We start from the raw sequence: 61295 nt of genomic DNA on the forward strand, positions 1-61295 counted from the left end.
ACGATGCCTCTGACAGCACCCACCGTCATTTGATGTATTGTGATTCTCTCAGCATCATCTTTGTTTTCAGATCTCTACCTCTGCCTCTTTGTTGCTGTGTATTTTTGTCTGTGCTTTGTCTTAACCACAAAAGAAGTGTCCAACATGCTGCTGGTCTTTTAGACAGCATTTATCTACATGCTGTCTCATTGCTCTTTGGATTTGGTTCACTTTTTCATGGCTAAATTAGCAGCGAGGAGCCCTCACATGTGAAATGTTGGTCAGAGTGAAGGTTAAAGAGCACTGGTCTCAAGAGCAATTTCCTTGTTTGAGCTTTGAATCAGTGAGGTCAAATAAAGGACATTAATCACCAGAGATAAAAAAAACCCACGTCACTGTACAAAATGAAGTGACTCCCCTCAACCTCTGAGTGTAAACCCAGATTCCTGTTCTTCAGCTCATTAAATCTGAATTGAATTTCTTTTCAAGTGCTCGTGTTGTGGATCTGTATTCACCTTGGGTGATAAACCTCTTCTGGCTGCCAATTAAGGGAAAACATTTACATGCACAACCCAATTGAAGTGCACCGCCATCAGAGCAGGCATGCTCAATCACTTCAGAGGCTGTCTCATTCATCATTCTCCAACTTAAAACTGCAATCTCCTCGTATATTGATTTGAAAGCGCGTGCGTGTGCCTGTTTACGCGCTACCATCTGAGAGAGCATTGTGGCTCTGCTGGGAATAAACCTCAGGTTGCTGTCAGGCTTTTACGGTGTGCAACTGTCAGACAAAGAAGACATACTGACAACACCTGTAACACATCAGGGCTGAATGATTTAACCCTCCAGCATATAGACAAACATATAGTAATAATGTTTGCATTCATTCTGTAACGTCTTTAAATGTTAGTTGACTGCAGGAATTTTGAGCTGTACTCCAGCATGAATATGAGCATAAACTCCGTCTATGGTGGCTCTAAATTACAGCTTTTCCTGCTCCCAACAGGCTATATGGTGCAAAGTCAAAAGTCCAGTGAGCTATAAATTAATCAGAAAAAGGCATATGGGTATTAATCCATATTCCCTTATAGGTGCAACATTTAGCGTTTTCATTTACTGTAGGCTGAGCAGTTTAGTTGACATGATTTCATAGGTTATTTGGGATATTTCTCCATGTTTAGTGTATGAAAACTGGAAATCACCATTTTGAAGGAAAATCTGGTTATAATATTTATAGGAAGAGTGACTTTTTATGATCCCCACCTGCTTTTATCCCCGTGGGGACCAACCTTCTGTACAAGTGTGATTATTCAAATAAGCATATCATATCCCCTCTGCTGAGAATCTTAATTTTATAGGTAATATTCTCAGGAAAGGAGGGCGACACTTAAAACATCCTTGTGCAACTGGATTCTGACCATTCCACGTTTGAATTCCCTGCTCTCTATTTTGCTGTCATTTAGAGGACATCTGATATTTGACTGGACACACCCTGGTTAGTTTTCACATAGTGTGTGTTCTCCTTTCTATTGTTTAAGAAGCTCAGCTACCTGCCTGTAGATTAGGTAAATCAGGGTTTGTTCTTTCATTCTTTGGATTTTAAATTTAAACACCATTAAAGAGTCCAGAGGCAAGAAAATTGTTTTATTTCTTAGTTTTTGAAGAAAGCCTCAGATTGTCTCCACTGATCGCAGTTTTACTGTGACCTACTATCCAGACAATCTTTAAATCAGGTAATATGTCAGCCCTGTGAAAGGTTCGCTGCACCTGGCTTTATTGTAAAGAAGGCAATGAAGCTGTAAAAGGCCAAGTGATGAACTGGATGCTCCTGTGCACAGCCGAGTTGCAGACCAAGGATAAAGCCCGCATTTACCTCTCCCTCCCTCCCTCCCTCCCTCCACCGTGGACGATGTGGGGCTGCAGCTAGGTCTTAGCGACGTGTCAGAACCGTTCAGTCCAGGAAGAAGCCAGTGCATTAACGGAGCTGATGAAACTCGGCTTCATTTGAATCGCAATGCAATGAATAATACATGAGGTATTACCCTCAGATCTATGTGCTATTAAGGTCTATCTATCTAGAGATGGATAGATCTATCTATCCATCCATCCATCCATGTATCTGTGTACGTCCGGCCGTCCGTCTCTCTCTGCCCATCTATCTAAAGATACATGCAGGCTTCTGAACTGAGGTGACTGCTTTCTCACTTAACCTCGGAGTCTGCTTATCTGTTATTCTGCCCACTTAAAATCCTTGGATTTAGAAATCTGCCCTTTCATAAACCCACACATAATGTGTCCAAAGAAAATTGAATTGCTGCCTTTCCTTTCATCCCAAGCACACGGCTTCAGCCTAATTCCCTTATCAGTATCAGTATATATGCCTTTTTCTTATTAAGGGTAAATGTTTTTGAAAAAGAGGACGCACTATGAGTTTGGAGTTGTTCCCCGTCTGTGCCGGGACTCCTTTGTCAACATATTGACCAGTTTTGGAGCTGTTATCTTTAAATATGTATTTAAAGCATCATTCTAAGCAGAGACTTTTCAGTTTTCAGTTGCAACACTGTCAGAAAAAATAAATCAGATAAAAATGAAAATGCTTATTTAGATAAACTGATCAGTCTTTCTTCTTGATCAAACCTGAGATCTCTCAGAGTAGAGCTTTATGATGGAGAACACAGTTGTTCTACTTACCTGGGGCATCTTTGAAAGAGTACGTGTCACCACGGCAGGAGAGAAACATAAATAAAAACGTAATCGATGTTTAATATTATGCAGAATGTCTTTGAGATTCCAGCCTTTGGAAAACATTACTCATCTCAGTGCAAATTAAAGGATGCCGCTTGTTAAAATGCACTGTATTTAAAAAGCAAGGAAAGGTAATGATGAAGACAATCAATGATTCAATTGTATGTTTTGCTCAGTGAATTGAGCTGGAGAAAAGCTAGTGGGTCATTACATCCCTAAGAGTTGATGCCTGTGGCAGTCCGAATGTTGCCAACAGATACCACAAATTTGTAGGCTACACAGCATCATATCTTCTGTGTGAAGTGAAGAGCCTGAGGAAAAATAAAAACAGAACAAGTTCACCTTCAATTTGTTTCTCTATTCGATATGTGGAACCTTATTTGTTCTTTGTTGGGAAGCTACACAAATAGTTTAAATGAAATACAAGGCTGTATTGTATCGTCAAGGGAGGTAAAGTCCTGACAAAGTATTTGTAATAATGCAATGTAATAATGCAAACTGTCAACAAACTGCAATGCTTATCACTACAGAAGCAGAAAACAGGAATAATAATATGTACTGATGTACTGTAAAGGTAGTTTCTGGGTTGATTTAAGTGGAACTATCTTATCTGTGCAGCAAGTTGTAGAGGTCAAGACATCTTCAATTATAGCTTCAATATTTGCTGGACTTATTTACTGGTCCAGCACAATCCAACGTTGGATGTTGACTCTCTGCAAAGCCGCTGCTTTAATCCCTCTGTTCACAGTCTCCAGCAGACCAAGGCGCACTTTCCTGCTTATCATGCTCTGCCATCTTTTTCATCACTGAAGGAATCAACGTGCCAAAAAGGCAAAAAAGGGGAAAAAAAAAATCAACACATCCTATAAAAGCGCCAAAATCATCACATAACTGCATAATATTAACTAATTAGTCAATCAACAGATACCATCTAATCAAATTTAATGGAGAAAGGCAAAATGACATTTAAAAAAAAAATCAGAATGACGTTTTTTTATGTGAAATGACCAACACCACGAGACTCCATTCTCCAAAATGTCTTTAGTCTCAGCACATCTGGTAACAGGTTTTTCTAGTAAAGGAAGCTCAGCTCTTGTCCAAAGAGAGGCTATACCTTGAACACCCCTTTAGCTGTGGGGCCTTCTCATGTAACAGCAGTGTTTCCTGGGTGCAGTCATGTAAACAAACCGGTTTAATGTACAGTTTAACCAGGACCAACTATGCACATCAGTTATCCTTTAAATGCAACTAGAAACAAAATTAAAACACACGAACGCATGAATTTGTAAATGAACATTGCAATCACGATACTCTAGTCTGCAAACCTGGCTCTCAGGTGGTCTGAAATTTAACAAAACATTCCAAAAAGGACAACACACACACTCACACACACTGGCATTAACCTTAAGGGAGTTCATATTTAATTGCTGACACTATAGCTTTTGGCTCTCTGAACCAAATGGGTCTCCTTGCAGGATACATAATCCATTATCGTAAATCAGATTCGCCAACACAGACAGGTGCTGCATGAATAATTAAAGGTCAATACATTAACACTTGTGTGGTGGTGTGTTTGAGCAGACGTCATTGAACAGGCTAAAAGCACTGCAAAACCCTCTCCATCCACGTTCTATAGCCTAATGCTTTGCACTCCCGTTTTTAACGAGTGCTGCAGCATCGCCATCCTCCCCCTCTGTAACCAAAAACAGAGAGGTCTGATGGAAGAGGTGTATCTACGCTGCTTGGAGCGGCCTCTGTCCCCTGTTTTTCCCGGGCGTTCTTATCTTCTTCTGGTTGAGCTGCTACACATGTCTGAACCTGAACGGAGAGCCTGGTTACATTAATTTTATAATAGAGAGTCCTGGAAGCTGCAGGCAGGTCTGCAAAAGGTCTGCTCAAGCAAGCAGGCTTTAGGACTGTAGATCATCTGTTGAACATTAATTACATCTGAAGCCGAGTCTTAGATTTTGGCCCAGATAGAGATAAGTGTTGCTGCAAACAAGGCACGAGACGAACCCAAAATGTGGGGGAGAGACACTTATCATGCTGCCCTATATGCACGGCAAAAGGTTCTTTTATCACAGGATGTTTTGTAGGTATGAAATTAATCTTGAATATTTATCACAAAGAACAGAGTCTAGCAGGCCAGCTGGATTTTAGCTGCCAGTAGCAATTTTAAATGAATATGTCATGGTGGATTAGTGTTGTAGCAATTTACACTAATTAGCCACATTAAAAATTAAACAAGTCAAGTGAATCATAGGGATCATCATATTAGCCCACTGGGAATACATTCATGTGGGGATTTTTCTAGACACGTGCAAGTCATTCCATACAGGAATAAGACAAGGAACAAAGAGTGTAAGACTGACTTCAGGGCTCTTCAAAGAGTCATCGCCATCGCTGTCTACAGTCTCTGACATCCCATATCCATGTCCTGGTTGATCAAGCTGTTCTCCTTTAACTTTAATGTGGTTGATGAACATGCCAGTGCAGGTCTATGACGAACAGAAAAGTACTGAAAAGGAAAATAAAAACAACGTGCATCCCTCTTATGTGATCATAGACATTTCTTCTCTGAAATAAATAACAAATAACATTTAAAAAATATACATCACATTTATTTGTACTTAAACCAGGAGTCCATACAGAGTTTTCTTTCTCTACTGATGTGTCTGGGCACAACCAGGTAACTTGTTTCCTACTCAATAAATCACCAAGCATCGCTTTCATTATCACTACTGAAAACAAGTTGGACACAGGTACCACACATCACTGTGTTCTTTCTAAAGGTAACACAATATACAAAAACCATGTTTCCAAATAGTTACGATTGTTGCTTCCATAAAAAAGCCCCCCCAGTGTCTGCACTTGTCTCTACTGAACTTCTGCTGGGGGGGGGGGGGGGGTAGATGATGCAGATAAGTAATGAAAAGAAACTGATCCCCGTATTGCTTGTGCAGCAGCTTTTGAGGAATTGTTCAGGCTCTGTAAAATCCAGAGCTGTCTGGATGCAGTTTGATGCCAGAAACACGATGTTCATTTAAATGTGTAAACAATTCTTTGCACACAATGTACACTATAGTACAACACCATTGTGAGACTGGGGGAAAAAAGGTGTGCCGGTCGAATATAAATTAAAAAGGACCTTAAATGGAGCATGAGGGTGAGAGTTGGAGGGACACAATAACAGAGATGCATGTTAACAGGCAAAATAATCCCCCTTTGGCAGGGCCCTTGAGGTTGGGTAAGGCCAAAGCAAACAAGAAGGAATCGAGGAGTTGAAGACTCGTGGCTCCTTCCATGTTAATGAGGATGGGACACAGGCCTCACCAGGAAGCTAAAGGCACCAGAAGAACCAAGGCCGGTGTCCACGTTAGACTCAGTGACAAGTGGTGCACAGAGCGCTGGCTGCTTTTCGCTCGAACACCTAAAAGATGAGACATGAAGCATTCTGATGACCTTCTTGGACGTTAGAGCAAAACTGACTAATTTAGCGGTTGTAACTTTCCCAACTCATCTCTGAAATTTGTGGCAAAAAAGACTGAAGATTTAATGAAAGTGAAAAAAAATAGGAGCTGTACAGAGAATGTCGCTGCCCACGTTAACTTCCTGCTCATTGTGCTACATTGAGGTTAATTGGCTGTATCTGAGTGGGAAGCCTAGCGTGGGTAAGGTAATTAAAACAATATTAGCTAAAGAAAACACAGCTCGCCAAACAGCTGTGGAGACACAATTAAGGGCAGAGATTATGACAGAGGGCAAATAGTTCTTAGGAAGAGGATGCGTTTCAAGGGTCATATGGTGTGTGTCTTACCCGAAGAAGTGACCACTCGAACTTGGGAGCTGAGCGCTCCTTCTCCTCCTTCGCTTAAAGCCCGCACCTCAATGATATAAGTGCCTCCCTCTGGGAGACAGAGCATGGTGGAGGGGTTAATGGTTCTTGTCACCTGGTTGTATCCCCTTCCCTCCTGTTTGAGTAACACCTGCAGGACATGACAGGAAGTATAAAAGTTGTTTTACTTTTAAATTTGAGTGTTTTTTTTAAATTGTTGCTATATTCTAAACGTATTGAAATTTCACGTGTTATTTCACAGATTGAACTTTACCATATATCCGATGACATCAGACTCGTTTTCTTTTGCCTTCACCGGTTCCCAACTCAGTGACACATTGTTGCCCTCCTGAATCCACATCAGGTTGCTCGGAGGCTGAGCAGGAGCTAAAGGACAGACCACAACTCTCTCGGTGCCAAGGCAAACAAAGTTCAACCGGATTTTCATCCAAGTACGGAAAAAAAGGGTCATCTGATAAATGCCAGTGGTGCGCTTACGAGATCTTCTGGTCTTGGCTGAGACGGCGGCACTGGCAGGTCCCTGACCGACGCTGTTGAAGCCGTTTACTGTGAACTGGTACCGAGTGTTGCCCTCTAGGCCTGTCAAGATAATTGTTGTTTCGTTTTTTACAGTTCTTTGTTTTTTCCCTGCCTCCTGCTGCTCCATCTCCTTCCAGTAGCAGACCTAAAAACACCAGGTACAAAGGTTTTAGAGCACAACAGAGCATGTATTTGTGCACCATCAAGGACGCATTTAATATAGACCTCATATCCTTTTGGTTTTCCAGGACCAGGACTGGGTTTCCAGGTGAGCCTTATTTCTGATGAAGAGATGCTGAAAGCCTTCACATCAGATGGCGCCTCCTTCGGCTCTGTGAAAAAAGTCAAATCGATAAAAAATTCCCCCTCATAAAAAAAAAGCCTTTGTGCTGCAGAGCCCAACTCACCCCCCTCAGCAGAGTGAATGATGACAACCTTGCTGAAAGGCCCGTCTCCCTTATTGTTGTAGACGCCAACCTTCACTTCAAAGGGAGTCAGTGGGGGGAAAGTCTCATCTCTGTACTTATACATGGTCGAGTCTGCAGAAGTCACCATCTTTTCCTTCCAGCCTCTGGTTCCATTGGCACGAAAGGCAACTATGTACCCGAAGCCCTCGCCATTCTGGAACTCCTCAGAAACAGGCTGGAAACATCAGACGGTTGACCTCAGCATGATTCGGAACAGACCTCTTCAACAGGGTTCACAAAAAGAGCTGTAAATATCTTTTAATCAGTCGGATTTAAATGAATACGTTCTCTCATCTGCTATTCTTACACGATGGACACAACCCTCTGTCATCTAAACTCAGTCATCACCTTTGCTTTTCCTTTTTTTAACGTTTGCTTACCTTGTTGTTTCCTTCTAAGATGTGCTTAGTCAATTAAAATGCCAGTTTATCATCGTTTTTTATTCCGGTTGCACGTACGCAAACAAAAAGTGCAGACTTTTAACTTGACATGAACTACAGCGATTCAGTCCAATGAATATCAAACATCTTCTCAGCTCATTTGAAACATTACTAAAGACAGAGAAAAAAAAGAAAAACGTGCTTTTGACTCGCTGCGACTGCAAAACAGCTCTGACGCCTCCACCCATTAAAGGATCAGCCATACTGTTTGTGGTGGAGAGGGACTGGTGATGAACGCAGATCATCTTTCATTCACTTCACAGTTTCCAGGACTGACTAATTACGGCACTCATCAGTGAAAATAAATTACCTCCCATCAAACTTTCAACGAGATGCCAGGGAATATGAAGTAAGCTATTTACCAAGATTAAGTGCCAATTTACAAACACTTCCATGTTTGGGAAGAGAGAAACGTGGATGCATGACAAAGGCAGGTCCTGCTGAGGTACTTCAAGACTCCAGGATGAAGCTCCAAGGCTCGCTGGGTTCACTGGTGCCGACTGTTGGCTCATCACTAATGGTGGAGCCAATGGCTCCCTGCGAATGCCGTTTATTACCGTCGACTCTAATGAGATGGATGAATGAAGCTGCAGAGACTATTTAGTCATTCATCCTGCTTAATAACCCTGCCCACCATGGCCATCCAGGCTTTGACAACTCAGCACAGATGATTGGGGAGGCAGAGCGGCGTGGCGCTCACAAGCCTCGACTGCCAGAAAAGGCTAACATTCCTGCCCCGTCTCCTTTAATATCTCTCCTCATTGATCATCCGCCATGGCCCTATTTATTCCCAATTTTTAGCCAGAATGAGTGAAATCAGGGAAAATGACCAAGAAATGAAGACTAGAAAAGGGATGACATTACACAAAGGTGATGTTTTTACCCCAAACCACCCATTTTTAGTTGATGAAAGAAAAAGAAGAATCAGTTTAAAGAAAATGGATGTCTACAGTGGTTACAGTATTGTCTTACCAAGCGGGTGTTCTTGCCATAATTTAAATACATGCATAGCTTTAAATAGTGCTTAAAGATGAATAATCATAGTCACATTCATCACGGGGTTGCTGTGGATTAATTTTGATGAATCACAATTAAATGCTACTCATTTTAAATCTAGAATGCATCCAAGCAGCTAATGTGGTATTTTAAGCTGAAAGTGCTCGTTCCTGCAGAGTGTGTATAATATTTTATGTCTGTGACTGCTCTGTCTCGGTTGCTTCTGCTGCCTGCCACTGCCGGATCAGTAACTCTACTTGGGCAAACTGCCCGACACGCATTACCAGAGACTTTCAGAGTCATTCTCCGGTGCAGATGGGTTAATTGCGGCAAAAATATAAGCTTGATCATGTTGATGGATTAATCCATATTAATGTGTAAATTTTGACAGCCCTACTTTAAAAGACATCTACTGTCTATTTAAGCGCCAATCGTGGTTAGAAAAAGCATGATTTTCTTCAAACATGGCTTCCTGTAGGGTTAATTATTTGTAAGCTGGTTGTCATTGTGTTCTACTAGTGGCTGTAATGAAATTCTGAAGTTATAAATAGGTAATGTTGGGCAGCCAAACAGCACCCCATCTGGAACAGACATTATCCCCCTTAATGTGCCACTGAGGGGCACTTCTCCTCATGTGAAGGTTATCTTCTCAGTGGCAGTTGGGCCTCCATACTTAATAACTACAAGAATAACTGTCAGTTGCCTCCACATCTGTTCACTGTTCCCATGTTAATTTATCCTCCAACTGATCTCAATTGCAAATTTTCAACTTTAGCTCATAGTTATTCTGCACATGCTGTGCCTAAATCTGTAGACGAGCCAAGCTGTCCACTTTAAAACAGTTCAGACTAATATCCTTTTACTTGGTGCAAGATTTATTACATTTTGCACAACTGCTGTCAAGATTGAGATGACAAAAGTGCATTCATAAATGTCTGAATTTATTGGAAATGACTCAGGGATTTCAAGGCTTGTCACGATCATGCCTCCCCAGTGGGACCAGATTTAAAATTCACAGCCTCCTAATCTCTTGCTTGGCTGATGGTAGCTCTGTGTAATACATGGCCCCACTGGCCTTTTTTCCACAGCAGTGTCAGCAAATTTTGTAATTGTGAAAAAGTTCTGTCCTTGGACTCTAGGAACTTCTGACAGCATGAGGAAGAAGCTGATATTCAGTGTAACAGGATGCGATCCGGACGTTGCTCGCGTTCATTCACTGACGATTTTTATTTCTTTGCTTTTTAAAATACCACTTTAACTTGCCTCTAAAGACAATCGAGCACAGGCTCAGACAGGTTCAGTGAGAAAGATGCGCTGTGCATGTTAAGCACAGATACCATCACAAATTGACCAAAATTACATCCTGCTGGCTCTCTGTGAAACTCCAGGTGAGTCTGCATGCTGATGAGCAGCAGGTAAGAAAAGGAATACCAGAGGATGAAACGGAAGAGCGCTATTTATAGAATTATGACAACAATATGCCGCCCAACTGATACAACCCAAGAGATTCGTGGGTTTGTCTGATCTACAGGATGTAGAAGCATTCGGCGCTGCATTTAGAGCACCTATGAGATGTTGTGTTTGCACTTCTTTTCACTGAAAAAAGAATCCTGCATTGTTCAACATTTATGAATGCATGTGATTCTCATATCCTGGATGTGTCCCGCATGAGCAAAGCGAGAGAAGTGAGCTCTGAGCTGATCCCTGTCTCCCATGGCAACCCACATCCAACCTGCATATTGTCCCAGAGGATGTGCTGTAATGAACATATTTATCATAACCTACACACCAGGGGTCACAACTCCCGGGATGTTGAGTGTTTCTGCACATTGATTAACTCGATCTGCTTAAAAATAATAAAAAGAGAGGCAGAAACATAAATATAAAGATGCATTTCCTAAATTTGCATCATTGTATGACACCATTTTTTCTGTATTGCTTGGGGTGGAAACAATACTTTTAGGGAAGCAAAAACCAAAGAAGCAGCATCATAATCAGCATTTCTGAGCTCCCTTCAAACTAATTTCTAAATACACTGAATAAGATTTCACAAATTCACCTTTAGCAGATGCAACCAGCTGTAAAATGATTAAATCCTGTGTAAATCTCATAATCAGGGATTGACAAAACAGTTGATCTTCAGTTTTAATTGGTTATTTATTTTTCCTGTAGTTATGATCGTATTTCATATCGATCTTTCAGGTCATCCCTGTTTTCTTTTGGTTTTTCTCCTTTGCTTTCTGGAATATCTCCTGGCGTGTTTGCTTTCTGATCCATATCTACAATTTATAGCATTACTTTTCATTTACACCCAGACAGACATTATTCATGGTGCAATCTTCCCCTGCATCAGTCAACTTTCTCCCTTGGTTTAGTGTCCTCTAATAACACATCATGGTTTAGGACATGGTCCACTAGTCTTTGACTTTCTCAGGAGGTTTTCCCCTTCAGCCACTTCATTCTGCCTCCCACTTCTTTATCTGCAAGGTGGACACTAAACCTCACTGGCCTTAAAACCTTCTTTCATAAATCAAAGATGGCTATAAAAACAGGAGTAGCCTTAATAATAATAATAAAAAGTTTGTTTTCCTAAAGGACACTGTAATATTGATGGTTTTACATGTCTTTTACAGGTCTGTGGCAATGCTGGCTCTTCTGCACTGGTATGGACGAACACCTACCTCCCACAAGATGACGAGTTCGTGTCGGCGGCCATTCCCTCCACTCACATTTGCCGGCGCCACAGATGGAACTGTTTCCACAAAAAAGGTCAAGTTCACTTCATGTGCACCGTGACTAATATGCTAAGTTATACATATGACAAAATAACAACACATTCAAGTAAAAGTCACTTTGTTTTTAATCGAATTCGTTCTTTCACTGAAGTGAAAAAAGAACTGTCAATCAAATGAACCATGGCGATATGTTCCACGGCTCTGACTTTTGACATTTGCGTCTCAGTTTCGAAGTTTAAGGACTGATAAATCACCAGAACTATGAGGAGATAAAGTAGTTAGTCTGTTAATTACAATGAAGTGATAGGACAGATTAAATTAGCTTCTATCAAATGACCAATGACCTTTGTAATTATTACATTTATAGATGAGATACGAGCAGTTAGTGAAGCAGCACACATCATCCAGTCTGTCGCGGTAAATCTTATCCAGCCATAAATTGTGTATTATGCCGTGTCTGTGTCTTTGGGCGTTAAAGGACCGCTGCTTTAGCAGAAACACCAAGATTTTTGAAATCCATTTAAGCAGTTTATTTTCAAGTTTTGGCTCAATTAGAAAAAAGTATATTAACAACATCATTGTATCTTATAGCACCAACACTCTCCACTGCACGATGGCATCAGGCCAAACTTAGCAGGTTTAACACTTTACCCGCTTCTTTAGTCCTGACTCCTCTTGATGGGACACTGGGATCTCCAGTTCCAATGGCGTTAGTGGCCACCACCCTGAACTCATATTCCACCCAGGGGTTGAGTTGCACAGCCATGGCTGATTCCAGATCCCCTGTTACGGGATCAGGGTCTGCAGACAAACAGTGATAAACAATCTAAATTATGGAGCTAAAATATTATCTAGAAGGCAATTTTGCAGTTTTTCCACTCAGCTAAGAATAAGAAATTACATTTGAGCCGAGTGGTTCTGAAAGAAAAGCATTATCAGATGTAATGAAAAAGGAATTGTAATGAAATGTATTTGTGGATATATTACAAGAACATAAGTGTGCTAATCTAGTTTGTTTCGATATTCCAGGGTCAAATATCAATATTCTCCCTACAGCAAGCCAACAGTGTCTAACAGCAAGCAGTGTCACAAATGTAGCAGATCTGAGGTCTCTCTGTGCAAACAAAGAAAATGTTGGGTGAAGCAGCAGAGCTCACGTTTTAATCATCTGAGGCAGCTTGTAATGAGAGCACTCTGGCAAGCAAGCTGCTCTTCAAACATGAGCTGATAACTCAGCCTGCAAAGAGCGCGAGCTAAAAGCCCAATCCCCCTTTATGCGAATCTAGCAAGTGCAACACAATGCATCACAGAGTTCTAATTGTTCTTTATCACCTTAAATGTGGTAAAAAGGACACGATGTGAGTGTATACAAAGTGATTTATGTATGTGGGGATGCAAGATTACCAAACCCTAAATTCTCACATTAGCTTTTATTATCACATAGCATATTGAGACAGATTACACATGCTGGGTTCAGTGCATCTACCTGCTTTAAATAAGTCAGTAGTTTGTGATTTTGCTGTCAAAGTTCAGCAAAAAGAAGAAAAAAAACCTCTTGAATCTGTAAATTTGTATTTACGCTGATGGACATCACCATGCCTTTTAATAGCAGCATAAAAGGTCAAATTCGCACTCATGAGTTGAATGCCTGAATCAAATTAGAAGGAAATTGATGTGGGCAAATGACTCTGACATTTCAAAAGACAAGTTCAGAAAATACACATCCGGCGGGAGAGGGAACTTTATTTTAACTTCTCCAGGAGGCGTTCAGGACTCAAGTGAAACAGCTCGAGTCAGCTGAGCTCAGACTTTCTGGAGATGTTCTGAATGGCTGAGTGGGTTAATATATAAAACTAATTATGTCCACTGAAATCAGTAAGCTGATTTGATTCACAATCTCCACACACAACCTTGAGCAGGATTAGGGACTCCAGATGCTGCAATTTGCTGCTTATCGATTACCTGTTTTGACGGTTTGCCAGCCTAATGAAAATGGGCTGCGGGCCTGTAAATTATAGGTGCTGATCGGGCTGTGGTTGTCCAGGCCACGGGTCCATGACAAGGTGGCTGTAGCATCTGTGATCTCCTCCACTATCACAACTCCAGGTGGTCCAGGAGGGCCTGGTGAAAAGACGGCAGCATTGAAGCGTAACAAAGGGAAATGAATGAGGGGAGGATGTAGTGTGTCTCTGCGTCTAGGATGTACTTCAGATGTTTATCCTTCATGGCTGCTCTCAGATACACTAATGAGTACACCAAGAGGGATGTGTTGCTATCTGCATATAGGAAAAAAAAACATACAAGGCAGGAACACGACCACCTAAACAGCAACAGGATTCGAGTTAGCGCAGATCTGCAAAGGATTTTATGCTGATTAAGGGATGAAGAAGCTTTCGAGACATTTCTGCTGAGCATGGCTGCTCTGAAGACATTCCTGTGTTATAACGCAGCTCGGCATATGTTTACCTCGGCGTACAGGAGTGAATGGAATGCAACATATGTGGGTGGGGGGGCTGCAATTAAAACACTGGCATCTGCTACAGCCAGCGAGAATCAGTGTACTGTGTCTCCAAAAGTGTTCATGAGAAAGTTGTAGTAAAACATTTGACGTCAAAATGAATTTTAGGTCCCAATCAAAATGTAGCCACTTCTTAGTGTTCTAAAAAGGGTCCTATTAGCCAGACAGTCATACATTATCTTACCCTTTTCTAACCCTTTCTTACCCTTTTTTTTATGTCAACTGGAATGTAGAACATGAATTGGTTCTGACCACAAGCCCTGCAAAATGATAATTAAAGTACTTTCAGTTTAATATTTGACTTTAACCGACAGTGTCCACTGTGTGTATCCCCCCCCCCATAGGTTTTCCTTTTTTCATTAATTTTTAAATTAACTATGCGTCTCATACAAAAGAACCAAAAGAAAAAGCTCATATTTGACTTCATTCGTGCTTTGTGAAGGTGTCTGAAATCATAAACATGTTGTGTCGATCATCTGGGGGCTGACAAATATCCGCAACAGTCACAGAGGCTGATGACTGGTTGTTCTGTGCAGTCTGCTTAGCACCTTTTAGAGTTGTGCATGCAAATGTTCCGTCTGCTCAGCCATGGAAGACTTTCAGAAAAAATAAAAAATAAAAAACTGAATACGTAAAAAGTTCAAGTTCTGTTGTCAATTTTCCAAACAGTCACTAAATGAACTGAGGGATAATTTAAATTAACAGTATTACATCAGCATCAGTTCTAAAAAACAAAGAGGACTAATAATGAGGACTTGTAGGTGTAGTTCACAGTTACACAGACGGACAAAAGCGTCACCTCGAACAAGAAGTTCAGCTTCTGCGGTCACAGTATCAGCACTGGTTTGGGCCCGGCACCCATACCTCCCAGCATGTCTTAACAGGATATTCCTGATCATCAGATCCACGGTTGAGGACTGCTGTGAATGGGAAAGGAGAGAAAAGCCTAAATGGATAACTCTCACACGCCGCGGAAGCTTAGGTGACTTGAGAGATTTGTGTTCAATTCCGGCGCTTCTTGCTGCAACATTCCTCAGCTGAAATGAGAATGCCTTAAGGCAAGCCTGGGAATAATTCAGGATCTACAGGCGGCCATTTAGCAGAAAAGCTGATTAAAATTACAAGCCACGCTTTAGCCAGGAATTTGTGGTGCCTGTAGGACTGTCACTGCAAACACTTTCCTTCCAGAGCACGGAGAATAACCAAGCACACGCCGGGCTCGATTTACTACCGCTGTTGATAAAGGAAAAGTGATGTAAGGCTCCCGACACTCACAGAGAATTTGTTTTCTGCTCTACCGATCATTCACCATTAAAGCGCTTGAAGCAACCAAAAAACACCGATTTGACGGCTTGAAAACAATGAATAAATAAATTAAGCGTGCATTTAAATTTAGAGTTAAGTGTGTTTTTGTTTTTTTTGATGGAGTTTACCAGGAACGTGGTGGAAGAAGAGCAACCACAGTTTTCCTCGGGTTTTTCAAACGTAAATGTTTCTGAGGACAACCATGACTTTAAATCTGTGTACTGTAAACGCACAGCAGAGAATTGAGAGCACGACTTGCTGGCACCGACCCTCTGGTATAATTATATAGCAAAAAGTCAAACTTGAAAGTCACAGAATATTACAATTCTTTTCTACATCCTTCATCCTGTGGTGTAGGCACAGTAGTCAGATCATTTATAAGATGGAAATCTATAAGCAGCCCTACCTTTGCTCGTACTGTCTGAATGTATTCAAAGTGGCCTCCGTCCTGCTGAAATGTGATGGGTCTCTGGTTGAAGAACCACTGGAACGTCACATCCAGGGACGTGTCATGCGTGGCCTTACAGCTCAGCACCACGCTCTCTCCCACCGTCACCTCCACCCTGTGCGGGCTGAGCTCCACACGCATGGCATCTGTAAGCACAATGCTGCTGCACTGTCACCCCAGGCAAACCCAGACTTACTGAGCTGATGTTCAATTTGACTGTGAGCCACACGGAAGAGCAAAAAGGAAACCCAAACCGAAATAAAAAGAGTCTTTAACACCATCACATAAAAATCCAAGTGGGGTTTAGTGCATGTGTGTCACACCTGTATGTGTGCTGTTATGTGTGTCCTTGTGTAATATGATTCTTTAGTGAGAGAGCCTTTGCTTCATGGGTGAATGAGCACCATAAATTTGCTAGCACCCGTGCAATAGAAGGGGGTGGGGGGTGGGGGTGACATTGGGGTCTGTTTCCTGGTGGTGAACTTGCGCTAATCTGGCAGAAAATAAAGTCCCTCCAGGGCACCACTTACCTTTTACCCACAGCACAGCGGTCATCTCCGCCGAGCCAAACTGGTTGTCTGCTCGACACACGTAGCTCCCCTCGTCTGTCCGGCTGGAGTTAACGATTCTCAGAGTGTTGTTCCGTAACAACATAATCCTGTGACCAAACAACAAAACAACAGCGCGAAAATCAATAAATAAAAAAACAATTTATGTCTGGATAACTCTAAAGGTTCGATTTACAAGTATGGCAATATTCAGCAGGGATGAGAAAGGCAAAATTAAACCAATAAACTACGATTCAGACATTCTTATATAACCCACAGGACAGCTCTGTGCAAAAAAGAGGGGCTACAAATTTATTCCTAATGTGCCACTGGTGGTAAAGTAAAGGACATGAGTGGTTTTGTGAGAAGTGAATGTGAATCAGAGAGCATCATCTGGTGACTAACCTTCAACAAAGGAAAGCCAAAAATCAATTAACTATTTAAATGAGCTAATGAACTTGATTTGCAGATAGTGCTAAGTAGCACCATCTTCAGTGGGATTAAAACGCAGATGCTTCAGAGATAGGGACAGAGTTAATGAGGACAAGTTTTGAGTGAAAAGAGAAAAAGTCCCTGTTCTCACACCAGGAACAAAGAAACAATTCTAAACCATATCTGATCCTGCTGCCTTTGAAATGACACAAAAGGCCTGCCCACTCAACTCCTCCAAGCCCATTTAAGAATTCATTAAAGTGTCATTAGAAAAACGAACACTGTAACATTAGAAAAACGTTGACATTTGATTGGTAATGATATCTAATAGCAAAATATATCGCAAATTAACTCATTTGTGTAAGGATTACAGCAATTTCCTTTGCAAAACAAACCAATCAGTGTTTTTTAATCAATGTAACATCGTTCTTGTTTCTTCACTGCGATCTGACAAACATATTTTTCATTTTAACAGCAAATAACTAATTGATGGTGTAATTATTGATTGAACATTACATCAAATTTTGCCAAAATGATTCTCCTTGCACATTTATCAGGAAATGTGCTTCTGACGAGCTTTGGCAGCTTTTCCATTCAATGATTCTAAGTGAAGTTGTCAAATTAAAGATGTGCATATCAGGCCGACTCCTGGGAAAAACCAGCGTAGCAGCGGGAAAAACCAACACCTCGCCAGTGATGATAAGTGGCAGCTTATCCACCTGAAGGACGCTCGCAATATGGTGCTAATATTTCATTCTGACTTGTAAAAAACAGCTTGAAAATGAAGTGCTTGACATTAGATAGTAGTGAATGTAAGAACACAAGCATCTGTGTGAGCAGATGGCTTACAAAAGAAACCACTTAAAAGTTGGAGTGTAAATTATGTGGCTTTCTTCTTGCTGGCCAGCGGAGACCCTTTTCACTCAGCACACCTGGGCTGGATTTAATTGTTAAGTCATATAACATATAATTTATAAGGGTTATAAATGAGATATTTCAAAGTGGACTGAGGGGGTGAGAAAAATGTCACCAGACAGGCACAATTCAGTCCAATTTAATCCAAATTTCAAATTAGGAAAGAAATTAATGATTTCATGGGAATCATTTTTCATGGGAAACAAGAATAAACGAGAAAGGGCATGTGGGTGAATGCAACCCAAGATTTTTACATAATTTAAAGGACATTTTATTACAATCCGAGATGGGCCTAAATGCTAACATGTAGCTGTGGAGAAACTTTGCCTTAACTTAACCAATTTTAAATAAAATTGTTAAATGGACTCCTGCACTTCTGCTGCCTCATACGTTCAAACTAATAGGATTAATACTTTCTATTTAAGAGACAAAAGGCTGTACCATTAGTGAAAATCCATGTTAATTACAAACCTTCATTAAGTCAGCACAGCTGTCAATGTTAGATAAACCTGAACCTGTTTCGATCCCTTTAGTGCGTCCCCCACAACAGGAAGTCTATGCGCTCTTTATTTTAAAATAGGTAATGGCAGAAAATCCATCTGAGCCAAAACCCGCGTGGCTCCTCGTGCTCGTGTCGGCTGCTTAAGATAGTAATCACGCTTTCATGGTTGTTTTTCTTTTTTAGCAGTGAAGCAGCTCTTTCAACACACTTTGTTGTTCCTTCGTTCCCAGAAGTACTGTTAAGTGACACAAAAGACATCCCATTAGAATGTCAAATCTAATAGATCTCTGCTTACGAAAGCTCTGTCTGGCTGCAGAAGAGGAATCCACGACAATGGAAAGATTCACTCAGTTTATAACATAAAAGGACAATGTGGCACTTAAATGAGACTGATATATTACTACGAGGATAAACTGACTATTTTTCACTTTTTTAAAGGGACGGCTTCATCTGCAGGCGGAAAGGTTCGAGCCGCTCGGATTTGAAAGATTTAAAACTGAAAACTGCATTTGCAATATTTCAACGTTTTCATCAGACGGGGCGCCGTCATTAATCATCATTCGATGAAAATCAACTAATTTATTCCCACATTAGTTCCACTGGAGCCCGAATCAGCTTCTCTGAATGAAAAATGTGATCTTCGGCAACAGTTTCTGAAAAAAAGTGAGTTAATAAAGGACTCCTGAGGGCCCTGAGCTTCACACAGCCGCTGTTGCTACCTGTCTGAAGGAGAAGTGAAGGATCTGATCAACGCGCCGTCCTCACTGCAAATCTGTTCAACACGCCGCTGAATCTCGGCTGATAAAAACGCTGCTCCGTCTCCGACTACAAACTTGGCTTTCTCAGCAGTGACTGATCATTTCAATGGTGTTGCGCGGTTTGATTGATGTACCCTCTTCCTCCCATGATCCCTCGAGGTACAACAGAGAGACGTTTCTCATAAAAGATGATGCATCAAGCGGCGTATGAAATCCAAATGCAATTGTGGGGTCCAAATTGTCAGCATCCCTGAGAAGGCGGAAGAACTGAAGGTGACTCTCCAGAGCTTTGCCAGTACCTGAGGAGAATTATTTTCCTAGTGACACTTAATTTTGCTTACAGTAATGAAACTGTTATGTGACAACAAGACACGACCTCAAATCCTGGAGGCTCTGAAGGAGACTGACGACAGAACATTTCCTGCCTTAATACAGAACTAGTCATTTAGTATTAATTTTGACAGGAAAAATAATCAAATATCTATAAATATTACAAGTACCAAAAAATAAAATACACAAAACAGCTTTAAATCCCTAAATATAAATGACAAATTTACCATATTATTTTTTAAAAGAGACCTTCTGTGGTACTAGAAGAGCGGCTGGCCCATTGTACGTAATGACTGGCTGAGGTTTGGTGTGATGACCCTAATCTCTTGACCCATGTGAATATCTTTACACAGGCAGACGTGTGATTCTCAAATATGTGCCAGACTGCTCCGAGCCTCAGGGCTCACATTGTTTCCCGATGAACCCAGTGCACATTTTAATAACCCAGTGTGTAACAAAGCCAAAATGATGGTCTTGATATTTATGCATGAGGTTTTTGCAGTGCAACAGGGGGGGGTTCCAGCAGAAGACGTTTGGTACCTCTTATTTGGCTGGATCCTTCGGTCTCCTCTCTTCCATAATATTCGTGGTTTCGGTGATGCCCTGGGTTTGCAGTCGAGAGACACGTCCTTTCCAAGTGTGGCAATAACCCAGACGGGATTGTCAACAAAGACTGGAGCAGAAGCTAAAAAGGGACACACAGTAAATTTACTTAAATACTCTTCAAAGTCTACTTTACATTTGGTCCCGTTTCGAGTATGCTTCCTCTGAATGTCACTGACGGTAATGACAATATTACCACACCTTACCTGAACCTGCTGTCAAAACAAGATACAACCGTAAGGAATCAACCACAGACAACCGAAACCTGTAACAATATTGTCTCAAAGCATTCGGCATTGGCTCACTTTAAAGTGTAGTGTCCAAAAAACTTTCTTGCTGATGATATAAAGCTAAAGGAGGTCACTCCGCATGGCAGGAAGCCCCTGCAGGATAATGTGCCAGACCAAAAATAAAATATGTTTTGTGAGTGGCCTGAAGCTGACCCAGAAGATCAAGGATTTGACCTGTCTTCTGAAACCCCCAGATCCCAACCTAAATGAGCAACGAAACCTTGGAAAGGTGGTGCTCTGCCCCCCCTAGAGCCACACTGATCCACTACCAGTGTTCCCCAGAAGGCAGAAATCATGTGCTATCAGGCCAGAGCTCTTATTATGGTATACGGTAACAACATGATATCTGCCAGGTCATCGTGTGAGTGATGACATCGTTGGGGACATATCTATATGCTACTTTGTGTAAAAAATCCTTTAAACGTACTAACATTAACATTACAATTTGTGACATAATCAACCGTGACAGCTCATTCCCGTCAGTCGCTGTGGGCTGACTCTCCTCCTGGTAACACTTGTGTCTCTGGGCCTGTACTTGCATGAGTGGCAGAGGTCCCTGTAGACACGCAAAGCAGCAGAAAACAGAGCAGTTGCTGTGCGTATTTGTTTTAATCAAAATAAGAGCAGGCCTGCAGCTGGTGACAGCTCAGTACACTTATTGCTTCACCCACCAGTCTCCCAGAAGAACTGAATCTGGGACAAGATTGCAGGCACGAGGGCAGCCGCTGCCCTGTGTAGCCTCCAGTGATCACTCAAGTACAGGCTGTTATTAGCAATGTAATCTGTCCTGATAGTGTTTGCTTTCAGGACATCTCTGCCGAACACAGGTCACCGAGGAGAGACGGCCAGGGGGTATAGTTATGAAAACATTCATCACTTGCTTCCAAATATGATCAGTCTGACTGGGATACTAAGGAAGACAAAAGTGCCTCCTCATCAGTTCAAATAAGGCTTCCTGCGAACCCCAAACCCCCAAGACTTCCGGGGAGCACTAAAAACACGCACAAACAAACCAAAACTTCGTCATTGCTGTAAGATTTTCCCAACGCCAGAGATTCTCCTTCCAAAAAGGACACGCCGTGCATACAGTAAATCAGACTGGCCCCCCAGGAAACGCAAAAGGGGAGTAGATGTCACCAGATGGGTCCCAGCATAGAAGATGACAAGGAGAAAATAGTGCATCAACGCAGCACAGTAGACAGCCGTGCTAACTCTTTTTCCAGAGTGTGGCCTTCGGGCAGAAGAGCACACTGTCCTTGGACTTACTTGGGAAGATATTTAGAATGTGCGAGCTGAATGGCTGGTAATTTATAATCAAAAGATGCTGGATGTCTGCAGTAAATGTTTCTGTTGTTCTGTGGGGATTGTGATTCCGGATTTGCACTGATACCAACTGACAGAGTGGAGATAAAACCCTAATGGAGTCATTAAAGGCTATCAAAGAAACCACTGGTGTATCTCCTCCTGTGTTTGCTTCCATTAGTACAAATCTATACCTACAAGCTTTTGCATTTCAATGTCTTCAGAATATGGTGGGGCTCGTCCAGCTTCTCCTGAACTTCATGCATGCAGACACCTTTTGAATATAACCATGAGGTTGTTAAATCAAGGGCCATTGATTGGCAATCAGCACATCTCAGCGTTCTCCCCCTGCATTTCAATTTCTTTCATCTATCATCTGCCACCTTGTTCAGATGCTCTTATTTAGGATGAAAATTTGCTCCTTTTTGCAGTATATTTCAAAATCCTTTTTGGTGAAAGGAAAATTGCTTGTTTTCCTTTGCACTGCCATCAATTTTTAAAATTATAGACTCCACACTAGCAATGTGACTACCTAGAATCTTGAGCTCGGCGCTGGAGTAGATGGCCCCGTATTTGTTCTCTCCAACACACTGGTACATTCCCGAGTCTGTTTGCTGCACTTTGTGAATGGTCAGTTCACCATTCAATATCTCAACTCCACTCTGTAAAAAGAAGGAAATATAAAGGGACATCATTCCAAATTATTCCATGTTAATATACAATCCTGTTATTCCAGGGTGAGATGGGTACCTGAGATGTCAAGGGCAAACCATTACGAAGCCAGCGATAGGTGGGCCGGGGCCTCCCCGTGGCCTTGCACTCCCACCGGAGCTTCTCTCCACTATCCATCTGAGTATCATTAATCATTCTGACCCACTGAGGGAGGGCTGGAAGATAGAAAAAATGTTTTAGAATGAGTAATATAGTGTATCCTGGAAAAAGCTACTGGAAAGCATATTCGTGGTTCCGAGCACGACTGAAACCAGTGAAGTACAAAAACAGAAGTATACACAAAATCGGTGTCAGGAAATACTGCCATGGCTGTGCGGATGCGCAGTTAAAGCCATTTCTGTGCTCCTTTCGTATATGCTGGGAATTATTTCTCAAGGAGTCAGCTGCTCGCTTTCGTTTCCAAGGCATTTAGAAATGATTCCAGGCATTTCCTGTTGTACCTCAGCTTTTCTGATCGTCACTGAAAATGTAAACGTACACACATGCGTACACACACTCTCAGCAACCAGCAGACACGTGATTAATCTAATGTTCAGCTCTTCCTGAAGACTCTTTCTGGCGAATTCTGTGTGGGAGCTAACTGTAGTAACACAAATGAAATAATATTAGCAATAAACCACTGCTACTCAGAAGAGAAATACACTTTATTTGCTTGCCAGTGTTTCTATTCTCCAGTTATAATGAAGCAATGTTTACTGTCAACAACTCTAACACCTTCTTGTTTTTAATCTTTAATTTGATTTGCATTATTTGGTGTTTAAGACATTTAAATAATCATCTCAGGTCCTAAAATCAACACAGACAAATTTCTAATGTTCTTCTTTTTCAGAGAATCACAAAAATTGTGACATCTGGAGTAGCAGTCATTCCCAAACATAAACAGTGTACATGTTTGAGCTTCCTGAGTACTCCTATTCCCACAGCATACGGCTGCTGCTGCTGTTCTTTGCATGCAGAACCTTCCCGAGTCGTTTTTGTGTGGTTTGATTGAAAGATTTGGTCAGTGAGGTCTCCCTCACAAAGAAAGTTCAAGCTTCCAGCTGACCTGAGTGAATTACATTTAGCGTGAGGCTCCTACAAATTAGACTCCCTATTCTGCTTGTGATGTCAACAGAATGGGGGCTGCCAAGCACTGGAAGGCCTTGGAAATGTATCCTTCTAAGACTGAGGCAATCCATTATCTTAAACCTGTGCAGACGCAGCGAACAGGGACGCAGAGAACAGGCAGAGGGACGCAGAGAACAGGCAGTGGGACACAGAACAGGCAATGGGACGCAGAGAACAGGGACACAGAGAACGGGCAGAGGGACGCAGGGAACAGGGACGCAGAGAACAGGCAGAGGGACGCAGAGAACAGGCAGAGGACGCAGAGAACAGGCAGAGAGACGCAGAGAACAGGGACGCAGAGAACAGGGGTGCAGAGAACAGGCAGAGGGACGCAGAGAACAGGACGCAGAGAACAGGGACGCAGAGAACAGGCAGAGGGACGCAGGGAACAGGGACGCAGAGAACAGGCAGAGGGATGCAGAGAACAGGCAGAGGGACAAAGAACAGGCAGTGGGACGCAGAGAACAGGGACACAGAGAACAGGCAGAGGGATGCAGAGAACAGGCAGAGGGACAAAGAACAGGCAGTGGGACGCAGAGAACAGGCAGAGGACGCAGAGAACAGGACACAGAGAACAGGCAGAGGGACGCAGAGAACAGGCAGAGGGACGCAGAGAACAGGCAGAGGGACGCAGAGAACAGGCAGAGGGACGCAGAGAACAGGCAGAGGGACACAGAGAACAGGGACGACTCCATGATCAGGCAGTAATTCAGCTGCACAACTTGGGTAGAGATGAAACTAAAGTTTTATGCTGGTCTGCTTATAAAAAATACAGTCTGCCAGATATTCAACTCTGCTGGGCCCATTTACTAAGATCTCAGATAAGTTGGCAGCCGTTGCACATGGTCCTATTTAAATCTGACTCAACCCAGAGGAGTCCCATATGCAAGGTACATTATGAGCACCTCACCACCACATAGTCGACAGAAACCAGCAAAGCTGCAGCAAGCACTTACAATGTTCATAAATATCAGTGTCATTAATCTGTTTGTGTTTTCTTTTTCCATATTTTGCACAATTCCCCAAAATATATTGTTATCATCATTATTATACATCACTGGCAGGCGAGAGCCGAGCTGTACGGTAACCAGGTGATAAAGGGATCATCACCAATAGTCAAATACAACATATAATCAAATTAGGGAAGGACAGTGAACTTTTTTTCCCACTACTTATAAAGAGTTGATGTGCAATATAAAACCTTTAGCAATAATGCTAGTCCAACTAAAAACTCAACCTTTGAAACTCTATTACAACCTCAAAAGGGAACAGATAGTAGCTATTGACCTTTTCTACTATGTGTTGCAAGTATTTTTATCCTCATTCAACTGGTTCTCTCGTAAAATTATTTTATATACTGCAATATGTGTCATCATCATCAGAGTGATCCTGTCAGATTTCTGTGAACCAGATGCAGCTAATTGCAAAAGTGGAGGCAATTTACCTCTGATAATGTTGATCGAAGATGCAGGATTTATTTAGTGTTTTATTTTTAAAAGTGAGGGTCTTTATTATTCCCTCCGGTCTCACCTTCATGGCATAAACAAGAGTGATGCGACTTCCCCCTTTCGTCTTATTACATTATCAATCAACAGCAGGTCAAAGACACGACTTTCATCTGAGCGGAGCTCAAAACAAAGAAATGTTTAAAAGTGACAGTACATTAATGAAAGTGACTGGAGCTGGTTACCGCGGTGATCTGCCTTTAAAAAACCCCAATGCTTTAACATTCATGCGGTGCACAACAGCGAAAATTTATGGTTAAATGTTGGGTGCTCAGACTGAGCCATGGTCATGCATTTCCAAGTAGATTTAGGATGCGTGGAAGGACATTGTAGCCATGAATTATTGTTCGGGAGCATGGTTTTATAAATTATACTTGTGTGCATGTGTGTGTCTTTGACAATGAATCCAGCTATTAATCCCCTCTAATTATTGAGGAACCCGGACTCATCTTCAGTCTTGAACAGAACGCTGAACCCAATCAAACGTGTGGAAAACTCTATCAGCCCATGCAGAACCAAACTGATAACAACAAAGTCCTTTCTAGGAATAGAAACCAGAGAACTACTGATGAGTTTTAGAGAATGTGAAAAATGAACACACACACAGAGTGAGAAATGAAGCAGGAATAGTTGAGCGCATGCTCCGACTCACTGTAAACCTGCAGATGGCCTTTGAAGGCTGTGCCTCCTCTGGGATTCTCAGCTTTGCATTCATAAGTTCCAGAGTCCTCTAGCTGAATGTTGGGGATTTCCAGAACTGCCTGGGACTTCCGAAGTCTTGCTTTTTTGGGGATGTTGCCATTTATCTTCCTCCATGTAATTGTTGGCACTGGGCTGTGACCACAGAGGAGGAGAGTGGATTAACTGTACTGTGCATAAAGTCGCTGCAATAACACAACTGGGTAGTGACATTGAAAACATGTTGACCATATTTACACTCCTTTAGTAGTGGCATGCACAGTTTTTTCTTTTACAAAGATCAAAATGCAGTGATTTTATGAAAACAAACTCAATGTCTTCATTGCAGCAGCATTTGACTCACACTTTAAAGGAAAATTCTAGTATTTGTAACAAGAGCCAGACGGCGTTTAAATAAGGGACGTGGAGCTAATGTGATCCGCCGCTGTTTACTCCCAAGTGATCCCATAAATCCTCCTGATAACTGACTCAGATACGTGGGGATACAATGTCATACTACAGCAAAAGCTCAGCAACAGTGCCGCTCCGCTCTGGTGTGTTTTGACAGCTGTCAGACAAATGGAAATGTGACACCATGCACACTAGCAAGTCAACCCATCAATCATTCAGTCAGGATGGAAATCTCACATTTGTGAGCATTTATTTCAACTTTTGTTTCCCATTCAGAGGGACAATAGCTGACTACAATGGGCATAGAATCACTGAGAGATTCAGCAAAATTACACAATAAAAACCCTTCTTTGCCCTTCAATATTTTTCCATATGGATTTATATTTTGCTCTGTCTTTTTTGTCACTGACTCATTTGAGACCAAAATAAAGATGTATTGCATTAGCTATGAAAACCATGTGATGTGTGGAAAAGTACATTAGTTTAGATGATAGTTTTCCTGTCTACTGCCCCAGCAGGAGGGACATGTGGAAGTTCTATAGGCACAGAGGCCGAGCTTATTATTCAGTTTCTGTATGTTATTAAAACAGACCTCTGTTAAAGACCTTTGCTGCAGCTGAATTGCCAACTAGAATGACAACAGAGCCAAACATCAGAGGCCTCAGAAGGCTGGAACATGAAGAGTGTATCTCTCTGAGTCCATGACAGGATTTCACTTTGCAGGGTGAATAATGAACTGCAGCCAGTGAGCGTGTTCCAAGGACTGGGTGTGGACAGGAGGGAATATATTAACTCAGTTTAGAAATGACAAGCTCTTCCCACCACTCTCTTCTCTCTAAAACTGTTGGCATTAACTTCACAAGTCTGAAATTCCTGAACTATTGCTCCAACTATACAGATTATACTAAAAATGGGAGTTCAACACGTCATAGTTTTAATTCTGGAAGGTGAGCTCTGCTGATTACATCTTAATTAAGACTCCCCATACTGTAGTCTACAAAGTATCAACTCTAGATACTATTGAACTAACTATTGTCCGTTAATATGCGATGCTCTTATTCTCTTGTTGATTTATGCAGGATTTACATATTGTGTTCCAATTTATTGTAGAGAATTTCCTCTCATCTTTTGGGGTGGGAGGATCTGCATTTCAAAGGACTGTACAACTCGGAAAACTGTGGGTATTAAGGATAGATTTTCAATAAAAAGCCAGGATGTATAATTCCAGCTTGAAGCCTATATCAATAATTTATATTCTTTCAAAAGAACCCATTTCCAATATTGTGCTCCAAATGGTTAAGACCACAAAAGACGTTAAAGAGAAAGAGAAGTTATAGAAATGACATCGCCAAGATGTGTAACCCCATCTGTGACCTTATCATTCTAACACTGAGGTAGCAATTTAAAAGGACCGCTGGCGTTGACAGAAGACGACGCACATCCTGATCCATATGACCTGACCTGAGCGCGCCCTGAACCCACGAAACGTTTCCCTGCTAACACATTCATGCGTCACACCTGACGTTCCATGTGGAGGAAGAAATCTTTCAAGTGGGTCACCGGAAACATGCACTCGTCTCCTTTCTGTCATTACACAAAATCTGGTTCTTGAGATCTGTAAAGCTAAACGAGGAAAGTAGATGTAAGGACCCTGGGAGTTTTATTGCTTCTGCTCGACACAGAAAGTGGAGTTGTTGCAGCAATTTGGATGAAAGCTTCCACTACATGCTGCGTATTTTATTTTAGGAGGAGAGTGAGTGGGAGACTACGTAACCTGTTAAGTAAGTGCGGTGTTTTAAAGTACAAAAAAAAGAGCCCCGCTTCGGTATCCATTGAAACAGATAAAGCTTAGGGCACAGCACTTACCATTGTTTCTTGTACATGAAGCTTGGAAAAAATTCTATTTTGTGGTTCTATCGCTGAATTAAAAACTTCACTGCAACCTGGAAACCAAGGAGTCCAACGATGAAGTCTGCATCTGCCATACTCACAAACCGCTTCCAACCTAACAAACATGGGATCTATTTTTTTTTATCACATCAATACATTTGTGAGTATTGACATTGTTTCAGTGCTGCATTTGTTCCCAGAGCACTGTGAGTATTCCATCACTGAACACTGGCACTCACCCAGACTTCTTTCCTGTCTTAGCTCACACTGCCATCATAAATATTGATCAGGAGGAAAACAAAACCCATTTTACCTTCATTTTCTGCACCATATAAAGACTGACATTCTTTAATGGGGTGCACTGATAAATCATTCATCTCTATGTAAAAGAGAAAGTCACCGGGATCACTGTTGGACTGAAAGCCATCAAGCACAAATTACTCCAATGAAGGAAGTGCTGAGTGAGGACTCAAGCTGTTTCACTGCTGAAGAGCACCCAAGAAGACACGCTCAGCTAAACAGAGAAATAGAGAAACTAACAGGGTTGTGACACCATCATTCACTGTCCGTATTCATTTAGGAAACGGGTTTTCCCTAATGCTGATAATTAATGGAAATCAAGGTAAATTATGAGCCCAATAGTGATCTGCAGAATAAAGAGATGGATTTCCCTTAAGACAAGAGTAAGCGGTTAATAATGAAGGTGGAAATAATTTCAGAATATTAATTCTGGACTGGATATGCGGCCATCTATTTGATCTGAGTCCATACTTTCGGGGCTCAGATAACAAAACATTAGCACTCAATATTCAGTCAAATTGTTTCGGATTACGGTATATCTTGATTACAAAGACATTCTAGCAGTAAAAGCAGGAGGGCTAACTTTAGTAACGGTGGTAAGTGGTGGAGATTGTAATCCCTGTGGTCTAATGTGTTCTCCCCCCTGGCTGACAGCTCTTACCAATTTCATTTTTCCTTAGACGCAACCTTGGCTTTGTACATTCATAACAGGCCCTGAAAGCACCAAGGAAACACAGATACATTAGGGCTCTCAATTATGAGAACACATGGGTCCCCAGGGCTGAAGGCTTTTTTTCAGTCCTCCCCCCCTGCACGAACATGCCTTCTAACAGCCGAGCGATGATGCTGCACTTCTCAACACTCACTTAACGTCTCCCCTAAAGACAAGATCTGCCCAGTCCCTCTTCAGGTAATGCAATGATGCCACTTAAAGATGAGAAGAGAAGGAAAGCAAGCATTACCTAAAGGGTGCCTAAGAACAGCGAGGCCATTGGCTGCAGTTTATTGCTCCTGCTGATGAATCTGATACTGCTGTAATAAACAACTTGTTTTATTTCTGCAATATGTCCTTGTTTACTTACTTCCCCAGAGCAAAGCATTCCAGCCTGACAGTGGCTCCCCTGGCAGCCAGAACAGACGGGGGGAAATGCACTTCAATTTTCGGCTCATATTCACCCATGATACCTGTAAAGGTTAACACCAAGGAATGCAAACATTAGAAGCCAGCTGGCAGAAACAGTTACTTACCCACACATTCCTGCCATCTCCATCTCTGATTTCTGCGTACTACATTACTACTAAGTGATTCTAGACACCAGATTTTCTCATGCAATTTTCTTTGTTTACGAGAAGGAGCCGAAGGTGAAAAGTTGTGCAGATCTTGGAGGAAAAAAACAAGAAATCGACAGTTTGTGATGCATGTGATGATTGCTGAAGCGTAACTGCACATCAGACGTACCATCTGGGATGCGGTTCCACCTTATTGACCGGTTGTTGTGACTCATTGGCATTTGAGTCTTTCAAATAAATGGAGAATATGGTAGTTTTGCACAACAAAAAGACCCTGACCATCACACAAACGAAGAAAACAACAGCAGTCAGAAGTAAGAACATGTTATCAGTTGTGATAAGTGTCATTTAGCTGCTCTGATCTGTCATTTCCAGCTAACAGGGTCTCTCGCTTTCTTCAACACTGTGTTCAGGCGCCATTTATAACCATGTGGGCATTCCGAGTAACAAAACACCTTCAGCTGGGTCCCCTCGTAATTACTTGACTTATTAAATGTGAGTTTATGCTGTGAATATTACATTAGGTTCTTGCCCTTTCCAGATGACAGCTAACCTGTATGATGCTATTTATGCCACTCGGGGAATCAGGAGGAACTTTTTAGAATTAACAGCAAAACATATGCAATACGCACGTACGCTATATGTGCACAGTAACGCCTGATCAGTGAGACTGATGACTTGAGTGACATTTCAGAAAGCATCATTTCACCTCGTACATGAGCCTGACACTTTTTATGTGCTCAGACGAATACCGTGCACGGTGAGTTGTGGCTGTCGGTGAATGGAAAAAGGAAATTTTATGATGTTTTTTCCAAGAACTTTTGAATTTCCAATCTCATTCTCAACATTTATGGCTGTGACGGATCACCTCACACATAATAGATTTGGTGTACTTCTTTGGCTCCTGCTGTGCTCCATTTCATTAGCGGCTGAATAAGATGGAATTAAAAAGAAATATGGCTAAATCATTGCTGCAGTGCAGCTTATATCTATGTTCCAGTTTCAGTTCTCATCGCTCAATCAATTCGATTTTATTTATGCAGCGCTTTAAAAAACAAAACGCTACCCAGATAAAAAAAAAGACAACAGACAATAAAACCCTGCTGCGGTGTATTACCTGACCATGAAACTACGGTAAGTAAATAGATGTTTACTTTGGTCACATCTACTGCTCAAATGTTGTCATCCATTACTCAGACACATATTTATGCTGTGGTATGCAGGAGGGTCTTTGTAAGGTGCATTAGTCCAGAGTTCAGCACTCAGCTCAGCTAGGTTCTAAGTGGACTGTAAACTGGCGATCAATGGCTCCAGCTGACTATAACGGAGCCCGGATGCTTGTTTTGATTAAGAGTCTCATATTTGGTGCTGGCAGTGGTAAGCCACACACATCTGGCTTGATCTCTCAACTGTGCACACTTTTAGTGAGACCACCTGACTGTGACGGTGGTCTCCTGCCAATAGATAAAAATCCAAACAATAGTACATGGAATCCTAAAAACACGCATGCGCAGCCATATGAGGCCGTGCAGAAAACACTGGTGCTGCAGGGAATGCGATGCTTGAGACAAAACACCGCAACAACCCTGGTTCTGAGGAACAACAGCTCTTTCACAGCCCCACTCAATGTAGTCTCAGTGGCTCCATCATTCCTTGAAAATGACAGGCACTTGCGCGCAGTGATGGACACGTCTCCGCTTAGCCAAATGTAAAAATTGCCTCCAGGTGAAAATCGCTCCTGTATTCAACAAACAGCTCCACTGCATGGCTCCACAGAGGCCCGTATAAAGATGTAAAATCTCATCCACAGCAAGGACCATTGATTCGGTTAATTTTATGCTGGAAATGATTTCCCCGATGGCCGGTTTCAGCAAAACACATTGTGAGGGATGGAGGCTCCTCGTACTTACCAGCAAATCATTACTCACCATCTATTTAGGGTGCGTGTACAGCACAATCCTCCAACACAGGTTTGGCAAACAACAATATTTTCCTACTTAATGTGTCTATAGATGTCAACACATAATAAAACAATAAAATCAACAAAATCTATATTATCAGCAGGTTGTTTTCAGATAAACCGGTTCAGATCTAGTCTAAGATCCTGGTCTAAGTGTGACTTATCCAGGAGATTTGCCTGTATTTCCGGTTCTAAAAAATTCCTCTTTTGGTTTTTCCTTTAGTTTACTGCTTATGTGAAGCCTCACCGTCAGTTTTCAGCGTGAGAGGTGTCGGTGGACTCAGAACACGCGCGTTAGTCACAGTGTTCTTCACCAGACAGATGTAACTTCCCACGTCCGACGGCTGCACCTTGGAAATATACAGGTTTCCCGTGTGCTGGGAGATGAAGCGGCGACTGTCCTCGGCAACAAATGAGGGGAACTCATTAAACACCCAGCTGTAGATAATCTCTGGAAAGACAAGGGAGCGCACGGTCACGGCGGAAACATGTGGCTCCGTTCTTGTGCAGACCTGCAGCCAAATCTGTTTTGATCAGGATTTAAACCTCCCAGGAAAATTAAAAAAACAAAACAATGTTTTCACACCATGATTTCGACTTAATGAACACTGTTTAGACTTTCAGATCATGTCCAACAACTCTGGGGAAAGTTTGAGCAAATTTGTAGGCAGCAGACCATCTTTAATGTCAACGCTCTTAATCAGCTCTCAACACCTTTGAAGCTCTCATAAGTTTAAGACGTAATGACTTTGGCATTTGTGCCGCCAAATCGAGAGCAAGCCGTTCGTCGCTGTTATTTTCATTAAATGGTGATATTAGTAAAAAGGTAATAAATCCCTCACAACTGATTCTGCAGAAATAAAACTATTGATATAAATTTGGGGAGAGAGAAATGAATCGCTGCTTCTTCAGCATCGGTGAAAAACTGCGAGATCACGGCTCAGCCGAGCGTGGCGTGAATGCACGGGGATAATCGTGACCTGTGCAGGTAAAAGATCTGTTAATCAAAGCCAAACACAGACTGATCACCTGTGCTCAAGGGCATACGGTAGAAATCTCAGCGCTAAATCATTCCTACACATTGTTAGCGCTCTGAATTTTAAATGTACCTGCTGTAAATCATCACACATTCATCCCGCTGAAAACCTTTATCACAGCGCCGTTGCTAAGCATTTCATATTGGACGTGTCCCAGTATTAAAAACCAAACACAGTTTAATGTTATTTCATTTAAACATGAGCTAAGGCCATGATTATGCAAATGGTGAATACTCAGTTTCAAACAACCATAAATACCCACGTTTATTTCTGTGCAAGTTTGCACCTAAAAATAACCTTAATGTGTTTTTTTTTTTAGCACTAAGCATTTTGAAAATAACAGCATCTGGTATAAAAGGGCCTTGCATTTTTTCAGCTGACCGACCTTTCCAAATAAAATGTATTGATCCAATCAAGCAGTGCAACATGAGGGTTTTACAGTGATGTCATGATTCAGCTCCATATTATTGATTACTGTATGTAGAACAGCAAAGCTGCAGCAAACACTGTGATAGTTCATTCATTCAGTCATATTGAGGGTAATAATACTAATAAGAATGATAGCTTTGACTATTTAATAGTATAGAAAAGAAGAATTTTTTTCCTCACTTCTATTCCTGATGCTCTGGTTAATGTCATTTAGGAAAATGGCATCCAAAATGGGAAGTGGGTGCTGAAGAGCACTTGGCTAAAATTTTCATGGATGTGTGCCTCACAGAGGAACATCTGTGCTCTGATTGACATAAGTGGCAGTTTAACATTTCTGCTGATTTTTAATAAGCTGGTCTAAAATTACTAACAGTCATTTACAGTTACACCGAGCTTTGCATTACCTGGTGAATGGGGGGGTGGGGTACACATGAGGACCACGCCCTGGCCCTCGCGGACTGAGACGTCTCCCCTGGCCTTCCTGCTGAAGTCGTTCAGGTCTGCAAGCAGAAATTACTTTTTTTTTTCCTCAACAAATGGTACAACATGTAACGCTTAATCAGGAAATATAAGACTTAAAGCTTGATTCTCTAAATAAGTGAAAATATTGGATTTTCCACTCTACAACAGTGATCTGCGGTAGCTCACAGCTGCTTTGGAAGCTCGTATTTTAGATTCATGGGTGAGTTATGTCTATTGAATGTATGTGAGTGTATTCTTCTGTCAAACGTAAGTTAAAAAAGCAAAGAAGCCAGATGTCTCTTTTTATAATGGGCCCTCACAGCGCAGTTTAACTGTGTAGAGTTGTCCATCATTTGAAAATGCAATCCCATAATTTTAGCCTACTTTGCATGTGTGATTTTTGAGGTATTTATGTTCACAGGCTGCCAGCAGTTCAGCGATACAGCCTGTGAATGTCACCTGTCAGCAGCAGCTGTCAACCAGCCGCTGCTTCTGTTCGCACAGCTACAATCAAAGGTTAGCGCAGATCAATGTTCTCTTCTATAACTTGTATTTATGAGCCAAACAGTCAGGGAGCTAAATTTATTTCCTCTCTGCTGAAACCTGAGTGATGGTTGCTTGGCAGTACAGATGTGGCTACTTCTTTTGTTCAATTAATTCTCCTTCCTTTACTCAACCTTTACCCAAACAGTGAAAATCGGAGTCATCTTTCCATATATACATTTATAATTACATGTTTATATATCGCGTGGCACGTCTTCTACCGAGCATCTGCAGTTCAAGGGATTGATGAAGGACAGATTTCAGTAAACATTCATTCAGTTGGAATCCGAAGGTTGAAGGAGTGATGCTGCTGCGACGCATTAATGGTGAGAAAATGAGATTCCGTTTGCTTGTTAATTAACCACTTAACAGCGTGAATTCTTTCACCACCTTTCCCTTAATAACTTTAGCCCTTCCAGTATTCATAACCCGACATTTTACAATATTGCGTCTTCACACAAGCGCACAAAGGAATTCATCTCCTTACATTCAAGTTCATTCATACTAATGACTATTTAATCATTTAAAAACTTCAGTCATTAGCAACTGCTTCAAAATAAGACAACAGATCCATATAATTGTTGAAAATTGAGGAGAGCCAAGAATAAACCAACGTAACACAGGAGTAGCAGCAAAATGCAAATCAGTTCCTTTAGGATCAATAAAAGCTGAATTAATGGGGATTAACAGGTCATCATATCAGATTTGTAGAGCATTTCAAAGTAGCATATGGAATCTGCCGATCTTAAAGTGCTCGAGTCAAAGAGTCCAGTTGAGTTAAACACTGCTGGACTGCTGAGAGCTCGATACCTGAGCCTCAGCAGTGCCCGTGCTTGCAGAAAGAGTGCCAAGAACCCACCGGGGAGGGAGATCAGAGGCCTTCGTTCTGCCTGCTGCTGCCGCTGAAACCCGCCCAACTGTGAGTCCAGCAGATTTTTAAAACAATGACAAAGAGAGTCGCGCTAAAAACAGAGTCCGGCAGGCAGAAAACAAAGGTTCCACAGCTGAACCTGCCACCTCCTCCTCTCGGGCGGGTTACAGCAAGAAACAGAGTGGTGCTGTTAGCCGGTGCAACTGCCCTGCACATAATGCAGCAGGATGTGTGTAATGTTAACCTTCAGCAGACCCTGCAGGATGTACTCATGGGGCTGTGAAAACCCTGCTGACAGTAAGTGGGCATCTAATTGCAATGTCCAATTATTATAGAGCTCAAGAACCTATTTCATGATACACAATAAACATATTAACAGCAGTTTTTAAAAAAAAACTGTCCGCAGAAAGAAAGAATGACTCTTGCGTCAGATCTTGTTAAAGCGGTCACCAACTGAGACACTGCATGAAAATGTGCCAGCCTGAGAAGGAAAAGTTAAGCTCCATGCTGGGTGATAAATACCCAGCATTTGTTATTCTGAAAGAGAAGGGAAAGGTTTTGCATCCAAATGTGTGCCATAGGGCACAGCTTCCTGTTTACTGCAAAAATGACAAGAGCTCACTCAGATTGTAGGAGAGAGTGATCTCTAGAAAATAAAAACACTAAAAGAAATCACTAAATTCTGTTGTAATTGTAAACTTTAGGTCCAAGCAAATGGAATTAGCAACAAATTTGAGTCAGCATTACACAGCTCACCCATAAAAACTTTCTGAAGTAGAAAATATCAAGAAAATGCCATGTTTCCTTTTATAAATGATACATAAAAATGCTTCTTTGCTGTTGACTGGCACAGGGGCAAATGAGGCAAATGTTTAGATGTTAATAAAAATACAGTTTAAGTGTGCTTGTTGTGTTACTGCTGAATCATACATATTAGCTAGTTCCATGCTAATCCAACCTTCAAAAATAAAATCTCCCTAACATACAGGAACACGTACCACAATGTGCTTTCTATCTCAGTAATGCCAGCAGATTCCCAGTAGACCTGCCACCATGGCTAATGGTCACTGCTCCTCAGGATACAGTGGAGGAAACCAACAAGGCTTTTTCCTCAGAGCACTGAGGTGCTGCTTTTCTGTGTTACCAGATAATGTTTCGGACTTATTCCAGACAATTACTGCAGGATGAAATGCCTTTTCTGCTCTCGTTAAAACCGAGATGTGGCATTTCAGGACACACACCTTGTTAGCAGTGTTGGTCAAGAGACTAAAACAAACGGCCACACGGGGCGTGTTGCATTTTTAGATCTCAACAACAACAAGCATTTGTTATAAATGAAAGCAGGCCAGGAGGTGTGTGTGTGTGGGGGTGTGTGGGGGGGGGGGGGGGGGGGTCATACTGACATTTCGAGATGGGGAAGACTCACAAATTTAACTTAATCAGCGTGTTTTATTGCAATTAAAACATGGCACCTACTCAGAAAAAGGACTTTAAAGCCAATTATTTGCTGTGTACTTACATGCAAATTGTAAAAGTGCATCTCGACTGAGGATGGTGCCAAAGCTGTTCTCCGCTTTACACTGGTACATCCCATAATCGCTGGCCATGCTTGCATTGTTAATAATTAGGCTTCCTTCGACGACGCTGTACCGAAAATCTGCCTCTGAGTCGATTTCAGTCTGATTCAGATGCCAACTGAAACGCACCAGAACAGCATATTTGTGATGATGAGGAGTAAAAGAGCAACAGAGGAGGAAGAGGAGGGCCTCACACCTGTACGTGGGTGCCGGATTCCCTCGGGCTTCACAGTGCATCACCACCTTCTTTTCATCGGAGTCCAAAGGAAAAATGATGTCGTCAGGCTCGTGGGTAAAAAACGGCCCAAACTCTTCATTTTCTAAGAGAAAAATAACAAATTAAAGATCAGAGTTTTACATTGTTTCACATTATTCCTGGGTTTCGCTTGTATTTTTGTTTATGTCAAAGAAAAAAAGCATTTCATTTTATTGCTTCTTGCAACAACAAGACTTAAGTCTCTGCTGAGCTCTGCATTAAATTTCTGCCTGGCAACTTTGGCTGTTTTGATTTCATATGCTGCTTCCTGCTGTGATTATAATTCAAGCTGAAAATTCTATTATTCAGTCAGTGAGCTACATCACAGACTTGTGTCAAGGTACCCTGCTGGTGTCCCAACAGTAGTGGAGTTCCACATTCGCATCATTGGAGGCGTACTGTGCAGGCCGCCGCTAAGTGGCTAATATTGTCTGGTGTCCACACTGACAATATTAGCGTCAGTCCATCCAGTATTAAGAGGGGCAACGGGGCAGAAAGAGCCCAAAAATTACAGCTGAGGTTTTCCAGGTGCAGGATTCTACAAGATTTTAGAACATTGTTGAGTCCAAAAAGCTGTAGTTGAAAATCATAATCTGTGTTTGTTCTCAGCTCCTGACACTGATCCAACCTTTAGTCACCAGCTTATGATAGAAGGCACCTGTCGGAGCGCTTTTATAGAGAAATCCCGCGGCATTATGTTTAATTATAATTTAAATTCACATTTAAATCCATACATACTCATTTCAAACATACATAAGGCATTTGTGTTGCATTTTGAACCGGGTTTTCGACTATCAACATTTACTGTATCGCTTTACGGGTCTCCAGGGAAATAAAAGGCTTTGATACCAAACCCCACAATCAGAATGGGAAAAATGAATCAATATTAAGATATAATGCTGTGTAGGTAAGGAAAGCTGGCTTAGAGAAGTGCTCAAAACAGGCATTATGTCTCTAGAGTGCATCTCTCTTCTTGAGTGCTTTGATGTAATTGATGGTTCCATGCTGTTTTACACAATAAACACCATCAGCGCCCTTATATTTATGCAGGAATTTTAAAGGAGTATTTATTCAATAAAATTATTTCTTAAAAAGTTGATTATAAAGCAGTATGACACAACAAATAAAATAAAAATGTAAATCTGCTGGGTTTTTTTTCCATTCCAAATTAAAGCCTAAAAAGGTTTCAGGAAAAAACAAAACCAAAAAAATAAACCCCCGACTGTTTAAATTCAGAGTTGTCTGGCAGACTGAAGCCAATAAAAAGCCAAATCCTCTTAAAGGTACAAAAGGTGCCTTTCATTTTGGGATCTACTTCAGCCACTGAACATCCATCCAGTGTAATGGTTGAATGCTCGTGTCAACGCTGACAGCAGAGCAGCATCAGTCTCACCTTGGTAATAGAGATCTTTAGAAGCCTTTTTATGGTTGTGATAATGCTGTCCGCACTCAAAAAGATCAAAAAGACACTTACAAAGAGATGAAGACAGACACTGGGAGACAAAAGTTTAAAAAAAGAAAGAAAGATTCTTCACATTGTGACACACACGCCTTGTATTTTATTACTACATTAATTGATGATGCACTGATGTGAGTAATAACACGTTAAACACGAGGGTCTCATTATAGCCACTAGAGTTGTTCGTATGGGGTAAAGATGGCAGTTGTGCCAGATTTATGACAATGTGCTTCCTTGACGCGTTTCGGACGTTAAATCATATTCCTGACAAAATTATCCATCACGTCTGAACCCTCCCCTGACAGGAACACAGAGAGTGATGGATGTTGCCACGATCCCACTCCAATTTCACAAAAGGCACGGCCCCGGTCGCTGCGAACGCCGCGCGCTAATGATTGATAGGCGCGATTCATTTCCAGACCAAATGTAAACGGGCAGGAATCCTTCAAACTGAAGTGTGACCTGAAACGACAGGCGGGTTTAAACAGGTGCACTGCGTTCCTTGAATATGCAGCCCCCTTTTGTTATTTTGGGCTTATTTCCGCAGGTGAGAACAATGTCATGTGAGCTTAAGTGGCTGGTCGTGTTTACACACGGAATTACAAGACTGATTAAACAGAAAGCTCTTTAGACAGAAGAGGGCAGCTGCTTGCATTTCATATTCAGGTATACACATTAGGCTGCTCGGGCTACTTGTGCTGTGGCTTTTTAAACAGACTGTCTCTTTAGTGAGTGAAGAGTTTATTGCATGGAAATGAGGGATTATTCAGCTTGTACGTGCGGCTGCAAACAGGAACGCTTTTTTTTTACCTTCACTCATGTAGTCCTCCTGAGAGCTGAGCAGACTCACGGATGATAGAGGGTGACTGGAGAACACGGGCCATTCGCGGGGGCCCAGCCCACCGCGGTGGTGCTGTCGGGGTCTGCCGTGCGAGTTCAGCGCTGACGAGCTGTCGGCTTTCATTCGCAACACCGCTGCGTATGACACGGGCCGCGCCGCCACCGCTCCTGCAAACTCTGGGAAAATATTGACACACAGAGTGGAGCAATGTCACGTAGATGTCACAGCTTTCAGTAAGACTGTCAGACAGGGGGTCTCGTACTACTCCGACCAATGGTGTCGGTGGTGTCCTCAGTAGAGTTCACCTCCACCTCCAAAGATCTGAACCATATGGAACCACTGGGAAGCCGCGAAACCCAATCATGTATGTAGAATCATCGCTTTATGGACCTAAAACTGTAGGTGGACATGAAAAACACATATAAACTAAGAATAAATGCGTGCACCCCAGCAGCAACGCTGACAGTGATGGCAGCAGAACACATGCTGAAGTCAGCGCCCACAGACACTGTCTCACTGTCAGATCATGTTTATCTCTCTGGTGGCAACTGTCTGTCCTGCTTCACCATCTTTCCTTATCCGTGCTATATAATACTAAACAGTTCTAAGTTTTACGGTTATTTAAAAAAAACAAAAAACAGAAAGAGCTGAAAACAGGGGATAAATGAGGGCACCTGAACTCACACAATCACCACCTGAAGAATAAGGAAATAAAATTTGTTAATTATATCCAGAATCAATAGATTTTTTGGAAATTACCAAAACAATGGGGTACTCACTTTCAATAAAAAACTACCACGTTATTTCTAGATAAAATGTAACAAGATGTAACAAGAAACTATCAGTTTAATTTGAGATGAGATGTTTTCACATAGTAGAATATCCATCATTAAACAGTTGATCAATGAGGAACGAACCCTAATTATTGCCTCACAACCCTCCTCTCTATCACTTCATTTAATACGTGAAAACAACATAACTCAAAACAAGGTGAGAGCTTCTCGTTATGACGTGAGACTGAGCACCCCCACTGTTCTCAGTAACGGTAAGTGTGGCAGAACTACACTTCCATAGTTTGGCACCTGAAAAGAATGTGTAAATTAACTGAGCAAAAGTGAAATAACTAATCACACAGCCTGGAGGACTTCTCACAAATAGATTTAGCTTGTGGTGAGATGATCAGTAGATACAGCATAACCAGCAGAACTCAACAATATAGGAGTTCTTGTTAAATGTGAAGGATTATGACATCAAAACACACATCAATCAGCACACTTTAAAGGTTTTGTGCATTAGTTGCTAAAAAGAAGACTACAAATATTTTCATTAAGTCAGTCACTAATAATAATTATTGGATTTGTTGTATTAATCTTGTAATTCTTTGGATTTTGTCAGATTCTTTAATGCTAAGAATAGTTTTGTTTTTTTTAACGCAAATGCTTGGTCTGGCATGATTGTCATTATTTTGTTTAAGGATTATTGAGGATTACCGGGAGGAAAAAATAGTTTTGGAAAATCATCCACGTTCACCACAATTTGTCACGAATCAACAATGGAAAAAGGCTGCAGACATTCGTATTCGGATGTGTATGGAGCTGACAAAGTTCCCCAAATATCGGCTGCTAATTACCGTTGTCGGTAAAACACTTGCAGGATATTAGGAAAAATAACAAGACAATTAAAGATATATTGTCACTGTTAAATTAGAGAACTTAACTGATTTAATTTGTCTTAATTAAAGGCAGAGGCACACTCGCCATTTATCATATTATTAAAATATACTTGATATAAACATGTCCCTTTATGAATATAAAGTAATTTCAATGCCATTAAATGTGTGGGTTGACTAACACCAATGATTATCTTAAGATGAATGCAATTATAACACGTGAAACAAAAAATAGATTCAAACTGTTTAATTTCAAGTTTAAGAGCTTGTAGTAGATGTGTCAGACTGCAGGTTGACATATTCACCACACACTCAAGCTAAGCTCTTGTTCCTCAAAAATGGGCATATCTGTGGTTGACTGGGCACTAACCAGACCACAAACCAGTCCAGACCAGAGTGATTCTGGTTGAACACCAACCAAGCAGAGCGGAAATTGGATGAATAGCTCTACGCAACACTCAAAATGTACCCGAAAAACTAACAAACAAGCTTTGCTGTACCACTGCGGACAGATTATATGTCACTACTATCGCAAAATGGGTCTGAACAGTCTTTAAATGGACTCGTGTGTGAATTACGGTTAAAAAAAAGGCCTGCAATCTTTCATCCTTTGACTACTGAAGCAGTCAGGAAGTGGCACTTGTTTACTGTCAACTTGATCTGATAAAAGCACCGACCCCTGCAGATCCTGCTGATCCTCATCTCTCAGAAGTGTAAAATAAAAACCAGAGTGTTGTGGACGGGGCTGCACTGCGGTAAAGAAATAGTTTCGGCTCTTTACATCGTTTTGATGGTCACATCACCTCGGGGCACAACGGCACCTTTGTTCCTGAACGAAGAACACGAAGCCAAATGTTCCTGGTGGCACGTCCTTGTCTCTGTGCATATGTTTAACATAAATACCCTGAATTCAGCATACACGAACATCACATTTATCACGTACTGTGGCCGGATCTGAGGAGACTCACACTGGCCTGAGACAGGGGCCTTTAAAAACCAGGAGCAGAGGTAAAGGTGAGGCTAATGGAAGGTGACATGTCTTCCATGAACAGAGGGGAGACCCGGGGACCGAGTGAAAATCTAATCTAGTGTAGGTCATGTGGTTGGCACAGCACTGAAGATGTTAAACTAGTTTGAGTTGAGTTGCTGGCCAGTTTGCAGTCCACATATGGAAGTGAGAGTCAACAAATATCCAGCGTTCCAACTCAAAAATGCCTTTTTATACCTGCAATAGATGCAACGTTTTTGCTAATAAGGATGCAATTTTTATTTAAAAGTATACAGTTTGCAGATTAAAGGGAAAAAAGAGCCAAGTAAAATACCTGTTAATTAAATCAGCATAACTGACTAAACACTTTCTGATAGACTATGTAAACATATTGCTTCTGCAGCTCTAGCAGATAAAATGTGTCCTTTATGGCATCTTTAACACTGCAGCAGTGATAATAATAATTTTAAAAAAAGCTGCAGGCATGAATCTGTCGGCCTCAGCTCAAGAGCCCGCAGTGTGAGCTTTTGGACTCATCTGCAGCCTTGGGACTGTATCTGGAAAAATTAATTAGAATAACGTGTGGCACGTAGGTGACACATGGGTGGGGGCTCGAGGAGATGGACATGATTAACCATAGCCTGTGAGATTAATGAAGACCTTCACAGATTATGTTGACTGAAGCTGATTATGCCCGAGACCATTTATTCAGCAGAATATCATTACAGATAGAACAATCCATACATCAAATGCAAACTCACCTCACCTCCCATCACAGCAGACGACTCACTAAAACCCAATCTTTCCTATGATCCTTGGTATCATCGGAATATTGAAACAGTTCCTTCCACCTTGTCAAATTACAGAACCACAGCTGAGCTTCCCTGCATCTGTAGGGCAGGTGGAGTCTTTGTGAAGCCTCCGGCTCCATAATAAAACTTTCCTTTCTTCAAATGTGATCCCGTTGTTAATCTAACACAGTTACCAAGTAATAACACAAAATCCAGGCAAACGCTTTTTTTTCTGAACTGGTAAAGCAGATGACTAGTGCACAAACGTTGGCATCATCACACAGGTTGATTAAATGTGCTTGTGTGAAATATAACATTCTTTGGAGCTGATTATGTCGCTCACGACTGCTAATCAACTTACCGACTAAAGCTGTGCAACCAAGAGAAAATTTGATTCTTGCCAGATGGAAAAATTCCATTCGTTTCTGAAGATGCGGACAGAAATATATGCCGATGCTTCAGTTAACAACATGGAGAGTAATCATCATGAAGGTCTGCCATGTGTTAGTGGAACAGTGGTAAAAGTATTGGGACTGATTCAAAAAGGGGCTCTTAAACATATGAGAATTTCTGTTGTTGTTGTTATGTGTGCATAAATGCCATGTTTATCCACCCTGCAAACAACCATATTTGTTGTGCATGACTGTTTTGCCCTTGATGAAAATTACTGCATGCATTAGTTGTACAGCATTTTATTTTCAGCACACTTTAAACCTTGAAATACCGCAGACTTTGCTGAGGAATTACCATTGCACGGCAAGCAATGTGTGTATTCCAATGAGAGGTGGACCAGATGGAGTGAAGAAAAACATGAACCCAGACGTTGTGGCTTTTGAGCCACTTTAAAACGTGAGAGAATTTTAATCACACTGCACCATATTTCAGTGAGATGAACCCATTAGAAAGTCACGTGCATGAAATTTCTTCCCATGTTTTCATTTGGACTCTGTAAGAATGTAAATATGTAGAAAAGGTGGAAGTTAAATGAATGAACAGGAGTGCAATCAGCATATGCCTGGTACAATCATTATCACGAGAAAGCACTAAGATGTTATTAAAAAAAAAAAAACTGTAATTAATGGGTGAGTAACTTTGGAAAAGGAATGTGAAACCCCTGTTAAGTAGCTTGCCTGCAGCAGAGGGGCAGCTGGAGACTAAGTGATAAGAAGCAGTACAGTTACACTGCTCATTTTTGCAGTAAGACGCTTATTGGTAATTCATCTGTAAATTAATGTACAGTATTGACAAAGAAAAGAGCTTATTAATGATAGCTGGCTGTTACTAAAAGAAAATGATGTTTTACAGTATGAATCACCTGTTCAAACTAAAGTGTGCCATTTGTCCAAAATGAAGCCCTTAAAGACCAGATCCAGATGTGTGGGGTGCAGAGGTGCAGGGAGCAGAGATGAGTTCAGAGACTCAACTTGTGTGCTAAAGGACACACATGTTTTGATACAAAAGTTGACATTTTGGGGAACAGATGGTCTGAAAGAGGAATTAATTAATTTGAAAAAAAAAAAAACTGTAGCAACCACCCTCTGACAGCTGCTGGCTCAGGAACCTTCAGCCACCCCAAAATACCACCTTGACATTCTTACCCAGGTGAGATGAATCACATTCATGAGACCTCCATGAATCAGAGGGTGGCAGTAGGTGTAATGACTTATTAATGGGTCACAGCTCGGCTCAGGTGCACCTTCCAACCCACATAATGGCAGGTGGAGTCTCTCTCGGGATTATCTCCATGGTTTAAAACTTACAATCTAATGTACACAACAATGTATTAAACAATTATGTACAACATTTATAACGTAATAAATCATATTTATCAGAGCCTGAAACAAGGACATCCACTCACGTGATGTAGTGAGGTGCTGGGTTACTGCTCATGCGTTAAATCATTGTTTCCAGAATTAGGGGAGAAAATACCAACAGGAAGTGACAGAAACTGCATATATAAAGAGATGTTTTGAATTTCTTACCTGAAAGGCCACTGATGACAGACAAAAGGAGAAATGGTTTCCATGGTGACCCCATGTTGTTGGGAAGGGTCCCTTGTGCAGCAATGTTAGCAGATCAGCTTCTTCATTAAAGCTGCTCCTGGGAGACAAAAACATTCGGGTGTTTTTGGGTTGTTTTTAGATTTGCTGTGCATCCAAAACAGGAACCAGAACTCCGGCTATCAACGCAAACACCACACATACGTTTCAGATCACGAAAAGATGCAACATAAACAATATCCGCGCTAATGATGTAAATCTCCTGATTGCTTCCTGTGGTTTTCTTCCCCTCAGCACTTTTGGAGGCAAAAGCAAAAGAACTCGGTGACAGGTTAACCTGTGCCTGCACGGATTTCGCCGAGTTACGGCATCATTGCGTTTCCACTTATCTGCACATTCACCAGAAACTCCAGTCAAACAGCCATTCACTTTAAAACAAAGCCAGCCACAATCAGCCAGTAACACAGCTAAGACTCATGCAGGCACATTATTTATCTGCTGTAATCCGGTTCAGTGACAACAGGAATGGTGCCAGCAAACATTCCAACAATGGAGGGAGAAACGGACACAATGGACGTCTTCAGGACAAAACCGCGGACACAAAGAAGACAGAACTATTGTTGCTGTATTGACAGACGCAGTTCTGAATATAAACTATACTAATTGAAAATATCCCTGCTGTGTCAGCCTACAGGATGAAGCCTCTAATATCTGCCCACCTTCTTATCCTCATCACATCCGTCCATTGCTGCAGCCTTTCACATTATTTATCACATATATTTTAGTCTCTTTTAAATGTACGTCCACTCTCTCATCCACGTTTACCTCACAAACTGGCTGGCTAATTTTTATTGAGGATGTCATAATTAATGCAGCAGGGGTTGGAGTAATGGAGACTCTACGACAGCTGTGAGGGCCGAGGGCAAAATTAGAGTTGCTGTGTCTGCAATACAAGAAAATCACCATGGCGCTGTGCTGCCCAGACGTAGTACCTCCCTTTATTGATAACAACAGTCAATTTAAGAGCAGCCACGGTCCACCATCAGCTTTTCGTTCCTGTGGTTTATTTGGTGGCGAGAAAAGGAGGAGAGAACGGTCTGCTCAGACATGAAATCCCACCAAATGTAAAAGATCTCTTCACATCATGAGCACAAAAGGTGATTATATTTTAAATGGCGGTGGATGTTTTTAGCACGATATGAGGACAGTTCACTAGCTTTGCTCCCTTGAGGACAGCTTAAGGTTGGCTGTCAAGACAGAGTCTTTCTGCAGACTGCACTTTTGAAGAAAGTACTCCTGGCCTCCCTTACTTTACTTGAACCTTGCTTTTATCGGGGCTACACGCCTCTTATATACTTTAACAGAGCACTTCAGCCTCAGCCGTCATTCAGACAAAACATAAAATGCATTTGCAGCAAGACATCTAAAATAAAAATACTTCAAAGACGACTACACGGTTCACTTTTTAAGCAGCAACAACAACCTGTATATCTTCACAGAAACGCCATGAAAGAAAAGTTGCGCCTTATTCCATGCCCTAATTCTCCCAGTGTGCTACACTGACGGGTTACTCTGGGCTGCGGAGGACGATTCTGCTGCACTCCTGACAAGGCAATCAGAGTTCCTCCAGATGGTTATTAATGAGCTACAGCACAAGGCGCACCGGAGTGCCCTGACAGCACTCGCAGTGATGCCTCATCCTGGCGACGGGGCTGTTTTCACAAATGTGCTACATAAGAGGCAGATGCAGACATCATGTAGCTGCTGAAGGCTCCACAAACCCACTACTAGATACAGCACATCTTACTAGACACTTAAGTAATTAAACCACAAAATCTCTCTGACAAATGTAATCAGTATAGTATGCACGTGTTCATGTCATGAGTAGTTGTATGTACATGTCTGTCTGCCAACAGATAACAGAAGGTATGAGGCTGGGATATTACATCTATTCAAGCAAGACAATAGCACGTTGTTGATATAATTGTGAACAAGTGTATATTTAGAGAAATACATCAAGAGCATCTACCACAAATTGTGGAAATACATTAAATTTACTACAGCCTGTATACCTGCTTCAAAATAATAATGCAGTAGTACTGCGCTGTGGTCGTCTCATATCTCTCACATTGGAATCAAAGCAAATCAAAGCAAGAGATGTCGTGCATTTCTTTTTTGCGGGGGGGGTCTACTAACCCTCCAGTAATCCTGGTCTGCAAACTGAATGAAAAATGCATCACTGCTCCTTCAATGTGCATCAGATTAAGTTGAATGAATGGAAAAATAATCATCCATTCATAATCATGGTACCTTTGAGCAGAAGAACTATAAGTAGAAGAGTTATAATTACTGTTAAAATGAGTTCTGGTTGGAAAAATGCTAAGATGCTTGTACAACATATTTATGGTAATATGGAAACTTTTGAGTGCCTAACTTTCACTCTCTGGAGCGCCGCTGTGGTTCTATGTTGCAGTGGACAGAGCTCAGCAGTACGGATTGAGGAAAAGTCCATTTGGACGTTCCCAAAGCACAATTTGAGTGTTCACCCAGATGGACCAAACCCACCAGACGTTGGAGGAGAAGAAATCCAGGAGATCAAGGCTGGAAGGCGGAAAAGCTCGGAAGGTCCCAGCGGGTGCAGGTGTGAAATCGGACAAAGGATGGCGGTGAAGCAAAAATCAGTCTATTGTGTCCTCCTCTTTACTGCCTGCATAACTGCGCCTCAGACCTGCTGCTGGGATGTGTTCCGAGGTCTGGACTTCAGCCAGGGAAGGCGGGACTGTTTATTCCATTTATGATTTCTTTGCAAACTCCATAAATCTGATGGACATTAGTCTATAGCTAGACAAACTTCACGGTGGGTTTTCTGTATTTATTGACCGTGTTGCAAATAATTCCACATGTCATAATGGAGGTGCTTAAACTCTCTATGCTGACTATAAGTGTAACCTTATAAAGGTAATATGCAGCACAAAATAAGGACTTTTCCTTTTTTTTGACAATCAAATTAAACTCTATTGGTTCCAGTTCAGCTGTGAATATCAACACTAAAATATCACTTTTATTAAAAAAAATAAAAAGAAGAAGGTTAAGAAGCCCTTTATTAAAAAGGATTTAAGTAGAATCAAAGCTCCAGTAAAGGTTCTGTTGAAGCACTGATTTGTCTCGCTAACATCTGCCATTGACGTGTCAATCTTGAGGAGCTGTCTGCCTAGAAAGGGCACGTGGTCTTGTGATGGGGGGGTAAACAGCATCCATAAAGACAGAGGTGTTGGAGTAGCAGCTGGCGGATCTGTGAGCAGTGCCAACATCACCTTCTCTCACATCGGGTCCTGTCAGCAGCACAGATAAACACGTCGCTCCCGTACATCTTTAAACAAAAGGCCCTCCCTAAACTGTGTCCTTTGTCTGTCAGATACACATCCGTGATTTAAAGAGTAAAGTCTATATATATATAGAGAGACTTTTATTCTATATTCTATATTTTTTATTTAAAAGCTGCAGCCTGTGGCAGAATCGGTACCTTGATTGCTTTCACACACGCATGTCCAACAAACATGGAAGCAGCTTCTGACAGATTTTGTCTCCTTGCATAGGGACCTGTTGTGGTCAGACTAATTTTGTATGTTATTATTAAACCTCATCTTTGAGGATTGAAAATTAAACTGACAAAAACCCTAAAGTGTCCCCAGCCGACAATCTGAGCTCTCAGATAATCCTCCCCCCATCTGGTATGAATGAGTAATAAAGAACAGGACCAGTCTCGATTTTAGAAACACGTGCAAGCAAGAAATAGAAGTAACGGTGTGCATTTGCAGACTTTACCTCATGATTAAACACTATTTGAGATTTTGTTATACCTGATACAGCATTTGCTCTTTTGTGCATCAGTGGTTCTTCACAACCTGCCAATAATCTAGCAAAATATTCCCCGACCTGTGGACGTGCTTGAAAGCAGAATATGCAGTCGTTTTATTTTATTTGTCTACTTAACACTGAAGTGCCCTCTCTGAAGACATGCAGACCAATAACGTGCATGTGGTCAGAGAGCAGAGAGACAAACTGGAGTGATGATGTCATTTACAGACGGCTCCTGGAGCTGTTTTGGAGAATGATGACAACTCTTGGGACAATGAGTGTCCTGAAGGCGATATAACTGGAACACAGGGATATTTTCCACAGCCCTCTATGCAAGTACAATTCATTTGGATGTAGTATTAAATGAAAACTCCTCTGAGCCTAGCGCCATTTATTAGGTTTGTCTTTCTTAATCAGTGGCAAGAAAGGCATACAGTGACATCACGATTCAGGTTTCACTTGAGGAGTCTTAAACGTTGCTGCCTGATGGCCCCATTATTTCCTCAGCAAATCAGTCTGAATACCACTCAAAACCTATTTAGTATGAAAAAAAATCTCCTCAGTGAACATCTGAAGTGGAATAAAATGGCATCCAACAACTATTCAGTAACAATATGAGGTTGATTATTAAGGAGACATAGCAAAAAAAAAAAAAAACGCGGTGAAAGTGATTAATTAGATGATTATTTTCTGTGATGAAGCTTTGGCGCGTGTGCTTTCTCAACAGATGTGCCCGAGTGTGAAGAAAGATACGTTTTCATTTTCAGAAACTGCAGACTCAATCGCAGTTGTAAAAGACACTCTAGACATCATCTGTTCTACTTGTGAAGGCTATCTTGAGCCTCGTTTGCCACGTTTTACTCTTCAATAGTTTTAATTGCCCTGATGACCTCAATCAAAAGACAATTACTTCAGGGAGTAGTGACACGGGCAATAACTGCCTTCACCATGAAATAAGTGCACACCTGAATGGAGCTGGAAGCGTTTAACAGTGACAAAATAACACGTGTGTCGAGTGACAGCTCGAGACAAAAAGAAAGTGCAAAAAACTCTCCAGCAACTGGACGGTGCGATGAAGTGGAAGGGAAATTAGACATTTTAGAAGTTGTTGTGCCAATAAAAGTGCAACTGTCAGGAAAGTCAGGCATATTTCATAAACTTCTATCATCGTGAGCTGCATTTGTGCTGTATGAGATTATTAAAATCCTCCATTGGTTCAAGGATCGGTGAAGGGAAGCACACTGATGCTGGAGAAATGACATTCGTTCCAGGACGGGGGAGAGGAATAAACCATTGGAGTGTTTATCACCGCTGCAGCTGTCGGGGATCACGGGGAGGGCAGAACGCAAGATACAGGACAGAAAGCACTGGAAAGGTATTGTGGGTAAAAAAAAAAGAGAACCTGGTACAATCAAATTCAAAAAATATGTAAAACTATTCTATTCTTTCACTGTTACATCGCTGCTTTTCTGTCACTTCTAGACAGAAGAATAATGCACATTATTTTCTAAATGATGGGATGTGAAGTCATTAGAATGTGGAATTCACTGCAGAGGCTATCAAGGGAATTACAGTGAGCTGAGGACAAGATGGTTGCCAAGGGAGCACATATACCACTGAAAAGTCTATTAGGGACTGAAAACATGTATAAAAATAAAAAATAAAAAAGTATACGGCCCTTTCAAAAGGATCGTAAATTTGTCGTCACGACTTAAAGAGGTCAGCAGGTACACACTTTATCTATTTTATTACGCTTCCTGTTAACATACATGCATTTATGGCTTCACGCCTCTACCTCACTGCAGGTTGGGTGTGTCGATTTTATTTTATTCATTTTTATTCTATTTTTTAACTAGCAAGAGAGAGCAAAACCTAAGGAGACTTTGATTTTAAAGAGCATTTCCTTGTTACGTCTGACTGTGCTAAACAGCTGTTCAGCTTTAACTCCACCTTCGGTGGCTCGTGCTGCACGACTAAGGTGCTAAACTGGCGGCTATGCCTGTTAACTAAACACTAATGTAAGGCTGTGTTTTGCATCCTGAGACAGGAAAAAAAAACCTCTTCTGAAGCGATTTCCCTTTTCTTAGGCTTTTCCACCTTTTTGTAACTAATGTGTTTAATCTGAATTCATCAGTAGTCTTTTTCTTTTTCCTCATTTTACCTGATGTATTATTGGTGGCATTCTCTTTCTCGGGGCCCACTCCCATTTCATCTTTGTCAGCTGGATCATATCAGCCTCATAAATCACTGTGTTGTTACCAACTGAGGCATTTAGGCAGCGCAGAGACAGACTCCGATACAGACGCGGAGAGATAGCAGATCCCCTACGAGACCTCCCCCCCACTCCTTGGCTCCCCCACATATGAATGAGTGACTAATGAGGGTAATAAGGTTCAGGTGCAGAGATGGTAATGAGGTCCTTCCAGGAAAGATGGCGCATTGAGATCCGTGTGTAAAAACATCTGGGGACATCTAGTGGACAGGTAATGTCAGAAGAGATATATTAGCCACAGTGACGCCCTTTATCAGCTGATTCAGCTCACCGTTGCGTCATGACATCACACCCACTCGGCCTGTTGGTGCGTGAACATTTCTGGGCCCTCTGATAGAAAGTGGCTCCATCAGAGGATGTCTATCCTGGCTGATGACACAGGATAATGCAGTCTAAACTAACAACCTTTTGTAATATCCATAATAAAAGACTTTTAAAACTAGTTTTAATTGCGCCACATATGGCTTAAAAGCTTAACAGCACAGCTGTCGAGTAAAGACCCAAGTTCAACAGCGTCACAGCGGAGCGTTGACACATAACGACGTTGAAATTCCATTTCAGCTGCTAATGCATTTGTTCTTTATGTCAGCAGAGGAAACGGTGTCTTCTACAGTTCACAAGTGATACAGGTCACACGATTCTGTCATTGGCCAACAGGTCATTTGATGCAGTGACAATACTAAAGTAAAATTTAAGGTGGATTTTCCAGCATGATAATTATGATTGCCACACGTACGTGAAGTATCCACTCATTTCCTGCAGGTTACTTTGCACCTTCATGCTGAAAATAGCAGTCGAGAAGTTCTGCACATCAAAATGTGTTGTTCACAGAACAATGTAATCAGAATAAAGCCAGCCGAAAGCCGCCACAAAACAGTCTCAAACAGACAAAATAATGAACAAATAAATTGCACTCATATTGCACCAGATTAAAAAGACACTTATCACTTAATGACATCGGCCATTTACCTGCATCACGTAAACCTCCAAATTCCACTACAGAGATGACAGTTTAATTGAGCTGAGAATGGAAAAAGCAATTAAAAAACTAAATTTTAAATTACCGGCAGAGCCAACCAGAATGTTGCAGGCCTGGAGGCCATTTTCACACCACAACAATGCTGGAGCCGCACAGAAACAGACACCGAAGAGAGGAGGGTGACTGTAGGGCAGGTTTGCATGCAGCTACTGTCTATGTGGGAAAAGACAGCCATGAGAAACACTTCCAAGACTTTAATAGCTGGTGCCAGTTAATGCAGCATTAGCAGCCACCAGCGTGAGGAAAGAAGCAGCAATCTTCCAAACTGATCGATGACAATTCCAGACAGTTCCAATCACGTCTTCCAACTCTTCTCCTGCAGCTTCGATGTTAGAATAACTTCTGATCATTAAATGGGGGGTGTGCAAAAGCTGCTGCCTTAAAATGCTGAACATTTGGTTCCTTAAGAATTGAAGGAGAATTTACATTTGCGATCATAGCTGGGGCTTATGGGCATTTAAATGTTTAATTCCACGCAGATGCAAAACCAACATCTGTGGTGTGAGACTCAGTGTGCTATTTTACATGTGTGCAGCCCACAAAACAGCCCTTGTTCCATCTAAACCTGCATCCGAGCCAAAACAGATGCGAAATGCTCAAAAGACTGAAACAACACTAGAAACGGGTGAAAGCATTTGAATAATCATCAGCCTATATAATAATTACCATGAGAGTTGAAAATGCATCTCAGCCCAAACTCAAACCCCTTCAGCGAGTTCAGCGAGATCTCCCTCGCATGTTTTAGAGCTGCAGAACACGCAGGCAGAGTGACAGCACTCTAAACTCACCGAGAGCTCCAACATGTTGTACAGCACCACTGAAACAGTGTCTGAGGGGTCTTTTAATCGATAAAAAAAATAAAACGTAGGGGCTTTGAAACTTTAGACACCTTTTCGGCAAAGATCTCTGACAGTGACGGTAAGCAGGTGGGACCAAGATAAATGTTTTGCTAACACCTCAGCTGTCACAGACTCCAGCTTTTTGATTTTTTATAAATGCCAGTGACAAAAATTGCTTCTTCCCAAAAAAAAGAAATAACGTTAACAAAAAAAGACTCAGATGGAGACTTGTTTTTATCAATAGTTTTTAATTTTCTGTCAGCAAGTAACCATGGCTGAAAGATTGATGTGATCAAAATGGGAGTTTTTTGTTTTTTAAGCGTATCCAAAAAATAATAAGGGGGGAGCGGGATGAGCAGAAAATTCTTGATGCTGCTGAAGGATAAAAACGGCTGATTCTGCTTCACCAGAGATCTGCTGCTCTGTGATCAGTGAAATTTAATGAATTAACCGAGATTTCTGAGTGAATTCGCATAAAAGCGAAAGGGAACGCGGCGCAGTGTAAATACGGCAGGTCTACGCGCAACAAGGCGGCAGAACAAACTGTTGTTTAAGAGAGAAAGGGAGACAACAAAAGCGTGGAACAAAACAGCTCAGCAGCCCGCAAACACGTTCACAGATTTAGGCACCGCAGTATGTAAAAAAAGGCTGCATGGTGCATACAATAATAACCACACTCTCGTTACAGCAGTATTGATGGAAGCCTTTTCAATCCAGATGTTTATTTTCTTCTACTTATGCCTTCTCTTTTATTATTTTACCCTCCCTCATTCCTCCACAGGTCCAGAAGGGTGTTGGAACAAACAGTAGGTGTGAGCAGGAGTGAACCCTGGTTGGCTCACGCCAGGTTCACAGTCTCCATTTAAACTAAGGTGCATGTTTTTGGACAAACTCTGCAAAATGAAATCAAATTTAGACAGGAAATACATGTCAAAGACATTTAATTGATCACCGTCTCACTTTGAGTAGATACAGAAATCAATATTTCAATATCCTCTCAAGCGACCGGGATCCATTATGCTTCACTTCTAGAATCGATGTTTAACTTTGGCCGCATCCTTAAAAACTAGATTGCAAATCAATTTCTGAATCTGTCTTAAAATGCACATCTCGATCCCTCCTTCCACCCCCCCCCCCCCCAGCTTACGTTCCGAAATTTCTCCGCTTTCCTCTGATTTTCTTCTCCCAACTTTTGATTTCTTTGAGCAAATGAAACGAAATCCGACAGAGCGTCAGAGGAGAGAGGCCTGTCCGAGAAGCTGCTCAGGCAATTGTTTCCCAGCTGGAGGAGAAATGAGGCACAGAGGGACCTCCTGCATCCGCGCACGTACATGCACGCAACAGCAAGTGAGAACCTGAACAAAACAGGACATGTGAAGGCACCGACTCGCGGATCATTTCCTACTTGCAAACTTCCGACGCTTGTTTCAAACATCTGATGATTTGACCTTTTTTTTTTTTTTTTGTGCGACGTCTGACAGGAAGAGCCGTTAACTCCTGAATAAGATGAACGTCTGGCTGAGGATGAACGAAAACACATCCAGGTCCAGGTTCAGAGAGGAATTAAAGGTCACATTTAACACTGCCACCAAATGACCTGATTTCTCTAGCTCAAATCAGCGGGGCACGAGTTGCTATGGTAACTATACTATGGACCACATACATAGCGGGTTTGTAGCGGTGCTTTTGAAAATCCCTTCCTCCTGTAAGAGCCCCGTTGGTAGACGGAGCAGAGGCAGCGCTGTGACTGTGAAAAGCCGTCACAAGTGAGAGAGAAATCACAACAGCTGCTGAAACGGAGCTGCGAGGGCCCATCTGTCTCGCACATCTGGAATATTCATTGTGTTGCACGTCTCATTGTCCTCTCTCCTGTTTACACTGGCCACTACCGTTGTTAATCATTCATTGCAGTAAATACTGCAGAGATCAATACATGGGGGAGGGTTTTCTGGACCCAAGAATGAATAAAATATTTAAAAATGTGTTAAAATGAACCAATTACACTAAAAGAAATGTGACAATGTGACAACATCACCATGGAAATGCATACTCTTCTTTTAGGGAGTTTAGAACTATGACAGTAGAACTATTTAGCGGTATTTGTTGTCCAAAGCTGCGCCGACACTACCCCCCACTGCACAAACACTAAAATATCCGTGTTACGAGTGTGACCCTCTGGTGACGACACCATGCAGTGGAGCCATGGTAACCACCAACGCATCCAGAGAATTAGAAACTAAGCTTTTTTGACCATTTTCGCTCAAAATAGCTTTTTTTTAAAACTTTCTAGACAGCTCAAAACCACTGATCACACAATGAGGCCATTTGTTCTCGTGTCAATAAAACACTAATTAATGATGTTTGGATACAACTCACCAAGGCTGAGTACAAGGGGAAGTCAGCTGGAGACGTCAGAGACCCAGAAATGTTAAAACGGCACAATAAATACGTCCTCTGGCCTCCATGGTTTCGTTTACACGCTGTTTGTCATCCAAAATCTTCCATATCTGCCACCTATTACAGTTATTGATCTGCCTGACTTGAGGAAAATGAGGCCATTCATTAGGCTGCCAGTCATCCTGGTGTTCGCAGGATGCTTATCTGATCACATTTAAAGTGTTGATCATTTTGATAGGTGAGAAGGAAGAGAAAACTTTGGCTCGTAAATTAAAATGTCACCGTGCGAATAAATCAGAGCGCAGACTGAGACGACCACAAACCAACATTTTCATCCCATTTGGCAAAGCTTTTGTGAAGAGTAAACATTTAGGCCTCGACACTCCACGGTAGCTTTGCATAAAAGCTTTCTTCCTTCATTTTTTGCAAAACGCATCAGAGCGTCTGTCCTTCCCTGGTGCCTTATGAAGCTTATTCATATCACTGATGCATTAGCGGAGTGAGAGGCTATTGTCTCGGTTATTATTCCAGTTCACATTACATCTATCTCCAGTGATATCAACAGACTTTCCACAGAAAATCGTGCAAAAACATCAATCAGCGCCCATTCAGACAACATCAGCACGGCCGCGCTGTTGCGCGTTAAGATGATATTGAAAATAACAAAGCGGCACCGTTTTCACTTGACTAAAATAAACCCAGCGTTTGTCACAAGACAATGAACAGGGAAGTACAGCAGCAGTACAGCCGGGCGTAGCGGCACTGTTAGCTGTACTCTGACAGATACCTCCATACACATTTCATCTCCTGGGAGAAAGGAAGCATGAGAGTGGAACGTAGGAACTCATCATGAGGCTGCGGGATGAATGTGCGGTAAGAAAGGTGACCCAAAACACTCCTCTGCCTCTTTAAATGCACGCCATTGCTGCTTTCCTCTCAGAACAGCCCCGTGGGCTGCAGCAGACACGCAGCGCATCCCCAGAGTTTGAAAAACTGAGAAAGCAGCAGAGGAAGGAGGACTTCAATGTTTTAAACGTAAAATAACTAATATAGCGACAGGAAACAGAACCTTTCAAAGCAGAAATAATGGCACAGTTAAAACAACGGGAAAACTCATCATCTTACCGCAGGTGACAATGCCCTTCATTAAAACCCAAACACCGATTCAAAGTGTGACTTCGGATAGTGAAAATGGTGTAATGAGCGCGTGTTTGCTTTGAAATCTGCGTTTACAAGCCTGAGATGCAATTAGGCGCTAATGAGCGCACAAACGGCACCGTTAACCTGCTGGGCCTGCAGATGATCTCATCGGGGTTAAAGATCAGGCTTTAAAATGGCAAATCCACATAATAGGATATTATAGCAAATACGAGGTGAGCATTCACAGCCCTCGACTCAACGCTCGGTCTCTCTGTGCAGACTGACAGAAGGAGAGGAGCCTGGCCCCAGCCTTCTTAGGGGACTCAAGTGATTTCTATGCAAAGATACACATGAAAAATCAAGGTTGCTGTGCAGACACAAGAACAAACCTCATAAATCTTGTTCTCCTCACTGTCTCTTTTCACTGACCTCCCTCTGAAGGTCAAATCGGAGACAGTCATTTTTACTAATCTCTCAGTCGTACTATCAGCATCATGCAGATTTTGCCTCAGTTTCTGGCTCGTATTTAAGACCCAAAAGCCCATTTTCACACCTTCATCTCACTAATCTGCCTAAAACATGTGATTGTTAGACGCTGGAAAGATAAAAATAAATCAAAGAGTGCAGTGCTTCGCTGTGGCCTTGGAAGATAAGGGCCTTTACTGTCACATAAAACCTAAAGCTGCCTGCTGAAAAAACCCCTCCATCCCAGTTATTCACCAGCATCACCACTAGTCTCTCCCTTCCACTCTCCCTCACTAGAGCTACATCAAACCTACTTCTGCGTTTCTATTCTGAACTGATTGTCACTGTTCTCAAGTTAAGACATTAGCCAAGTCCTGAAGAGACACACAATTCCAGACTGTCAATCAAGGAAATGTGGTTTGGGCGACAATAAAACTCCAATTCTGCCACTGCTTATATATCCCTGTTTACCTGTTTAGACCTCTGAAATGGAACTGGCCACAGAATTCCGCTGCAGAGCCAAGGCATGGATTTATTCTGGCAGAGTTCAGTGGCAGCGTGTCAGACGCATAGCATCTGAGAAGCACAGCGTGTGTTTAATCGAAGATTTAGCTATTTTTGGTTGCCTTTCCTCCACAATATGTTTGACACAACCCTGTTAGAATAGCGTGCTCTGCACATTTAGAGTTACAGTGTTATGGTGGCGTCACTCAAAAAGCTAAAGAATTAGCAACACTTTGGCAGCGCGGGACCTTCCAGCTGCTGCGCCGCAGACACTGGCGACACCTTCACCGCCACTCCAGTGCGCTGTTATAAATTTAAGCCCATTACATCAGTTTCTGACAACAAAATTGCGTGTCAAACGGGGAGAGAAAGGCTGTGTGGATGGGCCACAATTACCGAATAAGCGTCCTTGTTTTGTGGTTCACACATGGTTTCATGCGACAGCCTCAACGTGCCCTAAAATCATGTGTTTGACTCAGTGGACGTCAAAATCAAGTCATTCACAGCAGTGACACATTGGGAGGAGGTGGGAGGGGGGGGTTGTGGGCAGTCAATCTTTCTAATGCAGATGCTTTGAAACAATTATATAAATTAAGTTGTCAGATGAGTCCTGGGGGATATTTGTGCTGTGGAAGAAAAGCGGGGCCCCCTCAGAGAGCTGCTCTATAAAAAGGCACCCGCGGAAAGGTTTGCTACTGTTAGGAATAGCAACACTTCTTAGATACAATCATTTTCTCATCCAACAAATCTGTTTGAGGGAGACTTTGATTAGAAATTGCATTTTGGGAGGAAAATTACACTCTTGCATCTCAGGAAACCAAAAAAGAGCTGTTTATATATTTCAGGATGCTCTCTCTCTCTCTCTCTCTCTCTCTTTCACTCACTCACACACACACACACACACACACACACACACTTCTTTTGTCACTGCAACAGAGGGGTAAACATGTGGCGCTCTAGCCTTTGTGCCTCCTTCCTCAGCCTTCCGAGTGTGAAACCACACCTCGCCACTCACGTTACAGACATGCTGATGACGTCGAATCTGCAAAACAATTTTGTCAATTTTCCCTTTATCGGTCTGCAGTCGCTCCCTGGAGGGACTTTCCCTCGGGTGTTGTTGTCTCTGTGAGACACATGTGAGACACGTTCTATCCCTGCGCTCCATCATGTCAACCCTGGTATTAATTTTTCCTCTCCAGCGTCTCTGGGGCTACCTTCCAGCAGAGCTGTCATTTTCAATTAGCCATAAGCTAAATACATGTCTGTTCGCGCTTGTCAATAATGCTTTTCTTCAAGTGGAGGGTACAGCTCTAAATTTGAGCCTCTCCGTCCCCCATCCTCTGAGTAAATTGACAAACATCTTAAAGCAGGTCTTTGCAATCGCGGAGCTGATTTCCATGTGATGAGCAGGAGGCTGACCCGGAATCCCTGCCAAGAAAAGCAGCCGCAGCTGTTACGTCCTCCATCCTGCCCTCAGAAAGGAAGCTCGTATTTGATTATTGCTGAGCTTGATGTTCTGACCTTGGATCCGCTGATACCGCGAAGCATTTTAAAACAATCTCAAGGAGTGTGGCGCCGAGCTGATACGGTTTTGGGGTGGGGATGTGCTACGGCTGAACTTTTAGGAACATCACCCCAGTAAGATCACAACTGAGAATGAAATGAAAGCAAATTGTGGCCCATTTGAAATCCCAAACACAACTGAACGTTCCGACCGGGAGTCCTCACGGATGCCGCGAAGCCAACAGGAAACAGAGAACACTGACGGAGGATTTAATCCCGAATTATCGTTTGCAACAAAACCGCAATAATGTGTAACACCTTTTACCAAAGTGAAGAAAAGCCACCGCAGCAGGGGGATTTTACTGACGGCAGACACACTTCATAAGATTTGTGTTTTCCTTTGGCAGCCTCTATTCTGTCGCTGCAGTGGACAAGAAAGTCCCGCTTCAGGAAGAAATGCAAAGAAAATGCTTAATTAAAAGGCAGAATCCTCGATTCATGTCCAAACGGTGCCCTGAAAACCCAAATCAATGGGATCAAACGGCGGAGAGCGCACGTCTAAGCCACATTAACATGACCTGAGTCTCTGGATCAGAACATTACAGATGGACAGGCTAAATTAGCATAGCTGTGATCAACCCGCTCCTGTGGAACCTCTTGTGTGGCGCTACAGCCTCCTGCTCTGCTGACCTTTACATGGACCTCCAGCAGCTGTGGAGTTGAGATGTGGCTCGGGCATTTTTCTGCAAATATCGAGTTTCTTTTAGCTCCCATCTGAAGCAGCAACACCTCTAACACTTGAGTTGGGATCTGTTATGGAGCAGGAGAGACCGTTCAGGGATCTTCGCTTTCCCCTGGACCAAAACAAACAGCACACATGATCAATTTGACATGAGGTCTTGGCTCAGGAGCTTTTATTTATTATTATTATTTTATATTTCTTTGAATGGGGGGGCGGGGGGGGGGTCTTTTATGTTAAGGAAATAATTTCAACAATATCCAGCCAAAAAGCAAACAAACAAAACCCACCAAACGCGGATCAGAGAAACGAGAAACCAAAAAGACAGGCGGGAGTAAATTCTAAAGCTAAAGGAAAGTCTGGGTCACCTGTGGGATGGAATTCCTCCTCGGCACATGTACTGACAATAGTCATGCAGCTCCATCTCCACAACACACATGCAAACAATAAAGAATCCTAGTTTACTCACTCTGAGAGTCACTTTACCTTCCTTCAGGGCTCAGCTGACGTCTCCTCCCGACCTGAACGACAGCGGTGCTGCCGAGACCAAGTCCAGGTCCGCTGATCTGGACCCAGCTCAAACACTACCAATATATCCTCCAGCAACAGCAGACCACTATGGAGATATCATCCCTGTCCGTGTCGGGCTGCTTCTCCTCCCGCGGGCGGCGGGTCTGTTCCTCCGCTTCAGGCAGCTGAGTGGCGGCGCTGCGCGTCGAGCGGAGCGGAGCTGCGCGTCGCTTTGACCGCTGCCGCCGCCTGTGAGCGCGTCAGGAACATCCCGCCTCACTGGTGCTGAAGGAGGGGGGGGGCTCGTCCTCACTTAGTTAAGAGTGGACAGGAATCTGAGTTCCCATCGGGTGAAACTATGCTTACTTGTCTTGTAAAATGCCCCCTCCTCCCCTTATCCAACCTCCTGCTGGACACGTGTTGGTGATATGCTAATTTAGATTGTTTTGCAATTAATGTTTAAAACGCTCATGTAGGTCAGGGGGAGATCTCTGCAAAGTCTGTTTAATTAGGAGAATAAATTGAGGAAAAAACAAAACAAACCTAACCTTTTAGGTCGATAAATTTTAGCAACAGACACAAAAAATTAGCATTTGTCCTACGACCATTTTAATGATCTTTTAACTGGAAAAAAATCTAATGTCTTAACCCTTTTTGAGAAAACAAACAGAACAAAACAAAACAAAACAAAAAACTGTTGCATTAAGACTTGAGCTTCATATTTGTGGATCGGGCTGTTATTCTCATCCAGACCACACGAGGGCAGTGATGCTCATGTAACGGATGGGTGCAGCTGAATTTTTGTAAATGTTCTCTTTTTTTTGTCAGAGTAGGAAGGACTACATCCACATCATCTTCATCATGTTTTATAACACCACACAGAGTCCTCTTAGATCATTTACATTTGTCCACTGTCATGAAAGTTGAAAAAAAAGGGTTAAACAGTGAGACGTGCAGCCAACACTGCAGCTGAAAAACCATTTATTAAACAGGGCAAATGCTCCTTGATGATTGTAAATGGATTCACTAAGCAATAGGCCAGTTTATCACCTGACTGAATTTCAAACTGAATTCAGTGAGGTCTGGGATGGAGAAGACTTTAGTTTGATGCTTCAGGTGTTTTTATTAGTTTTTGCCTTCACATTCATAGAGTATTTAGACTGGGGCTGTCCTGATGATGACGATGAAGCCCTGCTGTCTGCTTGATTATGGTATGTGTTGTGCATTATATTTTGAAGCCGTTTTCACAGGCAGGGCTCCTAATTTTTTGTAAATATAATAAAGATTTTCTAACAGGCCAAATCAAAGCCAATGTTGATGAATGATTGTTGCGCTCTTCCTGCTGCATTCAGAGGAATATGCAGCCGTTCTCTCCTCTTTACAGAGCAGCAGTATAGATTCATTCCTTCTCTTTCACATATCTATTACACAGCTCCTATTGCCGCCCTCTTTTGTAAGTGTTTGACTGACACTGTGGAGCTAACTGCCTATCTCTAGCCTCTATCATTAATTAAACAGTAGCCATGACTGAGTGCTCTTCCTTTT

The 61295-nt window shown here is 42.0% G+C and overlaps 1 protein-coding gene across 2 annotated transcripts; it reads right to left on the minus strand.

Annotated features, from left to right (window-relative positions):
* Positions 1-3649: 3649 nt before the first annotated feature.
* Positions 3650-60033, minus strand: cntn5 (contactin 5). 2 transcript variants are annotated; one of them, XM_057049925.1, is made up of 24 exons: positions 59727-60033; positions 44467-44584; positions 39006-39212; positions 36677-36800; positions 36423-36598; positions 33432-33527; positions 31809-32012; positions 29394-29496; positions 25685-25866; positions 22439-22575; positions 22221-22350; positions 20034-20178; positions 16539-16666; positions 15967-16154; positions 15055-15175; positions 13700-13858; positions 12389-12538; positions 11684-11754; positions 7507-7741; positions 7325-7431; positions 7058-7244; positions 6834-6946; positions 6542-6710; positions 3650-6154 (listed from the first exon to the last, which is right to left on the minus strand). In XM_057049925.1, exons 2-24 carry the CDS (start codon positions 44519-44521, stop codon positions 6054-6056), a joined length of 3288 nt encoding a protein of 1095 aa, XP_056905905.1. In that variant the 5' UTR covers positions 44522-44584; positions 59727-60033; the 3' UTR covers positions 3650-6053. The 2 variants fall into 2 exon arrangements, with proteins under 2 accessions (XP_056905905.1, XP_056905904.1); XM_057049924.1 differs by having other exon boundaries at positions 59710-60033.
* Positions 60034-61295: the final 1262 nt, after the last annotated feature.

This window comes from Takifugu flavidus, chromosome 12 (genome assembly GCF_003711565.1).
Source record: "Takifugu flavidus isolate HTHZ2018 chromosome 12, ASM371156v2, whole genome shotgun sequence".
NCBI lineage: Eukaryota > Metazoa > Chordata > Actinopteri > Tetraodontiformes > Tetraodontidae > Takifugu > Takifugu flavidus.

Coding starts and splice junctions, on each gene's coding strand:
- cntn5 (XM_057049925.1), bottom strand. CDS start 44,521: ATGGGGTCACCATGGAAACCATTTCTCCTTTTGTCTGTCATCAGTGGC. Junction 36,801..39,005: donor GGAGGACTACATGAGTGAAG/GTAAAAAAAAAG, acceptor TTTTTCTCTTAG/AAAATGAAGAGTTTGGGCCG. Junction 13,859..15,054: donor AGCTGAACTTCTTGTTCGAG/GTGACGCTTTTG, acceptor TCTTTTCACCAG/GCCCTCCTGGACCACCTGGA.